Source organism: Lepus europaeus, chromosome X (genome assembly GCF_033115175.1).
Source record: "Lepus europaeus isolate LE1 chromosome X, mLepTim1.pri, whole genome shotgun sequence".
NCBI lineage: Eukaryota > Metazoa > Chordata > Mammalia > Lagomorpha > Leporidae > Lepus > Lepus europaeus.
The window spans coordinates 98,472,563-98,544,502 of NC_084850.1; the positions used below are offsets into that span (position 1 = coordinate 98,472,563).

The following is a 71,940-nucleotide window of genomic DNA, read 5'->3' on the forward strand; positions in this document are numbered from 1 at the left end:
TTCACTTCTCAAATGTTCAAAATGGGTGAGATTGAGCTGGGCCAAGTCCAGGAGCCAAGAACTAAATTCAGATCTCTGACATAGGTGACAGGTACCCAATTTTTCTCAGCTATCACTGCTGTCTCCCAGTGTCTACATCAGCAGAAAGCTAGAATCAGGAGCCAGAGCTGAGAGTAGAACCTTGGTACTCCAATGAGGGACATGGACATCCCAATTTACATATTAACCACTAAGTGAGCCAAACACCAATCCCATAATCTTATCTTTTAATTCCATTTTCCCCACAATTACCCTTGTGTGTGTGTATATATATATGTATATATATATAATATCTATATGAGGAAAAGCAAAAATTTCTGATGAGAATCAAATAATTAAATAAATGGAGAGATATTCCATGTTTATGCATAGGAAAACTCAGTATTACTAACATTTCAGTTCTTTTTAACTCGATGTATAGATTCAATGCACTCTCAGTTAAAATCCTAGAAGGTTATTTTGCAAATGTTAACAAACTCATTGCAAATACTCTGTGAAAGGTGAAAGAGACAAAACAGCAAACACAATATTAAAGGACAAGAACAAAGTGAAAGGACTGCACTTCCCAGCTTTAAGACAGAATAAAAAGGCACAGTAATTAAGACAATGCAGTATCAGTGAAAAACACACAAAGTATTAGTAGGCCAGAGAATCAAGATGGTGGCTAAATAAGGCACTCCAATGACCACCTCCACACAGAGTACACCAATGTGAACAACTACACACACCAAGTCACCTTCATATGAGCTACAGAAGTCAGATGAGAGATCACAGTTCCTGTTTCGGTTATAAACATAAGAAAAGTCACACTGAGGAAAGCAAGAAGAAAAGAGATGCCTGCATCACCCCTTTCCCAGTTAAAAGGGGCACAGGATAGAGAGATGCCTTCTGTCTGGGAGAGGGAAAATGAACTGAATCCCAATGCCAGGTCCACTGTGAAAAAATTTAGTTGGACTAACCGCCACCCTCTCCCCCACCCTGACCTACTCTGAGGCCCATACCAACAGAGTGAATATTTGGAGCTTCCAAAGCCAGGCTACCTCTGCCACCCCTCCACCAGCTGCCTGCAGGGAGCAAAACCTCATCAATGCGAAGAGACCACAAAAAGGAGCTTAGGATCATGCCTCAGAGCTCAGAACCAGGTCCACCATATGCGTCTGTGCCCCCAAAGATCTCTACTCCTTAGCCAGTGCTCACAGAATGAACCTCTAGACTTATCCAGCATCAGACAGAGACCTGTGCTCCGGTGTCATCAACTCAATTTGAGGTGGGTCACTGCCAGATTTGGGTGGGCTTGGTGAGTGCTACTGGGACTCCATGGGACCCAGTAGCTGTGGGACACAGGTATGACCACACTTGAACCAATTTTGGAGGTAAGCAGGGTGCCTTTATCACCCTCCTCCAACATTTGGCAGATACTGAGGGTCTACAGGGCTGTGTCTTGAAAACCAGTACTGAGAAGGTAAAGCCCAATGCTGGGAAGTTCCTAACAGTTTCCATCCCTAGGCCAGTGCATGTGAACAGAGTCACTAGATTTGCCCTAGTATTAGGTGAAGACCTGTGCCCTGGTGAGACAGTCTTGTGTGTCTCACCACCAGCCCATTGTTAGCCTGGTGCGCACCCCCAAGATGTCACAAGGCCTGGTGACTGTGAGAACCAGGTGTTACCCACCTGGGGCCTGCCTGAGTGGCTGAGGTCTGACTCTATCACCCAGTATTGACCAGATACTAATAGTCCTCTAAACTCCAGCTGCCTCAGTGCCCAGCAGAGTTCTAGGGTTCTGGTTGATCAGTATAATATCCCAGCCAGAATCACCACTGACTGGCAAGAGAATCATCAGGCGCTGAGTCCACCGTAGCAGCTGACAGACAATAGCAGGGTTGGCTTCAGTCCTACTCTTGCAGGCTGTATTGGCCATGGTGAATGGTGAGCTCCAGGAGTAATCTAGCATCATGGTCTTCAAGGACACAAGACAAGAAGTCAGAGCCCCCCACAGCCTAGGAAGAGGCTTGCAGTGACAGAGTAATTATTTTTAGGAATTTTCCCAGTTCTTATACATGTTTTAAGATTTATTTTGAAAAGCAGGTGTATATATATATATATATATATATATATATATATATATACACATGTGTATATATGTATATATATATATATATATATATATAGAGAGAGAGAGAGAGAGAGAGCATCCATTTGCTGGTTCATCCCCCGTTGGCCCCAATGGCCAGACCAAAACCAGGAGCTTCATCTGGGTCTCCCACATGGGTGGCGGGGGTCCAAACACTTGGGCCATCTTCCATTGCTTATCCCAGGCCATTAGCAAGGAGCTGGATTGGAAGTGGAGCAGCTGGGGCATGAACAGGTGCCGACAGGGTTATCTACTATGCCACAAGGCTGGTCCCATTTCCCAGTTCATACTGAACAATACATCAACTGCAGATTTGGGACAAATTTAACTTTGGGGAGTATTGTAGGACTGAATCAGTAAAAATGTATCATTAGACTTGGGGAAAATCTCTTCATATAGTGCTACCTAGTGCTGACATAGTAGAAGTATCTGTAGGCTCAAAGAAAATAAACAAAATGCTTAGAACTTCTAGGACAGCTAAAGATGAAACAAGATTGCTAAAAATAATCCTTAAATGTTCAGATAACTTTTTGCACCTGTGAATGTGAAGCACTTTCAGGGAAAAATGACCCCAACCAAGAAGCAAAATATGGTACCAGAAACAAACCAGCTAGGAATTGAAATTTGCAAATGCTTGAATAAAGATTTCAATGTGGCTGTTTTAAGAAAACTCAATGAATTTCAAGAGAGCACAGAGAAACAATTCAATATTCTAACAGAGTTTTGATAGAGAAATGGAATAAAATCAAGCAGAAATCCTTTGGTTTAAAAGTGCACTAAGTGGAATTAAAAACATGATGGAAGGCAGCAATATCAGGATACACCAAATAGAAAAATCAGTGAACTTGAAGACAGGCTATTTGAAAATACACAGTAGGAGGCAGAAAAATAACCAAGGGGAATGAAGAAAGTTTATAGGAAATATAGCATAGCTTAAAAAAAGCAAACAGATTGAGATTCAAGATGGACTTGAGAATGCCAATGGTGTAGAAAGCATATTCAAAGAGACAATGATGGGGCCAGCACTGTGGCATAGTGGGTAAAGCTGCTTCCTGTTGTGCAGGCATCCCATGTGGGTGCCGGTTCAAGTCCTAGCTGCTCCACTTCCTATCCAGCTCTCTGCTATGGCCTGAGAAACAGGCCTTGGGCCCCTGCACCTGCATGGGAGATCCGGAGGAAGCTCCTGGCACCTGGCTTCGGATTGGCTCAGCTCAGACTGTTTCAGACAATTGGAGAGTGAACCAGCGATGGAAGACCTCTCTCTCTGCCTCTCCTTCTCTCTCTGTGTAACTCTGACTTTCAAATAAATAAATAAACCTAAAAAAAAACACAAAGATATAATGACAGAAAACTTCCCAAATCTTGAGAAATGTACAATGACACAGGTATAGTAAGGTCAAAGATCACCAATTTGATTCAATCAAATAAAGTGTACCTTAAGACATACTATAATCAAGTTCTCCAAGGTTAAACATAAAGAGTGGCTTTTCAAAGCTGCAAGAGAAAAGAAGCAAATAACAAAGAAAGGGGTTCCGATTCACCTGATTGCAGACCTCTCAACAGAAACTTTACAAGCCAGGAGGGTGTGGGGTGAGACTGTTAGAGTACTGAAGGAAAAAAATTCTAGCCAAGAATACTGTATCCACCAAAGCTACCCTTCAAATACGAGGGAGCGATAAATACATTTTAAGACAAACAAATGCTGAAATAATTTATCACCATGAGACGTGTATCACAAGAAAAGTTTTAGGAAGTTATTCAATTTGAAAAAGAAAAAGGATGCTAATAAAGGAAACTATCAGAAGGAAGAAAACTCACTGCTAAGATTATATCAAGAGCAGCCAGCACTGTGTTGTGAAGGTTAAGCCTTCACCTGTGGCACTGGCACCCCATATGGTGCCGGTTCGAGTCCAGGCTTCTCCACTTCCAATCCAGCTCCCCGCTAATGTGCCTGGGAAAGCAGTGGAAGATGGCCCAGTTCTTGGGCCCCTGCACCCATGTGGGAGATCTAGAAAATCTCCTGGCTCCTGGCTTTGAATCAGCCCAGCTCTAGCCTTTGCAGCTATTTGGGGGAGTGAACCAGTGAATGGAAGATTCTCTCTCTCTCTCTCTCTCTCTCTCTCTCTTTGCCTCTCCCTCTCTCTCTCTCTAACTCTGCCTCTCAAATAAATAAATTTTAAAGATCTTTTTAAAAGAGTATACCAAGAAATTCAGAATGCTTTAATATTAAAAATATGGTGTGTAAACCATTTATGTCTTTACTATGAAGATGAATATATGATTATAATTGCTACACTAACATGTTAAGAGACAAGCAATGTGGAAAAAGGTCAAATATAACATCAAAAATTCAAAATGTATGGAGGAATTATCACAAATTTGCTGTGCTTTATTAGGATAACTTATCCCTGTTTTTGTTTGTCTGTTTTCATATTTTATAATCAATGTTAAGTTGTTATCATTTCAGGATAGCTTGTTACTGCCAAAAGATTTTTCTAAGCCTCAAGGTAACCACAAAGTAAAATCTATACACAGACTTACTGAAAATAATAATCAGAGAATCAAAGTACACCAGTAAAGAAAATCACTTCACCATAAATGAAAATTGGATTTAGGGACATAGAAAGAAAGGAACTACAGTAAAAGTACAAACCAAGTTATCAAAATAGCAGTAGTAAGACTTTATCAAGAACTCTTGACTTAGTGTAGGATTAATCTTATGAGTATAAAGTAAACTAAAAGAAGATAATTGTAAAAATTAGGAACGGGATTAAGAGAGAAAGGAGAAGAAAGGATGGGAATGTGGGTGGGAGGGAGGTTAGGGTGGGAAGTATTATTATGTTCCTTAATTCATATATATGAATTACTTGAAGTTTGTTTAACTTAAATAAAAATAAATAAATAAAAATAAATTGTTCAGTAATTAAAAAATAAGTGCCTTGGGGCCGGCGCAGTGGCTCACTTGGTTTGTCCTCTGCCTGCAGCACTGGCATCCCATATGGGTGCCAGGTTCTAGTCCTGGTTGCTCTTCTTCCACTCCAGTTCTCTGCTGTGGCCCGGGAAGGTAGTAGAGAATGGTCCAAGTGCTTGGGCGCCTGCACCCGCGTGGGAGAACAGGAGGAAGCACCTGGCTGCTGGCTTCGGATCAACATAGCTCTGGTCGTAGCAGCCATTTGGGGAGTGAACCAATGGAAGGAAGATCTTTATCTCTGTCTCCCTCACTGTCTATCTCTATCTATCAAATAAAAAAAATAAGTGCCTTAATTGTCATTGTACTAAATCCTGCAATTAAAAGACACAGAGAACCAAATGAGTTAAAAAATGGGACCCAACTATATGCTGCTTACAATAAATTCACTTAACCTCTAAGGACATACATGGGCTGAAAGTGAAAGGATAGAAAAAGATATTCTTTGCAAATGTAACTCAAAATGATATAGGCATAATCATACTTCTGTCAGATAAAATCTATTTTAAGCCAAAAGCAGTAAAAACGGATAAGGGACCATTTTAATGATAAATGTTTCTATCTAGCAAGAGGAAAAATAACTTATAAACATATATGCACACAATATTGGAGCACCAAAACACATAAAACAAACATTAATAGGCCTAAAAGGAGATATAGACTCCAATCCAATAATATTAGGGATTCTCATCACTTTCAGAAGTGGACAGATCAGCTGCAGAAGACACATTCTCCTCAACACCACATAGACTGTTTTCCAGGACAGATCACATCACAGGTCACAAAACACATTTCAACAGACTTAAAAGAATAGAAATCATACAAGTATCTCTTCTAACCACAATGAAATTAATCCGGAAAACAAGAATAATGTTAAAAACTACACAAATACACAAAACAACTTACTCCTGAACACCCAATGGATCAAGGAAGAAATCAATGTGGAAATCTGAAAATGTCCAGAAATGAATGACAATAGAAACACAACATAGCAAAACCTGTGGGATAGAAGAAAAAGTAGTACAGAGAGGTTATTTATAGTAATCGATGACTGGATCATAAAAGGAGAAAATCTCAACTAAACAACTTATCACTAAATCTCAAGGAAGTAGAAAAAAGAATGAAATTGGTGGAAGAAAAAAATTAATAGGATTGAGAATACAAGTAAATTACAGAGAGATTTTAAAAAGTATCAAAAATCATTTTTTTTTTTTTTTTGGGAATATTCTTTTTTTTTTTTTTTAACTTTTATTTAATGAATATAAATTTCCAAAGTACAGCTTATGGATTACAATGGCTCCCCCACATAACTTCCCTCCTACCCGCAACCCTCCCCTTTCCCACTCCCTCTTCCCCTTACATTCACATCAAGATTCATTTTCAATTCTCTTTATATACAGAAGATCACTTTAGTATATATTAAGTAAAGATTTCAACAGTTTGCCCCACATAGCAACACAAAGTGAAAAAATACTGTTGGAGTACTAGTTATAGCATTACATAAGAGTGTACAGTACATTAAAGACAGAGATCCTACATAATATTTTTTTTAAATTAATTAATTTTCTATGCCATTTCCAATTTAACACCAGGTTTGTTTGTTTTTTTTTCATTTTCAATTATCTTTTTTTTTTTAACTTTTATTTAATGAATATAAATTTCCAGTGTACAGCTTATGGATTACAATGGCTTCCCCCCCCCAATAACTTCCCTCCCACCCGCAACCCTCCCCCCTCCCGCTCCCTCTCCCCTTCCATTTGCATCAAGATTCATTTTCAATTCTCTTTATATACAGAAGATCATTTTAGTATAAAGATTTCAACAGTTTGCACCCACATAGAAACACAAAGTGAAACATACTGTTTGAGTACTAGTTATAGCATTAAATCACAATGGACAGCACATTAAGGACAGAGATCCCACATGAGGAGCAAGTGCACAGTGGCTCCTGTTGTTGACCCAACAAATTGACACTCTAGTTTATGGCGCCAGTAACCATCCTAGGCTGTCGTCATGAGTTGCCAAGGCTATGGAAGCCTTCCAAGTTCACCGACTCTGATCATATTTAGACAAGGTCATAAAAGACAGAGTGAGGATAGTAACCAATGATCCTAAGAGTGGCATTTACCAGGTTTGAACAATTATACAGCATTAAGTGGGGAAGAGGACCATCAGTACACACATGTTGGGAGTAGAGCCATTGGTGGTAGAGTAGAGGTTATGATTACAAAGGAATGAGGCCCAAGTGCACTAGACAGGGCCTAGAACAAAGGACAGAGTCATTATTAGGGGAGCTAAGAAAGGTGCTGTCTAAGCTACAATTAAGTTTTCTGATTGAGAGGCAAATAGAACCTGATAGAAGGGGCTTGATAATAATCTGGTGGGCTTTAGGCCTTGTAAATTCAGAGGCCCAGACCTATCTATCTCTTCACATGGGGTATATCCTAAGGGAGGTGTGAACCTCCTAGGGGAAGGCACTCTGTTGACTTTCATTACTTGGCTGGCCTGGGAGGAGAGCTGGCCAGGTAAAGGCAGGTGGCATCTCTAACAAGAAATTTACAGTTCTGCCTTCAATGTTGCTGACCCTACTTGACCATCCCCTCAGCTGCAGTGGTCACTTTGGAAGTTGGGCTGAGTGAAGGGCTTTTCAGCTTAGAGCCAATAAGATCTGTGGCTCTGACCTGGGCATCCTTCGACTCCAGGGCAGGTCCATTTCCAGTGATCCAACTCTTGGCAGAGCTGCCAGGGCTCTTCACAAGCTGACTTCTGCTGAAGCCCAGGCTTACCACATTGCAAGCCACTGCAGTGGACTGGTCTGTTGGGTCTCCTTGAGGGCAGATCACTGTACAGATCAGCCATTAATAGGCCTGCCACCCATTGCTTCTGATGCCGAGCTTTCTTTTCCTCCTGGTTTGTGTTAAAGCAGACCAGAGGATGCAAGTCAAGGGAGTGCCCGTTTCCCATCTCTAATCTTCGGTGGCCTGAACTACAAGTCTATAGTCACAGGCATGTTCTGTAGTAGTTTTTCTAAGGTAGACAATGCCCATGAGGAAAATTATATTCTCACTTTAAAACTTTCTTTCCCTTTGGTCTGAAAGGGAGGTTTTTTCTACTTACTGTATACTTCGCTGATGGTGAAGTGAATCAAGCTATGAGATTATTATTTGAGTTCTTATTTTGGCTATGCTATTACAGAAAAATGTTAGCCATCTCTTTTATAAGGTCTAAAGATTAAATTGTGCATCCTACAGATTCCTTCATAATAGAATTAGTTTCCTACCTTGAAGAGAATAGAGAAATGAAAGAACAAGTTGGGCTTAGAATAGAGAAATGAGGGAGCAAGTCCTAGATCGCTTGCTGACAATAGCAATATCACATGAATACTTAGCAAACCGTTTCAACCATTAGATAACAACTTAAGAAAACATTTACCAGAAGGTCCAATGCCTTCTATAAATTTTAAGAATCATGTATTTGAAAACACCTCTTAAATATCTAACATGGTGTAGTTTGTTTAGCCAGTAAACTTAAGCACAACCATCTAAAATGTTTTTAGTTTCTTTCTACCAACAAGTCTAAAACATATGATACACAGATTCAGGTCCCACAAATTAAAATGTATCTTTGATTGATTTTCGCAGCTTAAATTTATGGACAATCTTATCTATAAGCCATTTAAAATAAAACTCTTAATAAAATTTCCTATGTGGACATACAATATGTACACACATATAATATAGCATAATAGACCAATATAGCAATTTTAATAATAGCTTTTAAAATCTTTAACTCTTTTTGTAGATTGCCAATTGATTTGAATTGCTTTTTCTTTTTAGTAACCTCAGTTAACCATACTTTCTCTCAGTTGGTACTGTTAATACATTATTGGCTTCATCTGTTTACAGAGCCATCCCAAAGTACTGAATACAATAAAAGTGGCTGGAAAAAGTCCATAGGAACCTATAGGAGGACAGCTAAACACAGAACCAACAACGCTTTAGTTTTATGAGCAGCAGATATTCAAATTTTTGAAGAAAGCACATATTTAAATAACCCATAGCTCTTAATAAAAATTCAGCTGTTTTTGAACAATTAGAATTTAACAGACATCAAGAGAACATAATAGATTACTTTAACACATTGCTTTAACAGAGCATCAGAGTTTAATTCTATGTCAAAGAGAAATTGAGCTTCCTGTGATCTTTTGCTGTGAGGTTTCCTTCCTTTACCTTCTTTCATATTGGTGACCATGTTTCTGTGTTTCTGTGTGTAACACATCTTTAAGCATCTTTTGCAGGGCAGGATGAGTGGCAACAAATTCTTTCAGTTTCTGTTTGCTGTGAAAAGTCTTAATTTCACCTTCATTCACAAATGAGAGCTTTGCAGGATATAGTATTCTGGGCTGGCAGTTTTTCTCTCTTAGTACCTGGGCTATGTCTCGCCATTCCCTTCTAGCTTGTAGGGTTTCTGATGAGAAGTCTGCTGTGAGTCTAATTGGAGATCCTCTAAGAGTGATCCGACGTTTCTCTCTTGCACCTTTTAGGATCTTTTCTTTATGTTTCACTGTGGTGAGTTTGATTACAACATGTCGTGGTGAGGATCTCTTTTGGTCATGTTTATTAGGGGTTCTATAAGCTTCCTGTACTAAGTTGCCTCTGTCCTTCTCCAAACCTGGGAAATTTTCTGCTAGTATCTCACTGAAAATGCCTTCTAATCCTTTCTCCCTCTCCATGCCTTCAGGAACTCCTAGAACCCGAATGTTGGGTTTTTTAATAGTATCCTGTAAATTCCTGACAATATTTTTTAGATTTCTAATTTCTTCTTCTTTTCTTTGGTTTGCCTGTTTCCTTTCCTGTTCTCTGTCTTCTAAGTCTGATATTCTCTCTTCTGCTTCGCCCATTCTGTTTTTAAGGCTCTCTAATGTGTTTGTCATTTGATCTATTGAACTCTTCATTTCATTATGATTTCTAGTCACTATCAGAGTTTCTTGTTCCACTAGTTGTTTCATTTCATTTTGATTCCTCCTTAATATTTCACTTTCACGAGAGAGATTTTCTATCTTGTCCATGAAGGATTTCTGTAGTTCAAGAATTTGTTTTTGAGAACTTCTTAAAGTTCTTATCAATTTTTTGAGATCCGCTTCTTGCATTTCTTTGATCTCATCATCTTCATAATCTTGAATTGGGGTGTCTTTTTCATTTGGGGGCATCATAGTTTCTTCCTTGCTCTTGTTAGCTTGGTTTTTGCGTTTGTTGTTTGGCATGTTGGAGATATCTGGTTTCTTCACTGTGGTGTTTTTTCTTGTTACACTATGGCTCTATATTAAGTGGACTGTCTGCTTTCAGTGGAGCCTTAGAGGCTTGAGATGAGTGTGGCCTGAGAGCTGTGTTTGGTTCCTCAGGGTTGAGGGTGTGTCAAGGATGACACTCCCAGGTTAGGTGTGGTAAATCTCTCTCTTTTTTGATTCAAAAGGGAAGTAATTCCGCACAGCTGAACGTAATTGGAGGTAGTTAGCAGGCAAATGATATACCCACAGGAGCCAGAGATCAGAAGCTCTTTCCCAAGGACCACACAGGGAATCTCTGCTGCCCTCAGTGTGGGCTCCAATTCTCCTGCAGTCTCCCACTGGGTTGCCAAGTTAGATGCTAATCTCCTGTTATTTCACCCCTCCCCACAGAGTCAGGTTTTTCTGCTAGGCTCAGGGCTGGTGCAGACCTGAGGTCGCCCTGCTTATGACGTATGTCCAAAATGGCGCCTGCTCTGTCTTGCTCGCCTGTGAGAGGTGAGCGGAGAGAGAGAAACTTGTGTCCGTATCAGTCACTTTTTTTATTTTTTTTTTTCTCTCTCTTCTAGTTAGCCTGGTGAACTTTTCCCCACGGAGTTTCAAGCCTCGTTCCCTCTAGCCTCCTCTTTCCACTTGCCTGCTGGTATCTCGGGCTATGGAGATTCGGCTCACCTTGCGTTCCAGCGCTGGTGTGTTGAGTCTGCCGCTGGTATCCCGAACTTGGGCTCCCACGCTCTCCACGCAGGTCCACTGTGAATCACTAGTTCCGGAAGAGTTTCCTCTGCTGTTTCATCCCCTACTCTTCCTTGACACTGCAGTATCTCCACTTATATTAAACTTTCTCTCCCCCCGGAATAAGTGTGCTTCCTGCCTATTCCGCCATCTTGCCGCCTCCCCAAAAATCATTTAAACAAGAGCTGGCTCTTTGAAAACATAAACACAATCGATAAACCCTTAGCTAGACTAACCAAGAAAATAAGAAAAAAATGTTAGATTCATGGAATTAGAGATCAAAGTGGAGACATCATCGGGGACAGTGAAGAAATACAAAAGATTTTTAGAGGTTACTATGAACAACTACATGGAAATACATTCATTAACTTTGAAGAAATGGACAAATTTCCAGACATACACACTTTACCCAGACAAAATTCGTACACACAATAATATTTTGTGTAGTGAGACTGAATCTATAATTAAAAAATCTCCCATGAAAGAAAAATGCAGGAACAGATGGCCTCACTGCTGAACTACACTAAAACATTTAAAGAATTAACAGCAACACTTACTAAATTATTGCAAAAATTAAAAGAGGAGGTAATTCATCCAAATTCATTCTATGAGGCCAACATTGTCTTGGTACCAAAACTAGACAAGGGCATAACAAGAAAAGGAAGATATAGGCCAATATCCTTTATGAATACAGATTGAAAAATCTCCAACAAAATACTAGCAAATCCAAGTCATCAGCACATTAAAAAGATGTTCACCATGATCAAGTGGGATTAACTGCAGGGATGCAAGGATGGCTCATGATAGGCAAATCAATAAATGTGATATACTGCATCAACAGAACAAAGGACAAAAGTCATATCATCATCTCAGTAGATGCAGAAAAGGCACTTGATATAATCCAACATCACTTCATGATAAGGCATCTGACCAAAATGAAAGAACATACATCTACATAATAAAGGTCACATACAATAAGCCAACAGCTAACATCATATTGAATGGGAATGACTGAAGGCTTTCCCTGTAAGATATAGAACAAGACAAGGATTCTCACTTTCACTTTTATTTAACATAGTATTGGAGGTCCTAGCCAGAGCAAATAGGCAAGAGATAACAATAAAAGCATCCAAATTGGAAGAGAGAAGTCAAATTGTCACTGTTTGCAGATCACATGAACACACACACACACACACATATCTAACCAACGGCTCGACCAAAAAGCTGTTAGAACTAATAACTTATGCAAAGTTGCAGGATACAAAGCCAATATAAAAAAAAATCCCTAGCTTTGTTATATAACAATAGTGAATCATCTTAAAAGGAAATCAAGAAAGCAGTCTCATTTCTAATAGCTGCAAAAAATATCTGGAAATAGATTTAACCAAAGAGTTGAAAGATCTCTACAATGAAAATTATAAATCATTGTTGAAAGAAATTGAAGAGGACATAAGGAAATGGAAAGACTCAATATCATTAAAAGAATCAATATCATTAAAGAAGAATCAATATCATTAAAATGTGCATACTACCTAAAACAATTTATAGATTCAGTGTAACCCTTCCAAAATCCCAAAGCATTTTTCACAATAGAAAAAACAATACAATTTGTAATTGAACCATAATATATCCTGAGTAGCCAAAATGCTCATATACAAAAATAACAAAGCAGGAAGCACTATAATAACTGACTTCATGTATTACAAAATTATGATTATTAAAGTACAATGGTAGGGGGTTTGCATTGTGGTGCTGGGGGTTAAGCTACCACTACTGATACTGACATTCCATATCAGAGTGCTAGTTCAAGTCTCAGCTCCTCTTCTTCTGATTCAGCTTTCTGCTAATGCTCCTGGGAAGGTATCAGAAAATGTCCCAAGTACTTGGGTGGGCTCCTGCCACCCATGTGGGAAACCCAGATGGAGTTCCTGGCTCCAGGCTCCTGGCTCTTGGCTTCGACCTGGCCCACCCCTGGTTGTTGTGGCCATTTGGGGAGTGAACCATCTTGGAAGTTTCTCTCTCTCTCTCTCTTTCAAGTAAACAAATTAAATATTTTTAAAAAACAGGATGGTATTGGAAATTGGCATAAAAGCAAGTCTAAAGACCAATGGAACAGAATAGAAATCCTAGAAGCAAACTCTCACTTCTAAAGGCAACTGACCTTTGATAAAAATAGTGAAAAAACACACTTGGAAAAGGATAGTATTTTTTTTTTTTTGACAGGCAGAGTGGACAGTGAGAGAGAGAGACAGAGAGAAAGGTCTTCCTTTTGCCATTGGTTCACCCTCCAATGGCCGCTGCGGCCGGGGCGCTGCGGCCAGTGCATTGTGCTGATCCGAAGCCAGGAGCCAGGTGCTTCTCCTGGTCTCCCATGCGGGTGCAGGGCCCAAGGACTTGGGCCATCCTCCACTGAACTCCCGGGCCATAGCAGAGAGCTGGCCTGGAAGAGGGGCAACTAGGATAGAAACCAACGCCCTGACTGGGACTAGAACCCGGGGTGCCGGCGCCGCAGGCAGAGGATTAGCCTATTGAGCCGCGGCGCCGGCCCAGAAAAGGATAGTATTTTTAATAAATGGTGCTAGTAAAATTGGATATCACATCCAAAAGAATGAAACTAGACTTCTATCTGTCACCATGTGCAAAAAGCAACTCAAAATGGATTGGAGACTTGAAACTTTGAAACTACTATAAAAAGAATACCAGCAAAAATATTTCAGGACATTGGGATGGGGATTTTTCTGTATCAGATCTCAAAAGCACAGGTGATAGAAATAGAGAAATAGGATTTTATCAAAGTGATGAGCTTTTTCCCAGCAAAGGAAACCATCAGAGGAGTGAGGAAACAACCTACAGAACAGGAGAAATTACTCACAAGCTATACATCTGACAAGGGACTAATAATCAAAATATATAAAGAACTCAACTCAATAACCCCAAAACAAATAATCCTATCTAAAAATGGGCAGTAGACACAGACATTTGTCAAATGGTCAAGACGTATGTCAAAAAAATGTTCAACATCACTAATCTTCAGTGAGATGCAAATAAAAGCCACAATGGAATATCACCTCACTATAGTAAGACTGGCTATCATCAAAAAGACAAAAGTTAACAGGTGTTGGCAAGGATGTGGAGAAAAGGAAGCCCTTGCATACTGTTTGTGGGAATGTAAATTAGTAAAGCCATTGTGAAAGACAATATGGAGGTTCCTCATAAAAACTAAAATTAGAACTACCACATATGATCCAACAAAGCCACTCCTGGGTACACATCCAAGGGAGGTGAAGTCTGTCTGGTGAGTAAACATCTACACTCCCATGTTTAGTGCAACACTATTCACAATGACCAAGAAATAGAAACAACTGAAGTGTCCATCTACTGAGGAATGAATAAGGCACATGTAGTACGTATACACAATGGAATATACTTCAGCCATAATAAAGACTGAAATCTTATCATTTGCAACAACATGGATGTAATTGGAGGTAATTATACTAAATAAAATAAGCTAAGCACAGAAAAGCAAGTATCACATGATCTCACTCTTATGTGGAGTCTAAAAAATAGGCAATCTCAAAAAAAAAAATTAAAATATGATGATAGTCACCAGAGAATGGGGAGGGAAATGAAGAAAAAGGTTGAGGAAATGTTGATTGACAGGTACTAGAATATAGCTGGATAGGTGTAAGAAGTACTGGTGTTCAGGAGACCTCAGATAGTACTAATGCACTATGTATTTCATTTAAAAAACTAAAGGATGGCCCGCGCCGCGACTCATTTGGCTAATCCTCCACCTGCGGCGCCCGCACCCTGGGTTCTAGTCCCGGTTGGGGCGCCGGATTCTGTTCCGGTTGCTACTCTTCCAGTCCAGCTCTCTGCTGTGGCCTGGGAAGGCAGTGGAGGATGGCCCAAGTGCTTGGGCCCTGCACCCGCATGGGAGACCAGGAGGAAGCGCCTGGCTCCTGGCTTCGGATCGGCGCAACGCAACGGCTGTGGTGGCCATCTGGGGGGTGAACCAACGGAAAGGGAGACCTTTCTCTCTGTCTCTCTCTCTCTCTCTCACTGTCTAACTCAGCCTGTCAAAAAAAAAAAAAACACTAAAGGATATGATTTTGGATGTCTTCCATATAAAGAAATATTAAATACTTGAAAAAATAAATATATTTACCTGATTGAACACTGTTAAATGCATACATGTAATAAAACACCACATAGTACACCATAAATATGTGTATATATACATACTTTTTAAATATCTGCTAAAATTTTTAACAATTTTTTAAAAAACTCAAATAGATTAGTGGAACAGAATGCAGAGCCTAGCAATAAATACCCACAAATAAAGTCAGTTGATGTTTGACAATGACGCAAAGGCAACATAATGGATCAATATAGTATTTAACAAATGTTGTTGAAGAAACTGGATATGGGGTTCAGCGCTGTGGTGTAGGGGGTAAAGCTGCCACCTGCAGTGCTGGCATCCCATATGGATGCCAGCTCAATTACTGGCCCCTCCACTTCTGGTCCAGCTCTCTACTATGGCCTGGGAAAGCAGTAGAAGATGGCCCAAGTCCTTGGGCCCCTGCACCTACGTGGGAGACTAGGAAGAAGCTCCTGGCTCCTGGCTTTGGATTGATATAGCTCCGGCCATTGCAGCTAATTTGGGAGTGAACCTGTGGATGGAAGACTTCACTCTCTCTTTGCCTTTCATTCTCTCTGTGTGTAACTCTGACTTTCAAATAAATAAATAAATCTTTAAAAAAAAAAACACTGGATATGATATGCAAAAAATGAATCTAAATTCAAGATACAGTTCTTACACCTTCACAAAAATAACTCAAAATGTATCCAAGACTTGAATGTAAAATGGGAATCTATGAATTTTGTGAAAGATAATATTGGAGAAAATCTAGAACCTTTGTATTGGGCAATGACTTTAGATACAACTTCAAAGGCACAATTCATGAAAAAAAAATTTCTGCTCTGTGAGAGAGATTTTCAGGAGAATGAAAAGGTAAGTCACATATTAGAGGGAAATATTTGTAAAAGACACATCTGATAAAGGAAATTATCCAAAAAGTATAAATAATACTTAGAACTCAATCTTAAGAAAATAAAAAACCCTATTAAAAATGAGCCAAAGACAGCTCACCAAAGAAAATGTACAGAATCTGGTAGCACAGTGGATTAAACCAGTTATAGTTCCTGCTACTCTGCTTCTGATACAGCATCTTGCTAATGTGCCTGGGAAGGCAGTGGAAGATGGCCAAAGTACTTGGGTCCCTGCCACCCATGTGGGAGACCCGGATGAAGTTCCTGGCTCCTGGCTTAAGATTAGCCCAAACTTGGACGTTGCAGTGATTTGAAGAATGAACCAGCATGTGGAAGATCTTTCTCTCTTCTCTGTCTCTTTCAAATGAATAAAGAAGATGTATGTATGACAGACCTATTAAAAAATGACCAAAATCATGTCATCAGGGAAATACAAATTAAAACAATAATGAGATGCCACCTGCAACCTACTAGAATAGCCATATTCTGGAACACTGGCAACAATGAATGCTGGTAAGGATGTGGAGTAACAGGGACTTTCATTTGTTGCTGGTAAGAATTTAAAATGGTATGACCTTGGAAGGCAGTTTTTCAGCTTGTTGCAAAATAAAACAGATTCTTACAATATGATTAAGCAACTGCTCTACTTGGTATTTACCCAAAAAGGTTGAAAACCTATGGCCACACAAAAATTTACACACAAATGTTTACAGAAGTTTTATTCATAATGGACAAAATATATTTTTGTAGGTGAATGGATAAGCAAAACGTGGTGTACATAGACAACAGAACATTGTTTGGTGCTAAAATAACGATCTGTCAAACCATGAAAAAACATGGAGGAAGCTGAAATGCATACTGCTCAGTGAAAGAAGCCATTCATATATATATATATATATGTATATATATATATGTGTATATATATATATATATATACTATGTTATTCCAGTTATATAACATTCTGGGAAAGACAGAACTATGGAGACAGTGAAAAGATCAATGGTTTCCAGGGATTAGAAGGAAGGTGAGGTGAACAAACAGTTGGAACACAGAGGATTTTTAGGGCAATGAAACTGTATGCAGGATGCCTTAATAGTGGAAACATGTCCTTATACATTTGTCTAAACTCACATAATTCACAAAACCAAGAATGAACCCTAATGTAACTATGGCCGTTGCAGGATAATATGTCAGCATAGACTATAATAAATGTACCAATCTGGTTGGGCATGTTGATAGTAGGGGAGTCTGTGAGAGTATACGGGGAAATAGGAATATAGAAATTGAGCTTTCTGTTCACTTTTGCTATGAACTTGAAACTGCCCTAAAAATAAATGGTTTTTTGAAGTATGATGCCAACACATTTTAACTTTGTTATGTAGGTGATGTTTGAAATAATGCTGACAGGAAAATGTTTTAAGGATGTTCCTATTATCACACTGTTGGGTACAGGCAAGAACAACCTCATCTCTCATGAAGTGATAGCATAGACTGCTTCATTTGTTTTGCAGAAAGGTTTCTCTTGGAAATCTTCTGAATGTGTCATGATGCAGACATGCCTCTTCTTGGGACATTGGGATGTTATTGAATTCTCTCTCTTTAGCAAAATTACTCCTGTGGTATTTTTAATGATTTGGTAAAAATAAGGCTACTAAATAGGGAACTTACATTCAAGAACTATGAAGAAATTAGTACCTCAGCAGATGTAAATATTATCAACTATGACAATTAAACACCTAGGTGGATGTTAATAAAATAAGCTGTAATATATTAGAATTTTTTCAACTTGTGTATTGTGTTATAATACACCACGAGTCATTACTGTTGACATAGTCTGATACTGAGCCCTTTAGCCAAGCCCTTTTTGCAATATCCAGACAAATGTAAATAGAACAGTGTCTATCTTAATATTGCCATGAGGTCTTTCATTCCTCTTTCCTGAGCATGGATTAGAAAGTGCTTAGTGTATCACCATTTCACTAGGGTTCAATTTGAGCGATGGCAACATGTGATATGAGTGTGAGCTCAGTAGTGGATTTATTTTGAGATGGCAGAGGAATGCAGGCATGACCAGAGCCTATGGGAACAGAGAACTGATTTTTCAGTTGGACAAACTGTTGTGGAACAGGCAGTTTAGGATGGATTACAAAGACTATAGAGAAGACACCACCTGTTCATGTGGAGGCCTATTTGGAACTGATCCCCAAAAAGAAGCTTATCTCATCTTATTTTAATTCTATTCATTTGACATGGGCCTGTGTGAGATTTTTGTGCAAGGAAACTGTATCTATATTTATAACTCTATCTATTTTCTATCATCTATCGTCTATCCTATGTATCCACTTACTAGAATCATGGAAAGGAATTTGACCATAGAAAAACTAGGCCATATCTAAAAATTTATTTTGCAGTGAAAATCTCTAGCATATTAAATGTGAATATTGTTAAAATGTTGACCTTTGAACAAAACAAAAGGAAACTTATTAGAAATTAAGAAGGGGCCAGCGCCGTGGCTCACTTGATTAATCCTCCACCTGCGGCACCCGCAGCCCATATGGGTGCCGGATTCTAGTCCCAGCTGCTCCTCTTCCAGTCCAGCTCTCTGCTGTGGCCCGGGAGTGCAGTGGAGGATGGCCCAAGTGCTTGGGCCCTGCACCCGCATGGGAGACCAGGAGGAGGCGCCTGGCTCCTGACTTCAGATCAGTGTAGTTCCAGCCATAGTGGCCATTTGGGGGGTGAACGAACGGAAGGAAGACCTTTCTCTCTGTCTCTCTATCTCACTGTCTAACTCTATCTGTCAAATAAAAAAATAAATAAAAGAAAATTAAGAAAAAACAATATAGCATATAAATGCTCAAGATTTTAAGTCTTTTATTACAGTATAATAAACTACTTTAGTAGATAATATAGAGTTACATTTACAAAGTATAGTAAGATGATATGAGGATAATAGCTTAATAAATTTATTATATTATTATGACATTTTCATTGTTTAAAATTCAAGTAATGCAAGAAAAAAGTAAAGGCAGATGTATAAAGTTACATAAAACTGCAATATCTACAATTAGCTAGTTCTAGCACCAGGTGAAAATCACTCCATACAAACATCTTTTTAAAAAATACAAGGCTGGCATTGCGGCTCACTTGGCTAATCCTCCGCCTGTGGTGCTGGCACCCCAGGTTCTAGTCCCGGTTGGGGCACCGGATTCTGTCCCGGTTGCTACTCTTCCAGTCCAGCTCTCTGCTGTGGCCCAGGAGTGCAGTGGAGGATTGCCCAAGTGCTTGGGCCCTGCACCCACATGGGAGACTGGGAGGAAGCGCCTGGCTCCTGGCTTCCTATTGGCGCAGCGCGCCGGCCGTGGTGGCCATTTGGGGGGTGAACCAACGGAAAGGAAGACCTTTCTCTCTGTCTCTCTCTCTCTCTCTCTTTCTCTCTCTCTCTCTCTGTCACTATCTAACTCTGCCTGACAAAAAAAAATTTTAAATAAAAAAATATATTTATTGGGATTGGCACTCTGGTGTATTGGGTAAAGCTGCCGTCTGCAATGCCAGCGTCCCATATGGATCCTGGTTTGAGTCCCGACTGCTCCACTTCTGATCCAGGTCTCTGCTATGACCTGGGAAAGCAGTGCAAGATGGCCCAAGTCCTTGAACCCCTGCACCTGTGTGTGAGACCCAGAAGAAGCTCCTGGCTCCTGGCTTCAGATTGGCCCAGCTCCAGCCATTGCGGCCATTTGGGGAGTGAACCAGTAGATGGAAGACCTCTCTCTCTCTCGCGCACGCGTGCTGCCTCTGCCTCTCTGTGACTCTGACTTTCACATAAATAAATAAATCTCTAAAAGCTTTTTTAAAAAATGTATTTATTTATTTGAAAGGGGGAGAGGATTGAGGGAAGGATGGCTGGATGGAGAGAGAGAGAGAGAGAGAGAGAGAGAATCTTCCATTCATGATGGATGGAGAGAGAAAGAGAGAGAGAGAGAGAGAGAATCTTCCATTCATTTATCACTCCCCCAAATGCCACAACAGCTAGATCTGGGCCAGGCTGAAGCCAGAAGCCAGGAATTTCATTTGTGTCTCCCACATGTGTGGCAGGGGCCCAATCGTTTGGACCATCCTCTATTGCCTTCTCAGGCTCATTAGCAGGAAGCTGAATTGGAGGTGGAACAGCCAGGACTCAAACCAGCACTCCAGTGTGGAACGTCAGTGTCACAAGCTGCGGCTCAACCCACTGTGCCACAACACTAGCTCCCCTATAAACATTTTTCTATTCCATTATGAAATAAATGGACAAGTACATAAATGAATATCAAGAAAAAGAAATAACTTTGCAGAAATGGGTTTTATAAATGATGAGCTTCTATCACATGTATGATTCACATTTTATTATTATTATTTTTTTTTTGACAGGCAGAGTGGATAGTGAGAGAGAGAGACAGAGAGAAAGGTCTTCCTTTTTGCCGTTGGTTCACCCTCCAATGGCCGCTGCGGCCGGCGCATCTCGCTGATCCGAAGCCAGGAGCCAGGTGCTTCTCCTGGTCTCCCATGCGGGTGCAGGGCCCAAGCACTTGGGCCATCCTCCACTGCCTTCCCGGGCCATAGCAGAGAGCTGGCCTGGAAGAGGGGCAACCGGGATAGAATCCGGCGCCCAGACCGGGACTAGAACCCGGTGTGCCGGCGCCGCAAGGTGAAGGATTAGCCTGTTAAGCCACGGTGCCGGTCTTCACATTTTACAAGTATTAGATTTCATTTTATAACACTATAACAAAATAAAGGTAAGGGAAGCAAGAAAGAGGTGAATCTTTAGCTTATGAATTATTTAACTGAAATATTAGTTCCTGGAAGATTCTTCCAAGGTTAAGCTACAAGAACTTTTGAAAATGCAACTTTGAAACTTTAAATATTTTTAGGGGCATTTTAAACCTTACTCAAGGTCAGGAAAATTCTTGCTCTAGGAGATAAAATTTCAGGAGGATAGGTCCTTTGTACTTCATCTTGCAAAAGTAACTCTGATCCTCATCCCCAACACAATGGCCAACTTTTGTCTGATTTGAAATTTATACAAATGAAATGATATGCTATGGACTCTTTTGTGATCAGCTTCTTTAGCTTCTTTTGCTGTATTTATTCCCTGTTTTTGAATATGGTAATTATTCAATCACTCTTCTGCTACTCTGTTTTATATCATATGACTATATCAAAATTTATTCAACAATTCTACTCTATACAATTTTGTGGGGTTTCTGACCTGGGATAGTATATATTGCCCTATATGCACAGTCTTATATATGTTACTGGTGATAATTATACTCATATATGTCGATTTTCCTAAGTATCTACCTAGATGTGGTTCTTAGATCACAGTAAAGGGCACACATTCACCTTTATTTTATGCTACCAAAACAATTTCTTTTTTTTAACTTTTATTTAATGAATATAAATTTCCAAAGTACAGCTTATGGATTACAATGGCTTCCCCCCCATAACGTCCCTCCCACCCGCAACCCTCCCCTTTCCCACTCCCTCTCCCCTTCCATTCACATCAAGATTCACTTTCAATTCTCTTTATATACAGAAGATCAGTTTGGTATATATTAAGTAAAGATTTCAACAGTTTGCCCTCACATAGCAACACAAAGTGAAAAATACTGTTGGAGTACTAGTTATAGCATTAAATAAGGGTGTACAGTACATTAAAGACAGAGATCCTACATGATATTTTTTAAAAATTAATTAATTTTCTATGCCATTTCCAATTTAACACCAGGTTTTTTTTTTCATTTCCAATTATCTTTATATACAGAAGATCGATTCTGTATATAATTAGTAAAGATTTCATCAGTTTGCACCCACACAGAGACACAAAGTGTAAAAATACTGTTTCAATACTAGTTATAGCATCACTTCACATTGGACAACACATTAAGGACAGATCCCACATGAGACCTAAGTACACAATGACTCCTGTTGTTGATTTAACAATTTGACACTCTTGTTTATGGTGTCAGTAATCTCCCTAGGCTCTAGTCATGAGTTGCCAAGGCTATGGAAGCCTTTAGAGTTCGCTGACTTCAATCTTATTCAGACAGGGTCATAGTCAAAGTGGAAGTTCTCTCCTTCCTTCAGAGAAAGGTACCTCCTTCTTTGATGGCCCCGTTCTTTCCACTGGGATCTCACTCGCAGAGATCTTTCATTTAGGTCTTCTTTTTTTTTTTTCCAGAGTGACCAAAACAATTTCAAAAAATTTTCATAGCAATTTACATTACCACCAGCTGTTTATTGTAGTTAGTATTTATCTACATTCTCATCAAATTTTGGCATTTTTTTTCTTTCATTCATTCATTCAACTTGGCACATAACAGCAATGTCATTATAGGCTTAATTTACTTAATTTCTTGATGACTAAAAATGTGAATAAAATTGTCATGTAATTTTTAACCATTTGGAATGATCTCTTGTGCAATGTCATTTCTACACTTTTGTCACTTTTTTCTACTGGTTTGTCTGTTTTGTTTGTATTGAGGCTGTGAGTTCTTTACACATTCTAAGTATAAGAATTGCTTTGGACTCACATGTTGAAACAGTGTAACCTATTCTGTGGGACAACCACATCTTCATAGCAGAGTACCTTGGTGTGAGTCTCTCTCTGTCTCTTTTTCTCTGCCTTTCAAAGAGAATAAATAAACATACTAAAATGAAATTTAACATATGTATTTATTTTGACGTAGAAAAAAATTGTTGCAAATATTTTCTTCATATGTGTAAAGAGAATATTGGAAAATACTGTTGAATAGATAACAAAAATGTTTTGCACCAGAATATACTTTTAATTCCTTTTGCCATGAACTTTCTGAAGTACCCTCACAGAAAGATGCATTTATATTTATCTTGCTTATTGCAGCTGGGAAAATAACAGGTACATACAAGGGTTAAGAATTTCTCAAACTTACAGGTTCAAAATCTCTCTGTGTTTAGCTCCAAGTCCTTCTTTAAGTTATCACACTTTATTCTCTGGTCAAACTTCTCCCTAAGATGAAGTTCACAAGGGTCATACATGTCTACCCTTCATTTCAATTTATTTCCCTTGCAGCTGAATTTGCTCATCGAAGCTTTATTAAGAAGTGTACTGTCAGAGGGAGGTGGTCTCCATGATGGAAGGAACCTGAAGTAGATTTGTCATTTCTAGTTTTACATGCAACTTCTCCCTCACCTACTCATATCTCTACTCTATCTTCGGCTCAGAAAAAGGTTGTGGTCCCGGGACTTGAGAATATATGCAGTCTTTTCTTCCTATCTCATCGGCATCTCCTACATTTTACTGATCAAGAGTTTTCCACTACATACGTTAATTTAGTTCTTTCAAATTCTTCTAAAATAAAATGTAATCTTCAAACATAGTTAAAAATCTTCCAGCACCTTTAACAACTACCTACTCATAGGAAGGCATGCTTGGGTTTAAGTCACAGTTTTGCCCCTTATTCCAGCTTCCTGTTTATGTGCACTTTGGAGGCATCAAGTAATAGCTCAAGTACTTGGGTCTTTGCCACCCACATGGGAGGCCAGGATTGAGTTCTCAACTACTCACTTAAGCCTGGCCTAGCCCTAATTCTTGCGGACGTTTGGAGAGTGAACAGCTGATGAGATCTCTCTCTCTCTCTCTCTCTCTCTCTCTCTCTCTCGTGTGCTTTCAAATAAATAAAATATTTTAAAACATTTTTAAAATAAGAAAAAAATAATTTTATCTTGTGCAGTTATTACTCAAACTTGTTGGTTTTCCTACTTATCACCAGGAGAACATCTAAATGATCATAATAGGGGGTTCTTTAAATGAATTATGGCGTATCCCCCATAGGCATTAACAAATATACATAACAAAATATTCAAGTATGTCTGCAATATATGGGATATGCAATTTGCAAAATATTTTGAGTATTTTTCCAATTTAGTTTTGGAAAATAAACATAAGGGCTTTTAGTCAGAAATGTCTTAGATAAAGTAGCCTTCAATATAGCTTCTGTGAACATACCATTTAAATAACGTACAGCTGTGCCACTTCTGTTTGACAATAGTAACAACTAAAACAAAAACTTGATAAAGTTAAAGAAATACAAGAGTGTATACTTTAAAAGACACAAAAGAGCTGTGTATAAAGAAACTAAATTGCTCAGTAGGACTCTCTTTGCTTGGTAAGTAGAGCTCAATAGCCACTAGAGTTATATACTGAGTTTGCGCAATGGTTGATAAAGTATCAGAATGAGAATAGGCAAGGGGACTTTGTGAGGTAAGAAAAAAACAGTACAACTTTTTTTTTTGACAGGCAGAGTTAGACAGTGAGAAAGAGAGAGAGACAGAGAGAAAGGTCTTCCTTTTCCATTGGTTCACCCCCCAAATGGCCACTACAGCCAGCGTGCTGTGCCGATCCGAAGCCAGGAGCCAGGTGCTTCCTCCTGGTCTCCCATGTGGGTGCAGGGCCCAAGCACTTGGGCCATCCTCCACTGCCTTCCCGGGCCACAGCAGAGAGCTGGACTGGAAGAGGAGCAACCAGGACAGAATCCAGCACCCCAACTGGGACTAGAATCCAGGGTGCCGGCGCCACAGGCAGAGGATTAGCCTAGTGAGCCGCAGCACCGGCCGGATTTATTTATTATTTGAAAGGCAGAGTCACAGAGAGGCAGAGGCAGAGAGAGAGAGAGAGAGAGAGAGAGAGACAGAGAGGTCTTCCATTTGATGGTTCACTCCCGAAATGGCTGCAAAGACTGGAACTGCGCCAATCCAAAGCCAGGAGCCAGGAGTTTCTTCTGGGTCTCCCACATAGGTACAGGGGACCAAGGACTTGTGCCATCTTCTACTGTTTTCCCAGGCTATAGCAGAGAGCTGGATCAGAAGTAGAGCAGCCATGACTCGAACTGGCACTCATATATGGGATGCCGGCACTGCAGGCAGCGGCTTTACCTGCTGCACTACAGCACCGGCCCCAATTTAATAGTATTTTACATTGAAAACAGATCTTTTAAAAATGGACATTGAAAATGCAAGAGCAACCATGTGATTCAATAGAGCATATATCGCCATAAAATATCAATTAGACCCAGAGAAAGCCAATACAAATGCCTAACAACAGAGCTTTAAAATATAAGACAAAAGTGGATAGATCTGAGAGGAAAAGTGGAAAGTTTTGCAGTGATAGTGGGAGAGTTTAAAGCCCATCTCTTTTCCCTTGCGTCTTCCAGAAGTTTTAAAACAAAACAACAACAACAAAAACAGAAATTGAGGCTTAGGAAGACTTTGAGGAGTAAAAGTGTTATTCCACTAAAATTAATTTTCAAGCAAGACCTTGCATGTGTAAAATTCTTAATAAAGCTTGCAATTATATTAGTTGTTATTCCTGTGTGTAAGATTACCTTTGCTTCAAAATAAAGCAAAAAGCTAAAGTCTTTTAAGAAAAAAAAAAAAAACCTTACCTAATCTCTCAGTAATGAATAGAATTAGTAGGCATGAAATCAATAAAGATATAAATTACCTAAACAACACTTCCAAACAACTTGACCAAATAGAGCATTATACGCAACATCAAGACACTCTTCGTTCTTCATTAAGAGATATCACATGGTGGGTCATAAAAAAAGGCTGAACAAAGTTAACAGAATAGAAATCACACAAAATGTTTTATAAGAGGAAAAAGCAACTGTGCATGCTTATTGTTTCTTCTCCTTTTATACTCAACACAAATCACTTTTTAAAAAAAGATTCATTTTATTTATTTATTTGAGAGGCAGAGTTACAGAGACAGAGGGAGAGACACAGAGAGAGATCTTCAATCCACTAATTCACTCCCCAAATGGCTGCAATGGCTAGGGCTAGGCCAGAATGAAGCCAGGAGCCAGGAGCTTCTTCTGGGTCTCCCATGCAGGTGCAGGGGTCCAAGCACTTGGGAGATCTTCTACTGCTTTCCCAGGCCATAGCAGAGAGCTGGATCAGAAGTGGAAAAGCTGGGACATGAACTGGCATCCATATGGGATTACAGGCACCACAGGCCATGGCTTTACTTGCTATGCTACAACATCAGTCCCACAAATCACTTTTATAACTAGTTGTGTGACAGTTTCCCTTCACATGAAACAGTTCTTCAGTGGACACCAATCATGTGTTCTATAATTCAATTCTGACACTATCCACCTGGAGCAAGAGTCAGATCTCACAGGTTAAGGGCAGAGTCCCACAAGCTATCCTACCACTTCATGTACCAATTTCAAGTCCAAGCCTTCAAACTTCTGACCAGCTGTCTAAAAATTGGGGCTTCTCTCTTTTCTGAGTTCAAACATTTGCTAGAATTGTTCACAGAAGTCAGGAAAGTGCTTTGTTTTGTTCACTGGTTTATTATGAAGTATATTGCAAAGGATTATGATGAACACTCAGATGCAAGAGAAGCATAGGGCAAAGCATGGATCAAGGGCATGGAGCTTCCATGTCCCCTCAGCCAAGCCCCAAACTCACCATTTCCATGTGCAGCAACCCTGGAAACCCTCTGAACTCTGTCCTCTTGGGTTTCTATGAGGTCTTCCTTATGCAGGCATGTTTGATTAAATTAACAGTCATTGATGATCAGCTCAGCATATTCAGCTTGGCTCTCCAGAGGTTGCAATCCTCTTATTACAAGGTTGGTTCCTCTGGCAACTAGCCCTCATGTCAAAGCTTTCTAGGATCCCGCAGTCATCAATCACCTAATTAGCATACAAAAGACATATAAATTAAGCAGTTATTTAGCCTAGCATTTAAGAGACTCACATCCCTTATCTGAGTATCTTAGTTGGATACCCAGCTCCAGATTCCTGCTAATGTGGAAGAGGTAGTGGTGATGACTTAAGTAGTAGGTCCCTGCCATCTATGTGAGTCTCTGATTGGGTTCCTACTGGCTCCTTGCTTCAGTCTGGCCAGTCTGGCCCAGTGCTAACTGTTGCAGGCATTTGGGGAATGAACGAAATCTCAGCTGCTCAATGTTCTTTACATGAGAGGGTGGTCCATATCTTCATTCCTGGAGTGTAAGGGTCATTTGTAGCCCTGCCTGGATTAAGTTATTAAAGGCTTCCATTGACCTTAATCATGGGGTATAGTAACACTAAGAGAGGTCACTGGCCTGTTGACACAAGGGTGAAGAGCTCAAGTTGGCGGAGTGGCAGTCTTAACTTCCACATTAATGGAGTTGTTGTTGTGTCTTCTGATGCTAGAACTAAGACTTCTAGCCCATCAGAGCATAAAGTTGCAGTAACACAAAGAAAAATTTTGCTAGAGGATCACTAGAAGTTCTGTTAAGTGGTGTCACCTCCATTCTACAATCTTTATTTCTGAACCTATAAATTCAGGCAGCCAGAGAACAGCATCACATAATGGCTATTGACTCAGAGTAAATATGGTCTTCTATAGAATCTTGACACTACCCTAGAAAGCCTTTAAAAGCCCACCCCACCATTCTATAAACCTGGATACTTCAGCATGGGGTGGGGTGTGGGGACATGGTAAGTAACAGTTGAATTTAATGAGTATGAGCCCATTTCCACACTTTTTGATGTGAAGTATGTTCCTTGAGCAGAAGCAATGGTATGTGGAATATAACAGAAATGGTTAAAGTATTTTGTAACTCCATAGTTGGTAGTTTTGGAAGAAACACTGCATGCAGGTGAAGGAAAACTATATCCAGAGTACCGATTCCAGTAAAGACAAAGCATTGCCATTTCCATAAAGAGAGCCTTCCAATGTAAAGAAACGTCCACTGGCTAGCCAGATGAATACTCTGGGGACTCATGATACACAAAGGGGCTCAATGATGCCTTTACTGCTTGAAGACTGGGTACTTGATGGTGATGGTAGCCAAGTCAGTTTTGTTGAGTGGAAGTTCATGTTGCTGAGCCCATACATAACCTCTCTCCCTGCCACCACTGCTACTTTTTATCATGAACCCATTAGGTGATGACAGATGTGGTTGGTGAAAGGCTGATGACTATCACTGAATGTCATCTTGTCAACTTAATTATATAAAAATACTTCTCTGCTTGGGGCCAGCATTGTGGCATAGCTGGTAAAGTCACCACCTGTGATGCTGGCATCCCATATAGGTGTCAGTTCAAGTCTCAGCTGCTCCACTTCTGATCCAACTACCTAATAATGGCCTGAGAAAAGCAGTGGAAGATGGAAACAGTGCTTGGGCCCCTGGCACCCACATAGGAGACCTGGAAGAAGCTCCTGGCTCCTGGCTTGAGCCTGGCCCAGCACTGGCGATGGTGGCCATGTGAGGATTGAACCAGTGGATGGAAGATCTCTCTCTCTCTCTCTCTCTCTCTCTCTGTGTGTGTGTGTGTGCATGTGTGTGTTTCCTACTCTGTAAGTCTGACTTTCAAATAAATAAATACACCTTTTTTAGAATTATTTATTTATTTGAAAGTCAGAGTTACAGAGAGAGAGAGAGAGAGGTCTTCCATCTGATAGTTCACTCCCCAATTGGCCGCAATGGTCAGAGCTGTGCTGACCTGAAGCCAGGAGTCAGGAGCTTCTTCCAGGTCTCCCACGTGGGTGCAGGGGCCCAAGCACTTGGACCATCTTCTACTGCTTTCCCAGGCCATAGCAGAGAGCTGGATTGGAAGCAGAGCAACTGAGTCTTGAACCGGCGCCCATATGGAATGCTGGCGCTTCAGGCCAGGGCGTTTACCCACTGTGCCACAGTGCCGGCCCCAATAAATACATCTTGTTAAAAGATACTCCTCTGCTGAGGTCACACTTTGTTGAGCATTAACTGGAAAGGAATATCTTATTTTCTCTCCTATTCAGAGTGATTTATCTGTCTCTCCCACAAATGCTCCCACAAACTGCTTTGTCACAAATTTTTAGTCATGTTTCAATGAAGTCCCTGACTACCCAGCTGAACTACTGGCTGCCCATGAATCAGTATATAAATCTAGAACTGACCTTTCTCCTTCTAAGAAAAGTGCACCATCAAGTGTACTGCCACAAATTCTGCCTACTAGGAAGGTTTCCCTTCTCTGTCCTTCAGGGATGTCTCACGGTAGAACTGTATGCTATAGCTGTCCACTTTCAAGTGATACCTGCATTACCATTCAGAACCAGCTACAAACAAGGCCTGAGTTTTCTCTTCCTCTGCCATCTGATCATAGGAAACTCTTCATCAGGCCATAGGTGCAATCTGGGAGAGAGAAGTCAGTGTAGTAAAAGACAATGGGCATTTGGACATGTCATGTAACTTCTTTGTGCCTTTAGAGCCTGCTTAGGCCTCGTATCTCCCCCACCCCCAACACACACATCACTTCCATTTGATGATAGAGTGCTGCTGTATACAGTCAACTTTCTGGCTTGATGAGTCAAATGACATCCAGTTCAAGATGGGCTGCTCAGGTCACATGGTAACCTGGTTGCCCTAGGTCATGCAATTCAGTTTCTACAAAAACCCAGTAGTAAGCCAAGTGTTGTTTTCAAAAGGAGAATAGTAGATAATGGCAGGGCCTTGCTGCAAAATCTAAAAAGTATGTTCTGTGATTCAACTACAGGGACCTGTCAAAGGCCCTAAACTAGCACCTTATTTACCACTTACACCTCAAGCACCATTGCATTTAGTGGGGATCACATGGCCTAAGAGGCAGAGCAGATTTCATATGGGCCTAGACCTATTATTGTGAAACCTTCTCTTGTTCTGAGCCTGACTCGAAGCCAACAGCTTTAGGAGTTGTTAGGCAAATGGAGTAAAGTATTACAAGGGAGGGATGTGTTGTCTCCAAAGTCCATATTGCCCCTGACATTGTGCCCCTATCTTTGCGAGGGTGAACAGATTCAATGATTATTTCTGTACTTCAGAATGAGTATCTTGACATGCCCCATATTTATGGAAACCTGGGATTTTCAGTAAAGTAGAATACCACTGAATTTTCAGCAGAGTTATTTCCCTCTCAGTAAATGTCTAATTAATAAGCATAATCTCTATTTCTGGATCACCATGTCCAGTTAGCATAATGTCATCAATTTCATGGGATCAGTGTTATAGCTTGTGAAATGGAAAGATCATTGAGGTCTTGGTTAAGTAAATTATAGCATAGTGCTGGACAACTGACATAACCTTGTGGTAGGACGGTGAAGGTGTTTTTCTGGCTTTGTCATCTGAAAGAAAACTGCTCCTGGGGGACCTTATGGACAAGTAAAAGAAAAAGGCATTTGACAGATCAGTAGCTGTAAACCAGGTACAAAGAAATGCGCTAATTTGTGCAAACAGTGATACCACAGAGGGTACAGCACCTGCAATTGGAGTAACCACTTGGGTAAACTTATGATAATCAGCTGTCACTCTCCTAATTCCATCCCTCTCCACACAGGTAAACTGCAAGCTTACTTTGGAAATATTGTGGGTTCAGCTGTAGACCATGGCAACAAAGCGAATATTGTGATAAAGTGAATCAATTTTTTTTGTTTCATAGTGCATATAAAAGCTGTGTTCACACTATGTTGTAGTATGTTATGTGTGCAACAGCATTATGTCTAAAAACAAAGGTAACTTAATTTAAAACTAATTTAAAAATAGTTTATAACTGAAATGCTAATGATCATTGGAGCTTTCAGCAAATCATAATGTTTTTGCTGCTGGAGGGTTTTGCCTTGATGATGATGGCTACTGAAGGATCAGACTGGTGCTAACTGAAGGATGAGGTTACTATACTTTCTTAAAATAAAACAACAATGAAGTTTCTCATATCAGTTGATTCTTCCTTGTACAAAAGATTTATCTATAGCATTTCATGCTGTTATATTGTATTTTACCTTCAGTAGAATTTCTTCCAAATTTGGACTCAGTCCTTTCAAATCCAGCTTTTGGTTTATCAAATAAGTTGATGCAATATTCTAAATCCTTTGTTATCATTTCAACAATGTTCACAGCATCTTCACCGAGAGGTAATTGTATCTTTTTTTTAAATTAAACATTTATTTAATGAATATAAATTTCCAAAGTACAGCTTATGGGTTACAATGGCTTCCCCCTCCCAAAATTACCCTCCTACCCACAACCCTCCCCTTTCCCGCTCCCTCTCCCCTTCCATTCACATCATGATTCATTTTCAATTCTCTTTATATACAGAAGATCAGTTTAGTATATATTAGGTAACGATTTCAACAGTTTGCCCCCATATAGCAACACAAAGTGAAAAAAAATACTGTTGGAGTACTAGTTATAGCATTAAATAAGAGTGTACAGTACATTAAAGACAGAGATCTTACATAATATTTTTTTTAAAAAATTAATTAATTTTCTATGCCATTTCCAATTTAACACCAGGTTTTTTTTTTCATTTCCAATTATCTTTATATACAGAAGATCGATTCAGTATATAATTAGTAAAGATCTCATCAGTTTGTACCCACGCAGAAATACAAAGCGTAAAAATACTGTTTCAGTACTAGTTATAGCATCACTGCTCATTAGACAACACATTAGGGACAGATCCCACATGGGATGTAAGTACACAGTGACTTTTGTTGCTGACTTAACAATTTGACACTCCTGTTCATGGCGTCAATAATCTCCCTAGGCTCTAGTCATGAGTTGCCAGGGCTATGGAAGCCTTTAGAGTTCGCTGACTTTGATCTTATTCCGACAGGGTCATAGTCAAAGTGGAAGTTCTCTCCTCCCTTCAGAGAAAGGTACCTCCTTCTTTGATGGCCCCGTTCTTTCCACTGGGATCTCACTCACAGAGATCTTTCATTTAGGTCTTCTTTTTTTCTTTTCCATGGTATCTTGGCTTTCCATGCCTACAATACTCTCATGGGCTCTTCAGCCAGATCCAAATGCCTTAAGGGCTGATTCTGAGGCCAGAGTGTTGTTTAGGACGTCTGCCATTCTATGAGTCTGCTGTGTATCCCACTTCCCATGTTGGATCCTTCTCTCCCTTTTTGATTCTATCAGTTAGTATTAGCAGACACTTGTCTTGTTTGTGTGATCCCTTTGACTCTTAGACCTATCAGAGCCATCAATTGTGAACTGAAATTGATCACTTGGACTAGTGAGATGGCATTGGTACATGCCACCTTGATGGGATTGTATTGGAATCCCCTGGCACATTTCTAACTCCACCATTTGGGGCAAGTCTGATTGTGCATGTCCCAAATTGTACATCTCCTCCCTCTCTTTTTCCACTCTTAAATTTAACAGGGATCACCTTTCAGTTAAAATTTAAACACCTAAGAGTAATTGTGTGCTAATTACAGAGTTCAACCACTAGTACTAGAACAACAACAACAAAAACAACAACAAATACTAAAAAGGATAAAGTATTACATTGTACATCTAGAGTCAGGACAAGAGTTGATCAGTTCATTGTTTCTTATAGTGTCCATTACTATCTTAAGAGACCACTTTCTAAGGCTGGCATTGTGCTGCAATGTGTTAAGCTGCCATGCATAATATGTTAAGCTGCCAGGCATCCCATATGAGCATACATTCAAGTCCTGACAGATCCATTTCTAATCCAGCTCCCTGTTAATGTGCCTGCGAAAGCAGTGGAGGATGACCCAAAATGGAAAACCAAGATGGAATTCCAGCCTTCTGCCTTTGGCCTTGCCCAGCCCTGGCTATTGCGGCCATTTGAGGTGGGAACAAACAATTCTCTCTCTCTCTCTCTCTCTCTCTCTCTCTCTCTCTCTCTCAACCCCCCCCATCTGTCTCTCCATCTCTATGTAACTCCGCTTTTGAAATAAGTAGATATTTTGTTTAAAAAGAAACATTGTTATTTTCTCATCTGTAAGAAGCAACTCCTTATCCATTAAATTTTTATCATGAGAGTGCAGCAATTCTGTTACATCTTCAGTTCCCTGATAACAATTCTCTTGCTATTATCTTCCAGCTACTTCTTCCACTGAAGTCTTGGAACTCTGAAAGCCATCCATGAAGGCTGGGTTCAACTTCTTCAGTAGTCTTGTTACTGCTTATAAATTGAATTTCTCATTAGGAATCATAAATGCTTCAATGGTATCTAGAATAGTAAATGCTTTTATATGTTTTTCAGTTTACTTTGTCCATATCTGTTGGAGGAACTGCTATCTATGGCAACTATAACCTTCCAAAACAGTTTCTTAAATAATAAAACTAAGTTATCAAAATTGTTCCTTCATGCATGAGCTGCAGAAATTACATTGTTAGCAGACATGTACAGAACTTTAATCCTGTGCATCTCCATCAGAGTGCTTGGATGCCATGTGCATTACCAATGAGCAATAATATATTGAAAATATTTTTCTTTTCTGTATAATAGGTCTCAACTGTTGGATTAAAATATTCAGTAAGCCATGTTATAAATTCTTTAGGGATTTAGGATTTTTCAGAATGATAAACAAGGATTGGCTTCAACTTAAAGCCTGCAGCCTCAGAACCCTGTGCTAAGAGATGAAGGACCAGGTCTGGTCCTCTGAGTTCTGTGTTGGCTGCTACTGGTGACAAGCCCCAAGAATCAGAGGGGAATCTCCCTAGATCCTTCAGGGTAGAAACACATGCCTCTAGGACTAGTAACCAGCAATCCCGCAGCTACAGAATGCACAGGGGCCTGTTCTCTACCCTGTGGAGCATGCTGGCTCCGGCTCTGGAAACTTCTCATGTTGGCAAGACTATCTTCCATTCCCCAAGACAGAAGGAGTATAGCAGCGGCTATGCTGCAGCAGCTCAGGTCTGGGTCTTTGGATGAAAGGTAATGTGTGTTGCTTTCCTGGAACAAAGCAGTTGCCCAAGCAGCATTCAGTTTCCTAGCTGGAATTTAATGCCACTGACAGTTGTGGGATTCTGTCGCTAGGCTGGTCTGTCTGCAGCAAAGATGGGGGCACAGAGTTTGCACATCAGCTTTCCTGGCATGATGGAGTTCCCCAACCCTGGGAGTCAGAGGAGGAGCTGCGCTGTGCTTTGTGCTACTCTCTGTTCTAGCTTTCTAAGTCTCTGTGCTGCTGAGAGTTTCTGTAACCCACACTTTCCTTAAATTTTCCCTCGGTCAGTCTCCTGGAAAGGCAGTTTTTCCGCTGTTTTATTTCTTCTCTGATGCAGAGCTCAATCTAATGGATTTATTCATTTATTTATTTATTTATTTTCATTTTAGTTGAAAGGCAGAAAGAAAGAGAGAATCTTCCAGTTGCCATTTCACACCCAAATATCTGTGGGTTGGGCCAGGCTGAAGTCAAGGGCCCAGAATTCCATCTGGGCCTCCCATGTTGGGGTTGGGACCCAGTTACTTGAGCCATTATTTGCTGCCCCAAAACAACTGCACTAGCAAGAAACTGGAGTTGGGAGTAGAATTTGGAGGCAAAAAAGGAATCTGATATAGGATAAGGAATACTATAGAGTAATTTAACCCCTGCACCAAACCAACATTTGAGTGGGTCCATGGGTAAAGGAATAGTGGGGCAGGAAGGGGCAGCCCTATAATCCAGAGCCGTGATTTGGGCAGAAGTCCCCCCGGCACAGACACAGAGGAGAAGAGAAGGAGCCTGCCCTGTGGGAACCACGAATGAAGACCCTGGAAGTGTTCTGGGGGCAGCACATCTGAAGCTGGGCTGGAACTGAGCTGTGTGGAATGAAACTGGGGCGGCAGGCAGATTCCCACCACACAGTGGAGTCTAGGGGATGGGAACAGTGCAGGGGAGGCGAGGGTAGCAGGATGCTGGATTGCACAGGCAGCATTTGGAGATAGAGCAAACAGTAAGAAAGTATCCAGGGGACAAAGAAGCCTGGGTCTCCAAGCCACTAAGGCACTTGGTGTAGGTACAGAACGCTAGATCCTTCTTGGATCCTTGTACCTTTCTACTGTCCTCCCCGAAGCGGGGAAGGGAGGGGAGGGCACACCAGAACTAAATAGAATTTCCTATTTATCGCTGAACAGAGGCTGGTGTGCCTCAGAGGAAGAGAGAGCAGGCAGGTTTCTTTGCTTTCTCTTTGTCTCATCCTAGTCCCTAGGCCATTAGTCCCAGTTGCCATGGGAACAGAAACTGAGTGGCTGATGCATTCATTGGACTGTGGGAGAAAAGCAGACTGGGTCCTTGAAATGAAGGCTCCCGGGGGATGAGATTGCAGCCAAGCACTCACAGCGAAAGAATGCACAATCTCTGCAGATGTATTGATCCCTGGATTAATCTCTCCTCTTCTCCCTCTCTCGCACTCTCTCTCTCTAGCTCTCGCTCTCGCTCTCGCTCTCTCTGACATGCTTCACCTGAGCAGAGATGTTAGCATCACACTGGCTGGCCCATGGTGTTCTAACAGGCATAGTTGTGTGTGTGTGTGATTGTGTGTGTATGTGTGTGTGTGTGACTGTGAAGAGGCTTGGGAGTCAGGAAGAATCTTGGCGTTAGAGGACCCAGGAGGAGCAGTGCCCTTCATCCAGCTTGCTTGTGGGAAGCCGCTGGCGGAGAAAGGGAGGGAAGGACACAGCCTGGGCTGGCAGGTGGAGCCTGTAGCTGGACAAGGGCCCCTCTTTGGAGAGAAGGCTCTGAGATGGGGGATGAAGCAAGGCAGATGGCCACATGCACCCCTCATTCTTGGTTTTCCCAATCCACCCGCGCCCCGCAAGCCAGCCCTCAGGGGGAGCGCCAGGCCCTACTTGGAATGAGGAGGCCCTTGGACCAGAGGCAGGGGAGGGCCCCAGAGACCTGGCAGATCCCATCCCCCATGCTCTGCCCCTATGGACCGGTCTCCCCTGTCCGCTGCTCTCAGTCCTTGCTCCCCGATTACACTGCCTGGCTTCCACCCTCTCCAACTGGAGAGAGGGAGAACCTCAGACCTTACGCCTTCTCTTTGCTCTCGGATCCCCTGCCCTTGGCCCTCCCCTCCCACCTCACCCCACCTCCGGCATGAGCCTCACCTGCGCTCTGCCCAGGTTCCGCACCCCATCCGGCCTCACCGTGCAGCTTGCCCAGGCCCCTCACTGCCTCCTTCCGGCTCCACTGCCTCCTCCTCTCCTGCTCCTGGCTCCTGGCCCCTGAGCTTTGTCTTCCTCTCACCCTAGCCTCCCTTGCTAGGGCAGCACACCTTGAGATCACTCATGGATGCAACTGCCCCATCGAATGTAACCAACAGCAGGTGTAGCGTGTGGGTAAAGGACGCCCGGTTAGGCAGTGAAGGGCTCCGTGGGCAACCTCACTGCCCTTGGCCACTTTCCCATCCTGCACCCCCAAGGCCTCTTCCCCCAGCTCCCTTCCCTCTCACGACAGGGGCACCTGGCTTCCTCTGGCCTTTCCAGCCCCATGGCACTGGCAAGGCCCGGCACCACCAGCTGCCCGGCCCCTGCCATGGGACTCAGCACCAGGCCAAGGGGGAGCCAGGAGCAGTTTCAGCTTCTTGATGACTCTGTCCCGCCCAGGCCTTCCCCAGGGGCACCCTTGTTCATGGGCGTCATCCACCTATTCTCGCCCTCAGCCTCACTTCTGCCCTCTCCTCCCTCCCCCTCCCCATTTCCTGTACGGATTCTTCCTGGAGGATTGAGTCCATGAAGACAAAAGGACAGGTGAGGAGAGGGCACCTACGTAATATTAGAAGGTGGAAAGGAGGGGGATGAAGCATGGCCGACTTGGTCGGTGTTAGAGAGCTTGCAATTCAACCAGCAGTGGGGAGGCCCAAGAGCAGCCTTCTTTCCCCAAGGTGCTCTCGCCAACCCCTGGACGTGCCTGACAGGTTGCCGTTGAAAGGACTCCTGCAGGTTGAGGGTACTGGTGGGGCAGGGAATTGTACAGGTGTGTCAAGACTCATTGCCACACCGGATCCCGTCTCCACTCCCCAAAGCCAGGCAATCGCCCTCCCCCAATGCTGGGGTGTGAGCACAGATTTTCTCACTGGCACAGGCTGACCAGTCCATGGAAGGGCCTTGCAGCTGCAGGCTCTGGTGAAGGCCCATATCCAAGCCAACACAGGGACATCCGTTGACGTCCAGAGAAATCTTCAGTCACTAGCTTCGTCTGCAGTTTGGTGTCTGGAACGCAGCAGACCTATGCAGCAGATTCTTCCTTGGCTAATCTGACCTCAAGACCCGAGAGCGAACACTGCTTGTGGAGCAGTTGGGGAAGATGTGGCCTGCGTCACCTGTGTCCCATGTCACTGCACCTGTTCCAGTCTGGTCTGCTGTGCTTCTGATCCAGCTTCCTGATGTGCACCTAGGAAAGAGGCAGAGGATGGTCCAAGTGCTTGGGTGCCTGCCACCCACACGGCAGGTCCGGATGAAGTGCCAGGTTCCTGGCTTCAGCCTGGCCCAGCCATGGCCATTGTGGCCATTAGGAGATAGGACCAGCAGATAGAATCTCTCTCTCTCTCTCTCTCGTTCAGCCTTTCAAATAAATATATAAATCTTGCAAATGCAAAAGACAAGACACAGTGGAATCAGCTAGCAAAAGTCCATTCAAGATTTCTCTATGAGTCCAAGATAATTCCTGTTTTCACTATGATTTCTTTCCCTCATAGCCAGGGGTCACATGAAGAATAGTTCCCCATTTACAAACATATGGGGGATTTTCTAGAGATCTCTGTTATTCAGTCCTAGATGTGTGGCCTTTTGTGCAGAGAATATACAGGTCACCAAAGATTCACTTTGTGTGTGTGTGTGCACCCTCCTGGGATTCTAGCCCTGGTAATACCCTTATGCAAACTTCGTGGACTACAATACAACAAGGGAAGTGGCAGAACGTGAATGAACTGCTTAGTGAGCTGTCACATTGTAGACGTCTACACGTTCGGGTTAGGAGGTGGTGTGCCACGGACCCCCTTACTGGGGCCCTGATCAGGCACTCGTGTGTGCTGCCACAGCACATCCCCCGGGTAGGACTTGAGCAGTGTAGCTTTGCCTCCCTGAGCCCTCTGTGTGTGTAACACAATGCCTCCTCACACAGGGTTCTTCCAATGCAGCTTTGATTCAGGACTGGGTGTTCCCTTTGCTGCTCTTCGGGTCGGTGCAGGGTATAACTAGCTCATGGTTTCGGTAGCGAGTGGTTTGTCCCCAACAAAAACACACCACAGCTTCTGGCTGTGCTGAAGTACGGGCTCAACTTCTCCTGGGCGGTTCAGGGTTTCCCGGTGCTGGAGAAGGCCAGGCAGCCCCATGGGGCGTGTGCACACGTACGTCTCTGGGGAACGCACATGCGCATTGAAGACAGACTTGCTGAAGCGTATCTGTGATTTTACATCGCCCATGGCCCTGGAAGTGGTGACAGTGGCCACGCACACTCAGGGGAAGGCTTTCAGAGTTGCAGTGAAGTGCCATGGTTTATACAGGCTTTCAGCAGATCCGCTCACTGGACTGAGACAGCTCTCTTAAGAAGGCCCGGGGGGAGGGGGTGGCGGACACACGGGGGACATGAAATTTGATCCCTTTATATAGGTGTGCATGTATAAATATGTGTGTGTTTGTGTATGTGCGTGTGTGTGTATTTGTCTATATTACAGTTCCTGTTCCCTCCTAGTTCGCTAAGATGCTTCATCGTAAGTGGATGTTCATTTTCTAAAAATCAGCATTTCTCTGCTTCTGTAAGGAACATCATATATTTTTCCCCTTGACACATTGCCTCTGTGCAATACAAAAAATTCCCACTCTAGAGCCACTCCATGTCTAGAATGCTCTTGACTCCTTTCTGCTGTACTTTTGTTTTTAGAAGAGAGTTGGATTTGCGTGGCTGATGCTTTGGTCAAGACGTTTCCCTCTGTGCTCTCTGACAGACAGTCCTGTGCTTTCCACCTGTGACCTTTCTGGGCACCATCTGTGTCCGCTGGTTGTTCTGCTGTCGGTCCTGCAGCGACTCTTTCCCTCAGATTCCACACCTCTTCTCCTTGCAGGAACATTCGCTGTTCAGATTGTTTCTGTTTCATCATGCCGTGCCGAGTTCCAGTCTGCACCTGATGCCCAAATCTCCCAGCTTCTCAGCATAAAGCTGCTGGCCATTCTGATGGATGAGGTCCTTACTGTCTCCATTGGGGTGCTTTCCTGCTTCCCCACTTTTCCTCCGGGCAAACCCACGGCATGTGTGGAAGGCGTTGTCTTTACGAAGAGCCGACTATTGGCTGCGTCATCCTACCTTTAACTACTCTGTAGTTGTTCTCTACTTCCCTTCATCTGCTCTCTCTAGGTTTAAGATGAAGTCTCTCTCCTAAACATGTGAGGGACAGACGTGGATTGTTCATTTTCTATCTCAGGTACAGCCCTTTCAGGTTTTCCCTATTATACAATTCACAGTCTATTTCACCAGCTATCCTCTTAGAGTGATGAGTTGTTTAATGGGATATTTCTTAACATAAAGGCATATTGGAAACTACTTTTGTTTCATTCTCTTGCCTAATTGCCCTGTCTAGAGCTTCCAGCAGGATGTTGAGAACATGTGGTAGATGCAGGTTTCCTTGCTTTGCTCCTGATCACAGAGGAAAAGCTTTCACAGTTACCCATGGAGTGGTGTCCGCATGTGATTCTCTTTCTTTTTTTTCTTGACAGGCAGAATGAGACAGTGAGAGAGACAGAGAGAGAGAGAGAGAGAGAGAGAGAAAGGTCTTCCTTTTCCGTTGGTTCACCCTCTAAGTGGCCACTACGGCCGGTGCGTTGCGGCTGGTGTGCTGTGCCGATCCGAAGCCAGGAGCCAGGTGCTTCCTCCCGGTCTCCCATGCGGGTGCAGGGCCCAAGTACTTGGGCCATCCTCCACTGCCCTCCCGGGCCACAGCAGAGAGCTGGACTGGAAGAGGGGCAACCGGGACAGAATCCGGCACCCCGACCGGGACTAGAACCCAGGGTGCCGGCGCCGCAGGTGGAGGATTAGCCTAGTGAGCCGAGGCGCCGGCCACTTGTGATTTTCAAGAATGCCTCTTAATATGTTGAAGTAGTTTCCTTCTGCTCCTACTTGGCTAAGTTTGTTTTCTTTCGATCTTGAAAGGTGTTGCATTTTTTCTTTCGGATCCCTCCACTGCATGCATTGGGATGATCAAGAGCTCTCTGTCCTTGCTTTCTGTGAGACCTTCTTTACATTACACGAATGGACCGCATAAGGTCCTGGGCTTTTGACTGTAATGTTGAACTCGGAGTCCTGCCGTTTGGGTGAGTGGTTTTTCATCGACAGTCTTTCAGCAGATTGCTCTGTTGTTTTCTTTCCTTGTGGTCTGACCGGTGATGCTGGCCTCGTCACAGGAGTGGCAAGAATTCCCTCTGTTTCACCTTGGGAAGAGTTGCTGCCGATGGCTGCTCATTGCTGTTTAAATGTTTTGTGACATTGCTATTTAATGCTATAATTAGTAATCCAATGGTAGTTTTTTCACTTGATGTTGCTATATGGGCAAAATGTTGAAATCTTTACCTAATATACACTAAACTGATCTTCTGTATACAAAGAGAATTGAAAATGAATCTTTACATGAATGGAAGGGGAAAGGGAGCGGGAGAGGGGAGGGTTGCAGGCGGGAGGGAAGTTATGGGAGGGGGGAAGCCATTGTAACCCATAAGCTATACTTTGGAAATTTATATTCATTAAATAAAAGTTTAATAAAAAAATGTTTTGTGGACTTTGCCAGTGCAGCCAGCTAGTCTTGGGCTTTGCACGGGTGGCAGGACTGTGATTGTGGCTTCGGTCTCCCTCCTCACGAAGGGTCCCATGGATGCCTTATTTCTTCTCGACTCACTCCCTCTCCTTTGTATCTGTTTCTCCGAATCTGACCGTTTCTGCTAGGCAGTGCAATTTGTTGCTACAAATGGTTCATCGTTTCTCGCAGAACGGCTTTCTATGCGCCACACCCCTTGAGCTGTCCACTCTTTCATGTGACTTCAGTCGCTGGGGTCCTTCATTCCTTTTTCTTAGCTGCTGTACTGAAGGGTCTCTCCTGCCGTCGACCGTGTCTGAACATGCAGCTCATCTCATGGATTTCCTCTGTGCTTTCTCTGCTCTCTGTTTTGCTTCATTCTGCTCTAGTGTTTATAACTCCCTTCCTTCTGCCAACGCCAGGTCAGGGCTGCTCTTCCTTTTCTCGTTCCTGTAACGTGTTGAGGTGTTTGATTCGAGATCTCTTCTCTTCCAAGGCCAGCAATTACTGCCGTAAACTCCATCCCTAATACCGCAGTGCCGCTTTCCTTGCGTTCCCTAAGTTGTGGCAGGCTGTGTCTCTCTTTCTGCTTGTTTCTCAAGCTGTCTTGTCACATCCCTTTGGGTTTGTTCTTTGACCCACTGGTTGCTTATTTAAGAGGCTGTTGTTTCATCTCCCACAGTTGTGAATTTTCCCATTTCCCTTCTGGTGTTGCTGTCTAGTGTCCTTCCACTGTGCCCAGAAAAGATAGCGGGCGCAGTCTCAAAGTTCTGACACTTGGTAAGAACCTGAGTGTCAAACAAAGCCCCACAATGTGAAAGTTCTGGAAATCAACGCAGGACAATCTTGGTGCCATTGTTCAAGGCAAATGCTATCAGCTCTGACAGACTGACAACCACAGCGAGAGACCAGATAATGTGGACCAAGTTCCATCAGATGGAGAAACCCTGCTCTTCACCACGAACAAACGCACAGGCAAACCGTGGACTGTGAGAACAGTTGCAGTGGGTACACCTGATAAAGGAAACGTGTGTAATCCACAGGAAGACTGCTACTTGCCAGTTACTACCGAGGTAATCCTGCCATTAATGAGGGGACAGTGCACACAGAGAGAAGGTGCACAGGGCCAAGGGAAGGCGGGGATGGATGAAGCTCCTTAGCAGAGGCAGTGGGGTGGCTGGGTCCCAGACCTCAGGCGCTTCTCTGAGTCTGTTCCTCACGTGGACATCGTGGACGTACGGAACCCAGGGGCATCAGTGAGGAAGCAGGGAGACTGTGTGCCAAGAGCCCTTGCCCAGGGTCGAGGACAATGAGGACCAAGTGGGGGAGGAGCAGGATGGAGGCCCAACCTGGTGTCCCAGGAGGCTGGGCTGGGGGACAGGCTGGAAAGCTCAGGATGATCCTCAGGGGCGGGGAAGCAGCCTGCGGTGCTGTTCAGGGTCAGTGAAGGGAGGTGGGGCCCTGAGCCTGCATCCTGACCAGGGAGCCTCCTGGGGTCTGGTCCCCATGCAGCCACTTCCTGCTGTGTGACTTCAGGGTGGGGTCTCCCCCCTGGACGCAGCTGCAGTCTCCTGATCCGTGGGACAGGCGGCCCAGGGCCCGCCTCCCTCAGGGCTGCAGACGAAGGGGGACACCGGCCCAGACAAGAAATTGTTCACGAAGGGTCAGAGGAGCCTCAGATGTGACCGTCGTGTCCTGGAAGCAAGTGAGATGACTGCTGTGTTCTCCAACAAGTGCTGAGGAGTCGAGAGGGCGAGGGCCTGCCCTGGCCTGGGAGAAGGCTGTGGGCTCGGTCAAGAGCCGCGCACATGTCCCACGGACCCTGGGGCTCCCAAGGGTCCCAGGAAACACTTTTGGACAGGAACTGTGGATCCTGCTTATTCCTTTGGAAATCTCTGCGTCTGTGTGTGTCTCTCTGTGTGTGTGTACACCTGCTTTCCTGTCAGCCCTGAGTGAGGAGGCGCCTGCCTCCCTGTGGCCATGCCTGACCCTCCTATGGCCCACCACCTCGCCTGTGCCCTTCCTCAGAGCCCCCTTGCTCCTGCTCTGCCCTCCCTCACTGCAGCGGCTCTCAGTGCTCCCGCCTGCAGACAAGAGGGGGAGGGTCTTCTGCAAGACCCTCAGTAAGCCCTCTGCACAGTGCTCAATCTCACACCTGTGGCTGATAATGAGGCCCCCCCACTACTGAATCTGGGCAAGGCATGGGCAAACCGGGTGCACAGAGTCCCATGGGTTCCTGCCTGCTGTGTGTGCAGTTCCCACAGCAGGGCTGTGGTCCCCAGCATCCCTCGTCTCTCCCACAGTCCAAGCCTCAGGGGTGCTCCCTGCCTCCCTTCCTTTCTTCCTCTCGCTCCTGCTGTCCACCCACAGATCCAACAATTGAGCTGGAGAACCAGCCAGAACCCGTGTCAGGGACCAGGCAGCCACCACAGGTGGCTGCTCTGTGCACTCTCACGCTCACGGGGGCTCCACAAGTCAGATCGGCTTTGCTGAGAAGGCCTAGAAAACCGGAATCCCTTCTGAGCTGGGGCCCTGTGCACGCCTTGTCGCCTGGGCCTCTCAGTGAGTACAGCCCAGAGAGGGGCAGCAGCTGGGTCTGGCTGGGCTGGGAGCCTTTTGTGGAGAGGGAGGCAGACACACTTACAGGACCATCCCCTTCTCCTCTGTGTCTCTGTGACCCTAAGCAGTGACCACTGTGGTGCAATTCCCTGGACCCGGCCCTCCCTGCTTCCAAGTCCTCCACAGGAGTGCAGGCTGCCTGGGCGTGGAGCGTTTCCACATGCACACTGTGAGACCCCACCGCGTTCCCTGCCTTTAACACGGGAGGACCTGGCCTTCAGGTCGCTGGGGAGCCATGGTTGTGGGAAAGAAGCGCTCCCGAGCCCATGGGGGAGGCAGTGGCTGTGCAGGAAGTGTGCGTGCTTTCAGCGCCCTGACTCTCCCTCTTCCTGCAGAAGGGTGGGCCTCTCGCGGGAGCGTGACCTCACTGTGCTGAGGACCCCGCCCCGGGGCACTGCTGTGGGTTGGAGGAGCACAGGTTCTGGAACACCAGGTGCAGGAGGCGGCTCCTGGTGAGGGCCTGCGCACCGGGTCTGCCCCTGCCATGGGCGAGGCTGCCACCCTTGGTCCTCAGGTCCCTCTGTCCTGCACACGCACTGCTGGCATCCGAGTGGGGACCACTCAGACCCTGTGGTCTCCCCCCGCAGCTGGCGCTCGCACCGCCACGCCTGCCTGCACCCAAGCGCGATGCTCAGGCCTTTTCGCAGGTGGGTCACTGATCACACAGAGCCCTGAGGCGCTGCCTAGCTGGGTGTTCACTCGCCAGCCCCCTACAGCGACTCGCCCCCGGGCAAAGGAGGACGCGACCCTGTTCATTCTGCAAATTTAATGTAACACTGATACCAAAAACATGAAAGCACAAGAGAAAGCACACGAGAAAGCAGGAGCAGCGAGGAGAGCTTCGTCTTGCAGGCCACGTCCGACCCCCAGGGAAAGCCACCGCCGGGAGGGCTGTGTTAAGAAGGAATCCAAGGCGGCACTCCGGCTTGGTGAGGAAGATGGCTCAGGCCATCAACGGTGTCTGTCAACGCAGGGAACAAGGGCGCGATCGCTGAGCCCGCCGCGGGAAACCACACGGGACGTCGGCACCCCCACCTGCACCTCTCCCCACGCTCACTGCTGGGCCAGCGGCCCCCACCCTGAGCCTCCCTCCAAGGTCTCCCAGCTCCTGCACAGCCTGCTTGCTCTCCCGACAAATCTTACTGGATCCAGGAGAAGAAGCTGGCGCCGACCCGGGCGGCGTTTCTGGTCCGGATGGTGGAGCTGGTGCTGGGGCCGTCTAGGACGCTGGTGCTGGCCCCACCGTTGCTGCCGCTGCTGACGCCAGCTCGCCACGTGGCCCTCCTGTTGGCACGGTTGCTGTTCAGGATGTACTGGTGGTAGCGGGCCCAGAAGGCAAAGGGGATCCGGGCCCAGGCGTCGCCAAAGTCCCCGTCCTCATCCCAGGTCAGGAGCTCGGCCTGGATGTCGTCCCAGCTCCAGCGGCCGACCAGAGCCTCGTCGCCGATGTTCATCTGGGCCCTCATCTGCGCCCGCGCGTGCTCCTCGGCCATGTCCACGTCCATCGTCTTGAAGGCATCGTCCACAGCCTCCAGGAAGCGAGCCTTCCATTCCCGGGGGTCTCGGTTCTGGTTCTGAGGCACAAAACAGAGGCCACGGTAACAGGGGCGCCGCCGCCTGCCACACGCCCTCCAGGGTGCAGCGAGCGACCCCGGAGAACCAGCACAAGGCAGAAGGCAGCCATCGGGCTCCTGCTGTGTGGGCCCTGCTGGGGACTTCCCTGCCCCCTCATGCTCCTGGCTGCAGCGAGCTTCTGGGAGTTCTTGGACCTTTCTCGGCCTCGGCTTCCTCCCCAGAAACTTGGCGGAGGGAGGCCAGGAACCAGAAAGGAGGCAGGCTCAGCCCTTGTTCTCTCGGGATGTGGTGCCGGCCAGGGGGACTCCCGTACCTGCGCGATGAATCTCAGCACCCGCATCTTGCTGGTCTCGTGGCGGGCGCGCAGGCCCCACAGGAACTCATACTCCGGGGGGCTGCTGTTGGGGATCTTCTTGTACTCCAGGTACCTGAGGGTGATGCCAACACGAGCTCGGCTTCTGGTCCAGCGGCCTTGTGGCTGAAGTGATGAGCTCCCAGGCCCCCCTTCCACCCATACACTGCAGCTCAGCTCCTCCTGCTGCAGCCCCTGGCTCCCTCCCTAACTCCCTGCCTGGACCCTGGCCTCCAGAGCCTTCTGACACCAGCACTGCCCTGGGTCACACGAGAGCGCCGCAGGCGCAGGTGCAGGCACAGGGACAGGTCAGGAGCTCCTACGGAGGCCACAGGTTTGCTGCCCCTCCTCGCCATGACCCGATTCCTGTTGGCTGCCTTTCAGCAGGTGAGCCACCAGCACGCCCACTGCTCTGAGCCCAGCCCTACCCCGCCAGGGTTTTCTGTGCAGACAGACCAAACCCTGGGAAGGCCCCAGGTGCAAACCTACCCGAGAGGAAGAAATAGCCAGGAACAGCATCCCCAGGTACACTGGAAATTCCTGTCACTGTGTGTGTGTGTGCGGGCATGTGCGTGCGTGTGTGCGGCCCTGGTGTGTTGTGCACATGCATGCCCCAGTGAGTGCCTCCCTGCCCACTCCCACAGTGTCCAAGGGCCATGGGGAGGGTGAGCCCTGGCCTGAAAATCAGCAGAGCGGGTTGAGGCCTCCCCAGCCTGGGCTGGCTCAGACTACTTGGTTCGGTGCCCCTCTCCTGTGTGAGCCCTTGGGGCAGGTGCACAGGGAGAGGGCGGTGCTGTGGCAGCCCTTGCCGCATCTCAGTCCGCGTCTGCTCTTGTCCCCCAGACTGGCCCAGAGCTCTACTGCCCACAGGAACTCTACACCACAGGCCCCTGACACGGGCAGCCAGAGGCCACACCCCTCTCGTGTAGTGTAACCTGTGGGCTCAGCCGACACTTACTTCTGCTTCACGAAGTCATCAGTGATGAGCTTCCTCAGGTCGCCCAGGAACGGGTGCCTCACCCTGAGGGCAAGCAAAGGAGCCCATGAGGGGCGGTGGCGGCAGTGCCCACACGTGGGCCACAGCACTCCCTGGCGGGAGCAGGAGCCTTGCAGCCCACAGGGCAGTGTCACGGGGGCGCGGCCCCACAGCAGGGGCCAGTGGCTGCCTATCAGGGTGCCCTAAGAGCGTGCTGCCCGAGAGCCCCGACTCTGTCTCTGACGTCTCTGCTGGAGACGGCGCAGACATGGGGCTGATCGGCCGCGAGCTGTCGCCATGCGCTCTGCTGAGGACCCCTGTCCCCTACCTCATGCAGGGAGCCCCCTCCCCTGCACCAGACCACCAGGTATTGCAATCCCAGGATCTCTTCTGGAGGAATTCAGCACAGAGGGGCAGGAGCCGAGAGGCCAATCGTACCCGGGGCGCAGTCCCATCTTGCGGAGCGCCTCCCAGAGAACAGCTGTGAGGGGAGACGAGGAAAAGGCTTTGGCGTGCCAGGAGGGCACCGAGGGCCAGCCTCCCGGCGGCAGGGCCGCCCACTCACCCTCGCTGGCGCGGTTGCCGTTCATGAAGATGACGCCCAGGATCACCAAGAGCAGACTCAGCCTGGGGGTGTCCTTGGTCCTGAGGGCAAAGACACAGGGATCCTGTCTGCAGGCCACATGCCCCCGGGATCGCAAGCCGGCTCCCGAGCTGTCCTGGCCCCAGCAGACTCTCCCCGGCTGTTCTCAGGGCCCACCTCCTCAGCTCCCACGGGACACACCTGCACCTGAGACTGGAGCAGGACCAGTCACCCCCGGGGCTCTGCGGAGGACACGCAGAGGAAGGAACAGACGCACGGCAGGGGGCACTGTGCAGAAACACCTGCAAGCCTCGCCTGTCCTCCCTAGAGCTGGGACCGTTCTCAGCAAGAAGAGCCCCTTCCAGGAGGCTCTGCTCTGCCAGGGCCAGAATGGGGGAGGAAGACTCCCGCTCCTTTCCTCTAAGCTCCCAGGGCCGGTACAGGGCATGTGCCCACTCCCGCCACTCCGTACCCCAACACAGCACCCCAGGAGGCTGTTGCTCTTGGACCCAGCAGTCACCGGGCACCAAGGACTGTGCGTGAGGGCTAGGCTGCGGACCTGAACCTGGGTCCCAGGTCTCCCAGGGGACACGGGCAGGAAGGGGAGGGGCCCCCTTGTCTCCCTCTTACTTTCCCAGGAGGCGAGCTGAAGAGTCCCGCGTGCATATGAGGATGTACAGGTGCTCCTCCTTGTCGATTTCCTTCAAGTGGATCCCAAATTTCTACGAGGGGAAGGCAGCAGGACGTGACATGGAAGCCCCAGGCCGGGCACCCTGTAGGTAGCCAGCTCAGGCACAGGTAGGGCTTTTCCTCGGCAAGGGGCAGCACTGGGCAGGTGGGGTCAGGGGGGAGAGAGGACAGGCAGGTCCTGCCCCAGGGGAGCCCCCGCCCCTCACGAGGCAGGAAGACACTGGGAGAGCAGCAGGGAGAGGCACCCGGGCAGGGGGCACGTGTTTTCCTGCCATGCGAGGCAGTCCGGCAGGAGCAGAGGCCACGGGTCCCTCCAGTAGCAGCATCACTACAGTGGGTCCGGAAGTGTGGCAGGCCGAGCCAGCCAGCGCTCTGAAGTCCCGGAGCTGCTCCCAGGCCCGACCCACCTTCTCCAGCGTGTAGGTGGCTCGCTCGATGATCTCGGGGAAGTGCTCGTCATATTCTCGGATGACGTCCTTCATCATGTCTGCAGCAGGGCAGAGTTGGAGAGAGCAGCCGGGCTCAGAGGCGCCTGGGCTGCTCCCCCACAGGCAACTCTGCCGAGGGCAGTGCAGGGAGGCTCCCAGGGCAAGGCAACCCCAGCCCAGGCCTGCCGGGGGGCGGGGGAGGGCACTCGAGTGAGGGGTGGCCAGCATCGGGGCTGGCCCAGGGCACAGGCTGCCTACCTGAGCGCTTGATGGGGATCTTCTTGTAGTCCTTGATCATCAGGTATTTCACCAACTTGTTTGCCTAAAGGAGGAAGAGCCCGAGGTGAGACCGAGGCAGGGTGTCCCCAGGGTACTGGCCCCGGGCACAGCAGAGGAGGGGATACGGGGATGGGTGCGCAGACTCCTTACTCTCTCCTGAAGAAGGGTCACGTTGCGTGGGGGCAAGCACAGGACGTGCCTGGACGGGATCTGAGACGTGGCGGCCATCGGGGGCCGAGGGGCCACCTGAGCCCGCGCCGGCAGGGGCGGCTGTGACGCTCTCCAGGTCTGTGGGACCGCCACAGGCTCTCTCTCCTCCTCGCTGCTCTCGTGTTCCTCGTCCAGGTGCTTGGACTGCATCATTGCACAGAGGGGAGACGCAGGGCTGCCAGGCTGCCCGTGCCCGAGCGCCTGGCCCACGCCCCACCCTCAGCAGGCAGCGGCCACAAGAGTAGCGCAACCGGCCCCTGACGCCTGTTGTGCTGTGCACTCTCTGAATGCCAGGCCCTGGGCTGGCCTCTTCTCCCACCAGTCCTGAGCGCAGGAAGTGTGGCCCATCAGAACCTGCTCAGCAGACTGGGGTTGGGGGAGCAGGGACCTGAGGCCTGGGGTCCCTGGAGGGAAGGCACAGGGGGAGGGGAGGGGAGGGGAGGGGAGGAGAGGAGGCGAGGTGAGGAGAGGAGAGGAGGGGCGGGAGGAAGAGAGGCAGCGAGCACCAGCACCTGCAGCAAAAGCAGAGGGCCCAGAGCACAGGGAATGGGGTGTGGGGAGGGCAGACCTCACCTTCTTTGTCCTCTTGCCTCCCATCCTGGCCCAAGGATCAGCGCTGTGCTGAGCGGTGGCAGCTGCACCCTCAGGCTCAGGGGCGCTTGTGGCCATCTTGGCCTTGGCCGCAGCTGCTGCCACAACATTCTGAGGCTCCACCCAGCGAGTCTTGGCCAGAGCCTTCCCAGACTTGGTCATCTTGGGCCGGGTGGCTTCCACCTCCCCGGCAGATGCAGCCTGGGGGCCCCCGGACGTATCGCTGGGGCCCTCTGTGGCCGCTTCCTGGGCCGGGGCCGGCCTCTTGGGGCGTGGGAAGGCCATGCCGCTGACACCTGCGGGCTGAGTGAAATCAAAGACGTCATTCTGACCCAGCAAGGCGGTCGGGGCCCGGGTGGCATCCGTCTCGGCGGCACTGGGGGCCTGCGAGGATGTGCGGGCCGCACTGGGGCCCTCGGCAGCAGCCTCCTGGGCCTGGGAGGCAGTGGGCGACGGTGAGGAGGAGGCGGCCGGAGCCCCAGGGGCAGCCATCGTGCTGGGGCCCGACATCGGGGGGGAGATCTGCGGAGAAGCAGGAGGTGTTTCCGGGGCGGCCCCCGGGGCCCTGGCGTCCGGCACGGGCTGGCTCACACGTCCCGAGGCCTGCGGTGTGGGCTGCCGGTGGTTCCCCATCACCTGGTTGAAGGACCTGCGGGCGGCAGCGGCAGCAGCCCGAGCGGCTCGGTTGGAGGCGGCAGAGCGGGCTACGTTGGCAGCACGGGCGGCCGTCTCATTGGCCAGTGTTTCCGGGTCCAGCTGCAAAGCCTCCACCAGGGTCTGGGCCAGCACAGGGTTTTCCAGTTCCCAGGGCTCGTTCTGCAAGGCCAGAGAGAAGGGGAAGGGAGGCACGTAGCCTGGCACACTTGCACCCAGGCCTCGCTGTGCCCGCCAGCCTCCTCCCAGAAGCCAGTGCCGACCACCCCCAGGACCTTCCCAGCCCCCTTCCTCTGAGCACCCGCGGGAAGGTGGCAGGGAGCTGGCCTTGGCCACTGGGAGGGTGGGGGAGGCTGGCCTTGGCCACCGGGCCCTCCCCTTCAGCCAGCCCTCCTTCCCGGGGGCAAGCAGGTGTCCAGGCCCGGGCGCCTCACCGATAAGATGCGAAGGCCCGACCCCAGGCTGCCGAAGGCTCTGAGCAGGTGGATGTCAAAGCTGGTGAGGGCGCCATAGCCACCAAAAGCACCGAATTCTTCGTAGTCGTTTCCTTCCACCATCTCTTCCTCCCTGCCCGCTTCGCCTCTGCCTTCCTCCATGTCTTCAACAGCGTAGCTCCCCGACTGCACGCTGTAGCTTCCCTCGGCCATGCTGCGAGTGCCAAGCGGAGCAGAGTGAGGGCACAGCGTTGGAGGACAGGGAGGCGAGGCAGCTGTGCGGGCAGGGGCTGGGCTCAGGCGGGAGCAGATCTCCCAGGAGGCCAGGGAGGGCGGGCGATCCTCGGGCTAGTGGGCAGTACTGCATGGAGGTGGGTGTGTGCTGGGCCCACGAGGTCAGGGACAGGGCCCTCGCCCAGAGGCTAAGGATGTAGGAGGGGACTTGAGGACCCTGAAAGCCGCGTGCAGGAGTCCCGCCGCCCCCTCCCCCTACTCCCCCTCCCAGGGGCTAGATTTGCACTGGGCTCTCCATAGGGCTGGGTCCCCAGAGTCACCAAGGGGACTCACCAAGACGGGGGGAACAAAGGACTAGAGTGGGAAGGCTGGGGCAGGCGTCCAGGTAGGGATGGCGGGGGGTGGGGGGTGGGGGGGGCAGATGCGGACGCGCACACAGGCGGGGGCAGCGTGAGGCTCCAGGCTCCGGGAAACTGGATCCCGGGGGACCCTCTGGCTGGGTCACAGCGCGGGGCTCAGCGGACTCCGGTCTCGGTCCGGCCCGCGCTGGAGCGCCGGGGGGTGCGAGGGGTGGGCGCCTGACACCCAGGTGCGGCTGGAACTGGATGGAGCGCGACGGCTCTGGACTCCCAGCACTGGCTCTCCAGGAAGGGGCAGGCGGTCAGCCGGGCTGGAGTAATCTAGGCGCGCCGGGGTGGGGGTGGGGGTGGGGCCCCCGGGCTCCCAGTGCTCGAGCTGCTGACCGGGTCGCAGCGCGGGCTTCGGCGGGGCCAAGCTCGCACCGCGGCGCCCGGCTCTGACGGAGACGGCCGCGGGGGCGGGGGCGTCGGCGTGGACCTCGGGGCTAACGGGTTCTGCGTCCTCGGGCTCGGACTCCGCTCCGAACGGAGGGCGCGCGGGGAGGGCGCCGCGTGTCAGCCTCCACTCGCCCCGGCCCGCTGCGCCCTGGGGCTGGATCCCTACCTTCCCTGGGGCTCCAATGGCGTCCGTCCTCAGCACCAGGAACCCCGCAGCCGCGCCCTCGCCTACTGCTGCCAGCACAGCAGCTCCGACCACCCCGCCCCTTTTCTCCGCGCACCCCCCGCGGCTCGGCAGGCTGCGCATGCGCCGACCCCTCCAGCCCGCCCGCTTTCCCAACAAAAGCCCTTTCCTCCAGCTCCCCAGTGCGCATGCGGTCCCGCAGGTGGGTGGGCGGGTGTGCGTGTCGGGGCGCGGGTGGGTGGGGGGTTTCTTCTTCCCGCGCGATTCCTCCCAGCCCTGACGCTGCCGCCGCTGGCGCGCAAGCTCCCTCCCTGCGCCGCAGCTCCACCTCCCCATCACCTACTGTCCATCTCCCTGCCGTGCCCCGTGTCCGCTCAGTCCTCCTGCCCGCACACCCACGCTGCCCGAGGCGAGTCTGCGATGCCCCGTGCCCCACTCCCCAGCGCGTCCCCGTGGACCGCGCTAGAGACGGCTCCCGCAGGGTCTCCACCTGAAACACGTGGGAACCCTCAGCCCACCGAGCCAGGGCATTTCAATGGCCAGAGGGTGGCAGTCGCCATTCTGTTCCCCTCCGCTGTCCTCCGTCCCTCCACGGTCCATCTCTGTCCCCTCCGCTGACCTCCTCTGTCCGCCTCTTCTGTCCCCTCCAACGTCCACCCTGTTTCCCTCCGCTGTCCTCCTTTGTCTTCTCCACTGTCCTCCTCCGTGCCCTCCACTGCCCTCTGTCCCCTCCACGGTCCATCTCTGTCCCCTCTGCTGCCATCCTCCATCCCCTCCGCTGTCCTGCTCTGTTCCCGCCAGTGCCTCTGTTCCTGTCCAATGTCCAGCTCTGTTTCCCTCGGCTTACCTCCTCTGTCCCCTCCACTGTCCTCCACTGTCCACCTCCACTGACCTCCTTTGTCCCCTCCACTATCTTCTGTTGTCCCTTCTACTGACCATCTCCGACCCCACCACTGTCCTCCACTGTCAACTCCACTGACCTCCTCTGTCCACTCTGCTGTCCATCTCCATCCCCTACGCTGTCCCCTGTCCCCTCCACTGTCCACACCTGTCCTCCACTGTCCACCTCTGTCCCCTCCACTGTGTTCTGTTGTCCCTTCCACTGACCTCCTCTGTCCCCTCCACTGACCTCCTTTGTTCCTCCCCACTGTCCATCTTTGTCCCCTCCACTGTCCATCTCTGTCCACTTCCTTGTCCTTCTCTGTCCCCTCCACTGTCCATGTCTGTCCCCTGCTCTGTCCGTCTCTGTCCCTTCCACTGTCCTCCTCTGTCCCCTACACTGTTTATCTCTGTTCCTCTCCACTGTCCATCTTTGTCCCCTCCACTGTCCATCTCTGTCCACTTCCTTGTCCTTCTCTGTCCCCTCCACTGTCCATGTCTGTCCCCTGCTCTTTCCGTCTCTGTCCCTGCCACTGTCCTCCTCTGTCCCCTACACTGTTTATCTCTGTTCCTCCCCACTGTCCATCTCTGTCCCCTCCACTGTCCATCTATGTCCACTTCCTTGTCCTCTGTCCCCTCCACTGTCCATGTCTGTCCCCTGCTCTGTCCGTCTCTGTCCCCGCCACTGTCCTCCTCTGTCCCCTACACTGTTTATCTCTGTTCCTCCCCACTGTCCATCTCTGTCCCCTCCACTTCCCTTCTCGCTTCCTCCCCACTGTGCACCTTTGTGTTCTCCTCCCTGTTCCGGCTCTTTACCCCCAATCAGGCTTGCGACACCTGCTTCCCCAGCTACCCTGCATAGCAGCTTTCAATGTCACCCCAGCACCTGCGGCTCGCCTTCCTTTCACAGCAGCCCTGGGGGATGCATGGCTGCATCCCCGTTTGACAGACCCAGAAGCTGAGGTGCAGACACCTTGCATGAACCACACAAGGCCACAAGAGAAAGTGCACATGTTGCGCCTAGGGCTCGTGTTCTCCCAGTGGTGCAGTGGTGCGTGGAGATGACGCACCCTCCCCTGCTCTGTCCGACTGAGTGTTCTCCCTGACTGCAACATCTGTCACAAACAAGCAAGGTGTGTCTTCTCCGAGGCCTACGCTCCTGTTCTGTGGTCAGGAAGACACACCTGTGGTCAGCTCCCCCCCACACCAGTATGTACTATGGGGGTGTATGCAGGTTTGGGCATTGCTCCTCGGGGTGCACTCTCTGCTCCCAAGGTCAGGCCTTTTGCCCAAAACTGACACCATCACCCTGCTCTCAAGGCCTTCCAGGTGCCTCCTGGAGTGGCCGGGACAATCAGGCATGTGTGTGTGTGTGAGCACGGCAGGCTCTGGCTCAGGTATCTGGTTCGTGGTGTTGCCAGTGTTCAATGTTTGCCCTGCTTCCTTCCAGGGCTGGAGCCTGGGGCAGCTGTGGTCCTCTGGAAGTAGGCTGGGCTGGCTTCAGAATTCCAGCCGTGGAGTGCCCTGTCTGTCCCTGGCTATGTGAGCCCGCTCAGTCGCTGGACTTCTCTGAGCTGGATCCTCAATGTGCAGCCTGGAGAGCACATCAAGTGGGTCCTCCCCAACAGCACATATGAGGTGCTGCTTCTGGGGTGGCAGCCAGCACCGTAAAAACAGAAAATGCTGTGGCCTCATCTCAAATTGAACCTGGACATTTTGGCACATCCGTTACAGGTCTTTACCTATTGTCTTCTCTCAGCCTTGCCCGGGTGAATGGCGGGACCCAAGGTTTCACTCTCAGGGGCCAATGTGAAGCATACTGGGCTCCGTGGCTTTCCTCGGCTGTTGCGTGTCGATCTCCCCGTCAGCTGCCTGCATCTCTCGGCCCTTTGCCTGTAACAGGTGCTCTGTGAGGGAAGTACAGACCCTGTCAAAGAAGTACAGACCCTGTCAAAGAACTGGGGTTTTGTGAGTAACCGCCGGCTCTGCAACCGCAGGCAGCACTGCACTTCCGAGCACGGAGTGCAGGCGTGCGCCTGCTTAGGTGACAGCTCTTGTCGCATGTCGGAGGGGCTCCTCGCAGTCAGCCTGTGTGAGGTCACTGGGTGTCCTCACCCCTCCCCTGCCCCCACACATCCCCATCTCTCTTGCTGCTCTGCCATCTTCACAAGCCCAGTAAGCGCCACCGTTAGCCACACAAGGACTCACAGCGGAAAGCTGGATTCATAGACCTCCACTCCCCCTTTCTCATGTACTCGGACAACCACTCGAACTCTCCCGAGCTGCCTCTCAGGGCAGCTCTCTCGCCTGCAGGAGTCCTGGCAAATTATCATCACATTGGCCTCTCTGCATCCTCCACGCTGTGCCCGTCACCCTGGTTGCCCTTCAGACTCTGTGTGCACTCTCCCTGTGCTGCTGCCCGTGAGCTCTAGGCAGGCAAGACCTTGGGGCCGGGGCACTGGGCAGTCAGGGCTCACCTGCTCAGGTTGCCTGCGGTCCCGGATGGTAGGTGGAGCCATGACAGAATGCATTCTGTGGTTTTGTTTTATTTATAGGTGTTTAGCTGGGATGGTACCTGTGGTTCCTCTTCATCTACGGTTTGTGCAAGGAAAAGTTCCCAAAGTGACCCGTGGGTAGACCTTGATATGCTGTAGGTGCATCCACCTGAAAAAAGAACAAAAACCGCAAAACTCTACTGGGTGCACGTTAAGCCACCCCAGCTGGTAGCCCTAGTATGCAGCAGAGTTCTTCAAACTTTTCACTGAAACCCATGCTTTTAAGATCGATGCACGGCACCACGCTTGCGTCTAAGAAGTTTCCGCATCGCTGTGCATGGAAAGTGCATGGTGTGTGATCCTGACATTGCACCTTGCCATTCTCCGGAGGGCAGAAATGCAGTGTCCCCATCTGTGGTCATATGCACGCCTAAGGGTTCTAAGCAGCACATTTGTTTTTATAAGTCTTCCGTTTTCTGTGGAGTGTGTCTGGGATGGTCCAAGAGTAAGGTGGGAGACGCAGGAGACCCAGCTAGGAGGCTTTGTGTTGTACAGGTCGGAAGTACTGCTGTGTTGAACGATGGCTTCCAGGGAGAAGGAGATGTTTCTTCCTTTGGATTCTCAGTGACTTTTGCTCCTGTCTGGCCTCTATGGCATCTGCCGCCTTTTCTGCTTTCATATCACGATGTCACCAGGGTTCATGTCACTTCTCACGCGTGTGCCAGTGCAAAAGCACGATTGTGGGCACCCGGGAGATCTGATGATGGGTGGACGCTCAAGGCCTTCCGAGTGCCAGCAACTCTCCCACAACTCTCTTTTCCCTCAGGACCTCTTTCACCGACCGCAAGTTCCCGCAAGCCCTTGCTACTGTGCCCAAGCTGGCCTCTCAGCAAACGGTGCATCCTCATTGAGGACTCATTTTCTTCCTCAGTTCTTTGACCTTGATGTCTGACAGGTGCAGATTGCTCTGCCATCCCGTGGCCAACTCACCGACTGCTCAGATTCCTCAGGTGTACCACTCATAACTAGATGTGGCCACTTCCCGTCGTCTCCCATGAGGACAGCCACGTGACTCCTTAATGCCTGTCTTTTCTCATACATGGACAACGGTGCTTCACGTGTCTGGCATTTTACTGTCACCTGGAGATGGACAACACACCTCACGGCTGGCCCTAGGCACAGCTCTTTCAGCCACTACTGACTTAACAGTGTGAGAGCATCCTCCACAGCTCATCATGACATTGCAGGGAGCAGCGTCTCTGGCCTCACCCCCAACCCCCAGAAAGGGGCAGGAGATGAGACAATTTCTTTGATGATGAAGTTTTCCTTGATGACCCTTCGTGGAAGGAGTCTGACGTTGTGCGGGCTGCTCAGCCTCTTGGTTAAGCCTGTATTTGATGCCGTAGGGCTGCTGGTGTCCCCAGAATACCAAAATGACAGCCTTGGAAGTTGACACCGCGCTCCTCCCCAACCCCTTTCCTCCCCAACCCCTGTCCTCCCCGCAGCCCTGCTGCCTGCACGCCCACTGGTACCCACACTGCATCCCTGCGATCCACCCCTTGTCTCAGGAGAGGGAAAGGGACAGACTGGTGACCAAACTAAGGTGAGGGCGCTCCAGTGCCTTCTGTTTGGGAGGCGGCCCTCCAGGATAGAGCTCTCTGATACTCAGGTTGTTGCCCGTGAGCCTCCGTCAGCCTCAGCTGGCAATTCTGGCCCACGCTTGAGAAACACTGGTGCTGAAAAATACGATGGTTTTTTGGCCACTCGTTACCCTTACATCACTTGCGAAAACGTCCTGGGAGTCAAGTGACCCTGACTCCGACATTCTCATGGCGTGGGAGATTGAACTCAGGAGTTCATGTTCCAGGTTTGATGTCATGAAGGCCACGGCTAGCAGAGGGCCGCGTGCCATCTGGAATTCTTCCCTTTGTGCCCGGGAGGATTCAGTGTCTCCCCGGTGCCCCACCGTGGACGGTTCTCCGTGCACTGATAGACCGTAGACTCCGTGCTTCCTCCTTTCCTCCTTCAGCTGCAGCCCAGGCATCCGTCTGTAACCTTCCCCGTCGGTGTTTCCCACACCGACACCAGAACGACGCTTGCTTCAGAATGACGAGTGCCTTTCTGCCCCTTTCTCTTTCCCTCAGGCTTCGCCCCGCTGACATCTGAGCTACTAGCTTTTTGCCAACAGCGATGACTGGAATGAGATCTTTGCTGCCTTCCTGTGGGCCAGCGCCTTTCGTTTTCCATAGCAAATGTTGACATCTGGTGGTGAGGGGAAGAAAAGGGGGAACTTGCGAATCAGTGTCTTCCTCGCTGCACAGGCTCAGGAGAGGGGCTCCTTTACTTTCTTCCTGCGCTGACCCTCTGCTTGTCACCTTGCAGCTGGCCTCCTGTCTCTGTCCTCCATCTCTCCCTCATCTCCTCTGCCTCCTCCCTCTCTTTTTCTGCACAGACGTAGCTAGAGACCGAGAGATGACAGAGCTTGAGATGGGAGAGAGAGAGAGAGAGAGAGAGAGAGAGAGAGAGAGAGAGAGAGAGAGAGATTTACAGAGATATTGAAAGAGAGAGAGAGAGAGATTTACAGAGATATTGAGAGAGAGAGAGAGAGAGAGAGATTTACAGAGATATTGAGAGAGAGAGAGAGAGAGAGAGAGAGAGAGAGAGATTGTTCCTCCTTCCTACAGTTTTCAGTCCCCCGTCTGATTTTAACTCCATCCTTCTCTCAGTTTCCTTTTCTCCTCTGTATATTCCACCCTGGTTGTCTTTCTGCCCTTTGCCCTCCCTCACACATCCGGGTCTGTCTCCCAGCCCTGGGGTCAGGTGGTGCTGTACCTGCAGGGAGAGCTTTCGTATATACACTGATCCTGCAGTCCCTCTATCAGCTCTTCCATCCTTTCCATTTCATTTCTCAGTTTGCTCATTCATTCCTCCTACAAATGTCTCTGAGAATGTGATTTGCTTATGTAGTAAGCACTGGACTAGGTCCTCAGGATATGCAGTGAGAATAAAGCAGGTTATGTTATCTTTCACCATGGGGATTGCACTGAGATGGAGACACCTAGGTTTCAAAAAGGATCCCTCTGAAGTTTATATATCCCTGTGACACATACTCATAAATGCTGTGGAGGAAGTTTTCAGGACATAAAAAAGTATAAGAGTGTGAATAATTTAAGTGATGGTCAGGACAGACATTTTAGCCTAGTGATTACCTTGCCAATTAAGACACCTTTGTCCTGGACCGGAGTAGTTGGATTTGATACCTGCCGCTTGCTCCTGACTCGAGCTTCCAGGTAATGCAGACCCCCAGAGACAGTGGTGATAGCTCCCATAACTGGGTTCCTGCTATGGACATGGGAGAGTTAGATTGACTTCTTCTTTGTTGGCTTTTGCTTCAACCCCATTCCAGCTAATATGAACACCTGTGGAGAAAATCACCTGATGGAAGATTCCTCTCTCCCTTTTTCCCTCCTTGTCTCCTTCTCAAATAAAAATTAATAAAATATCTTAAAATGGGGGAGTGAAGTGGTTTCTTGCCAGAAAAACCCTTTCACTTCACTGCATGTACTTTATATATGCATCCCCCTGTTATGAACATTTGATTTCTTTCCAGATTTTTTTCGTTTTGGCTGCCACAGATAAACTTCTTGTGAGTATTCATACACAAATCTGTGTACCCTCAAGCCCTGAGTCACCACTGTGTGGCTGTATGTGAGGAAAGTACTAGAAGTGAGAGAATGAATCACCACAGAAAAGTGCATAAAACAATTACTACAACCCCAACAAATTGGAAATGTATTGCATGGAAAAAATCTTTTAATAAAAAGGGAAGGCATTGAATAAAGTACTCAGAAAGAATATCACCACGTGATGAGGTTAAATTAACTGTAGAATAGACTTTGCTATTGTTCATCCTAATAAAGCTTAAAATCAAGTTTGAAAGATTCGAGCTGTTTCCGGATAACCCAACTGCATTCCAAAATTAAGATGAAATACACTGGCAGAAATACCAAAAATTCCAGCAGTCAACAAAATAAAATTCATAGTCTTTATTAAACCACAGGCAACTAAGATGTATATGAAAGAGAGAAATCAAACAATTGAAAACCAATACAGAAATAACTCAATGATAGAGTTAGTAGACAAGGATATAAACAGTTATGGTTACCATATTCCATTTATTCATAAAATTAGAGGCAATCCTTGATATGCTAATGAGATAATACAAAAGACCTATGTTAATCTCCTGGAGGTTAAAAATATAATATTTCTAATGAACAATACATTGGATTGGGATTAACAGAAGAGCAGACACTATGAAAGAGAAGTCATCAACTTGAAACAATTGCAACAAAATATATCCAAAATAAAACACAGGGAAGACTTAGACATAATTGGTAATTAACAAGAAGTAGAGAAAAGCTATCATAGCTCATTCAAGAAGAAACAGATATCATGAATTCCAGGTTATCTGTCAAATAAATAGTTCAAAATCATTCCATGAAGAAAACTCCAAGTTGAGGATGTCTCCGTTGCACCCTATCAAATATCTACTGAAGTAGCAATACTGACTTTATACAAATGTTTTCATTAAATTGAAGAGCAAGCAATATTTCCTGTATATTTTTATGGGGTCAGCACTACTACATCAAAGCCAAAAGAATATATTACAAGAAAAGACAATTATAGACCACTGTGTCTCATAAATATAGATAAAAAATTTCTTAACACAATTTTGCCAAATGGAATCTAGCAACATAAGGGAATGGAATATGCATTATAAGTCACTTTTTGTCCAGAAATACTAATGTGGTTTTACATTTGAAAATCAATTCAATTCACCATATTAATAATCTAAATTATGTAATTTATAGATGAAGAAATTTGATAAAATATAGCATCAATTACTTATTAAAATATATAAGCAAGATTTGAATACATGATTTGAATATAAGAAAACTTCCCAAACCAGAAAAAGGGCGTTTAGCTACAATTAATGTCATATGAAATATGACATTATTATTATTATTATGAATACTCTTTACCCAGTATCAGGAATAAGGCATGGCTAACTACTACTCAACACTTCTATCAATATTATAGTACTGTCTCTAGAAGGCACAATAAGCAATAAATTAAGAAAATGAAATAAAATCATCCTTATGGAACAATAAGTAAAAATGGCTTTATTTGGAGAAGATATAATTGTCTATGTATAAAATCGTAAGCAATCTATAAAGGCTACTAGAACTAATGATGCAGTCAGTGTGCAGAATGTAAGGTCAATATACAACAACTTATGTTTCTGCTCATAATGAATTCATTATACTATTAAACTAGTGAAGTAGGAATAGATTAGAAATTTAAAAATACATTTAAGAAGGCAAAATACTTGCAAGTTTTGCACAGTACTATTTCATACTTAAGTAACTACATTACGTAAGGAAATTAAAGATATGAATAAAAGGATTCATGGATTGTAGACTCAGTGTCTTTAAGGTGTCAATTTTTTCCAAATTGATCTATATCTTCAATATCATTGCAATTGAAATCCCCCTTTTCTGTGAAATTGCCAACATCAGTGGAAAATCCTTTTGGTAATGCAAACTACTCATAATATTCAAAACAATTTTGACAAAGAAGATGTAAGTTGGAGAATATACTTCAAGACATATTACAAAGTAAACTCATGAGGGACTGAAGTAAAAACAGGCAGAAATATCAATGGAACAGAATAAAATATTTAGAGATTCACACACAGAAGGTCAAGTCATTTTTCATAAAGTAACAAAGCAATTCAATGAGTTAAAAGTAACATTTTCAATGAACATTATGAATACAACTGGATTACCATATACAGCTAATGAATTCAATCATTTTTTTTTCAAGTATCACAAAAACAACAGTAGAGGCTGGTGCTGTGACATAGTGGGCTAGGCCTCTGTCCGTAGTGCTGGCATCCCATATAGGTGCCAGTTCATGTCCTGGCTGCATCACTTCTGATCCAGCTCTCTGCTACAGCCTGGGAAAGCAGTAGAAGATGGCCCAGGTGCTTGGGCCCTGTACCCGCGTGGGAGACCCCAAAGAAGCTCCAGGCTCCTGACTTTGGATCAGCCCAGCTCCAGCCATTGCAGCCAATTGGGAAGTGAACCAGTGTATGGAAGACATTTCTCTCTGTCTCCCTCTCTCTGTCTGTAATTCCACTTTTCAAATAAATAAATCTTTAAAATACTGAAAAGAATTATAAATCTAAATTTTAACGCTAAAACTGTAAAATTCTTAAAGGAAAATAGGAGAAATATATTATTGGTCTTGTGTCTGGCAATGATTTCTTATGTTGGACACAAAAGAGCAAACTACACAAGGACAATACCATTTGACTTTCAAAATAAACTAGTAGGAGAGGAAAAGTACAATCTAAAAACTATCAGAAAACATCTTCAGAATTTATATTAGACATTATAATTGTATATAAAATATATAAAAAGTTTTTATAACTCAAAGAATACAAAATATGCAATAAGAAGCTGGGAAGATTTGAAAAGGCAGTTACCTGATGAAATCTTTACTTAGTATATACTGAATTGATCTTCTGTATATAAAGATAATTGAAAATGAAAAAAAAAAAACTGGTGTTAGAGAGCGGCAAGATGGCGGAATAGGAAGGGAGCACATTGGTAGTTCGTCAAGACACACGTTAATATAAGTGGAGATACTGCAGGGTCAAGGAAGAGTAGGGGAAGAAACAGCAGAGGAAACTCTTCTGGAACTAGTGATTCACAGTGGACCTGCGTGGAGAGCGTGGGAGCCCAAGTTCGGGACACCAGCGGCAGACTCAACACACCAGCGCTGGAACGCGAGGTGAGCCGAACCTCCATAGCCCGAGACACCAGCGGGCAAGCGGAAAGAGGAGACTAGAGGGAACGAGGCTTGAAACTCCGTGGGGAAAAGTTCACCAGGCTAACTAGAAGAGAGAGAGGAAAAAAAAAAGTGACCGATACGGACACGAGTTTCTCTCTCTCCACTTACCTATCAAAGGCGAGCAAGACAAAGAGCAGGCGCCACTTTGGACATACGTCATAAGCAGGGCGACCTCAGGTCTGCACCTGCCCTGAGCCTAGCAGAAAAACCTGACTCTGGGGGGAGGGGTGAAATAACAGGAGATTAGGATCTAATTTGGCAACCCAGTGGGAGGCTGCAGGAGAATTGGAGCCCACATTGAGGGCAGCAGAGATTCCCTGTGTGGTCCTTGGGAAAGAGCTTCTGATCTCTGGCTCCTGTGGGTATATCATTTGCCTGCTAACTACCTCCAATTACGTTCAGCTGTGCGGAATTACTTCCCTTTTGAATCAAAAAAAAAAAAAAAAAGAAAGAAAGAGAGATTTACCACCCCTAACCTGGGAGTGTCATCTTTGACACAACCTCAACCCTGAGGAACCAAACACAGCTCTCAGTCCACACTCATCTCAAGCCTCTAAGACTCCACCGAAAGCAGACAGTCCGCTTAATATAGAGCCATAGTGTAACAAGAAAAAACACCACAGTGAAGAAACCAAATATCTCCAACATGCCAAACAACAAACGCAAAAACCGAGGTAACAAGAACAAGGAAGACACTATGACGCCCCCAAATGAAAAAGACACCCCAATGCAAGATTATGAAGATGATGAGATCGAAGAAATGCAAGAAGCGGATCTCAAAAAATTGATAAGAACATTAAGAAGTTCTCAAAAACAAATTCTTGAACTACAGAAATCCTTAATGGACAAGATAGAAAATCTCTCTCGTGAAAATGAAATATTAAGGAGGAATCAAAATGAAATGAAACAACTAGTGGAACAAGAGACTGAGATAGTGACGAGAAATCATAATGAAATGAAGAATTCAATAGATCAAATGACAAACACATTAGAGAGCCTTTAAAACAGAATGGGCGAAGCAGAAGAGAGAATATCGGACTTAGAAGACAGAGAACAGGAAAGGAAACAGGCAAACCAAAGAAAAGAAGAAGAAATTAGAAATCTAAAAAATATTGTCGGGAATCTACAGGATACTATTAAAAAACCCAACATTGGGGTTCTAGGAGTTCCTGAAGGCATGGAGAGGGAGAAAGGATTAGAAGGCATTTTCAGTGAGATACTAGCAGAAAATTTCCCAGATTTGGAGAAGGACAGAGGCATCTTAGTACAGGAAGCTTATAGAACCCCTAATAAACATGACCAAAAGAGATCCTCACCACGACACATCGTAATCAAACTCACCACAGGGAAACATAAAGAAAAGATCCTAAAATGTGCAAGAGAGAAACATCAGATTACTCTTAGAGGATCTCCAATTAGACTCACAGCAGACTTCTCATCAGAAACCCTACAAGCTAGAAGGGAATGGCGAGACATAGCCCAGGTACTAAGAGAGAAAAACTGCCAGCCCAGAATATTATATCCTGCAAAGCTCTCATTTGTGAATGAAGGTGAAATTAAGACTTTTCATAGCAAACAGAAGCTGAAAGAATTTGTTGCCACTCGTCCAGCCCTGCAAAAGATGCTTAAAGATGTGTTACATACAGAAACACAGAAACACGGTCACCAATATGAAAGAAGGTAAAGGAAGGAAACCTCACAGCAAAAGATCACAGGAAGCTCAATTTCTCTTTGACATAGAATTAAACTCTGGTGCTCTGTTAAAGCAATGTGTTAAAGTAATCTATTATGTTCTCTTGATGTCTGTTAAATTCTAATTGTTCAAAAACAGCTGAATTTTTATTAAGAGCTATGGGTTATTTAAATGTGTGCTTATATTCAAAGATTTGAATAATCACCTTGTAACAAGGTCAAATTTGTCTATGTTATGTCATGATTTTAAGGAATCTTATTTCAACCAGATATTTTGGATTTTGAGCCTTCTTGGCATTCTTGACAGGCATTCAAAAAATCAAAGTTTCAAACAATCTGGTCTCTAAAATTTCCAGTAAATCCTGGACTTTGGTTTTTCCAGTTTGGGCCCAACTGAAAAAATCGAAGGACCTATGTCTCTCATCTTATAGAGGCACCAACTAATCAGGCTATTTGGATTATATTAGAAGTACTGTCAAGATGTGATGTGGTACCAAACTTTAGTTTCTATAATGGAAAATGCTATTAATACAAATGTTTGAGAATTAAAAAGTCTAATGATCTTGTGTTACTAGACATGATAGTTATCTTAATGAGAAAGCCCCAGAGGCCTAAAAGGTTAAATACTTGTAAAATCCTACAGGTGCTTTCAAAAATACTGTGAAGTAAGCAAGTGCCTCTTGTTGGTTGATGAGTTTATAATTTTAAACATGGCGAATTAAAGTCTTTTGTCATCCATAGTTATATATGATGTGCTGCTCATAAAACTAAAGTGTTGTTGGTTCTGTGTGTAGCTGTCCTCCTATAGGTTCCTATGGACTTTTTCCAACCACTTTTATTGTATTCAGTACCTTGGGATGGCTCTGTAAACAGATGAAGCCAATAATGTATTACCAGTACCAACTGAGAGAAAGTATGGTTAACTGAGTTTACTAAAAAAGCAATTCAAATCAATTGGCAATCTACAAAAAGAGTTAAAGATTTTAAAAGCTATTATTAAAATTGCTACATTGGTCTATTATGCTATGTTATATGTGTGTACATATTGTATGTCCACATGGGGAAATTTTATTAAGAGTTTTATTTTAATTGGCTTATAGATAATATTGTCCATAAATTTAAGCTGCTAAAATCAATCAAAGATACATTTTAATTTGTGGGACCTGAATCTGTGTATCATATGTTTTAGACTTGTTGGTAGAAAGAAACTAAAAACATTTTATATGGTTGTGCTTAAGTTTACTGGTTAAACAAACTACACCATGTTAGATATTTAAGAGGTGTTTTCAAATACATGATTCTTAAAATTTATAGAAGGCATTGGACCTTCTGGTAAATGTTTTCTTAAGTTGTTATCTAATGGTTGAAACGGTTTGCTAAGTATTCATGTAATATTGCTATTGTCAGCAAGCGATCTAAGACTTGCTCCCTCATTTCTCTATTCTAAGCCCAACTTGTTCTTTCATTTCTCTATTCTCTTCAAGGTAGGAAACTAATTCTATTATGAAGGAATCTGTAGGACGCACAATTTAATCTTTAGACCTTATAAAAGAGATGGCTAACATTTTTCTGTCATAGCATAGCCAAAATAAGAACTTAAATAATAATCTCATAGCTAGATTCACTTGTCCATCAGCGAAGTATACAGTAAGTAGAAAAAACCTCCCTTTCAGACCAAAGGGAAAGAAAGTTTTAAAGTGAGAATATAATTTTCCTCATGGGCATTGTCTACCTTAGAAAAACTACTACAGAACGTGCCTGTGACTATAGACTTGTAGTTCAGGCCACCGAAGTTTAGAGATGGGACTTGGGTACTCCCTTGACTTGCATCCTCTGTTTTGCTTCAACACAAACCAGGAGGAAAAGAAAGCTAGGCATCAGAAGCAATGGGTGGCAGGCCTATTAATGGATGATCTGTACAGTGATCTGCCCTCAAGGAGACCCAACAGGCCAGTCCACTGCAGTGGCTTTCAATGTGGTAAGCCTGGGCTTCAGCAGAAGTCAGCTTGTGAAGAGCCCTGGCAGCTCTGCCAAGAGTTGAATCACTGGACATGGACCTGCCCTGGAGTCGAAGGATGCCCAGGTCAGAGCCACAGATCTTATTGGCTCTAAGCTGAAAAGCCCTTCACTCAGCCCAACTTCCAAATTGACCACTGCAGCTGAGGGGATGGTCAAGTAGGGTCAGCAACATTGCAGGCAGAACTGTAAATTTCTTGTTAGAGATGCCCCCTGCCTTTACCTGGCCAGCTCTCCTCCCAGGCCAGCCAAGTAATGAAAGTCAACAGAGTGCCTTCCCCTAGGAGGTTCACACCTCCCTTAGGATGTACCCCATGTGAAGAGATAGATAGGTCTGGGCCTCTTAACTTACAAGGCCTAAAGCCCACCAGATTATTATCAAGCCCCTTCTATCAGGTTCTATTTGCCTCTCATTCAGAAAACTTAATTGTAGCTTAGACAGCACCTTTCTTAGCTCCTCTAATAATGACTCTGTCCTTTGTTCTAGACCCTGTCTAGGGCACTTGGGCCTCATTCCTTTGTAATCATAACCTCTACTCTACCACCAATGGCTCTACTCCCAACCTGTGTGTACTGATGGTCCTCTTCCCCACTTAATGCTGTATAATTGTTCAAACCTGGTTAATGCCACTCTTGGGATCATTGGTTACTATCCTCACTCTGTCTTTTATGACCTTGTCTAAATATGATCAGAGTCGACAAACTTGGAAGGCTTCCATAGCCTTGGCAACTCATGACGACAGCCTAGGATGGTTATTGGCGCCATAAACTAGAGTGTCAATTTGTTGGGTCAACAACAGGAGCCACTGTGCACTTGCTCCTTATGTGGGATCTCTGTCCTTAATGTACTGTACATTTTGATTTGATGCTATAACTAGTACTCCAACAGTATGTTTCACTTTGTGTGTCTATGTGGGTGCAAACTGTTGAAATCTTTATACTAAATTGATCTTCTGTATATAAAGAGAATTGAAAATGAATATTGATGTGAATGGAAGGGGAGAGGGAGTGGGAAAGGGGAGGGTTGCAGGTGGGAGGGAAGTTATGGGGGGGAAGCCAATGTAATCCATAAGCTGTACTTTGGAAATTTATATTCATTAAATAAAAGTTAAAAAAAAAAGAACAGGCAGTTTACAAAACAGATAAATGGATGCCCAAAAGATATGAAATAATGCTCAACATCTTCATTTATTAGGGGATACAAAATAAAAACACAATGAAATACCTCCACAGAATGACTAAAATGACTGAAATTAAAACAGGGATTGACCACATTAACTGCTGTCAAGGATATTGACCAATTGGAACTCTCATACACTGTTAGTAATTGTGTTAGCTTTTCATTACTACAGCAAAATATCTAAGACAACATACTCATGAAGGAAGGAGGCTTATTTTGGTTCAGTTTTGGAGGTCAACAGCTCAAGATCAAGCAGGCCCCATTGATTCAACCATCTGGTGAGGCCAAAGGATGGCATTGACAGAGCTTGTGTGGAAGAATGATAAAAAGGAAAGCCAGAAGGGGCCAGCGCTGGGGCTCACTTGGTTAATCCTCTTCCCGAAGTGCCAGCATCCCATATGGGCACAGGGTTCTAGCCCTGGTTGCTCCTCTTCCAGGCTGTGGCCCGGGAAGGCAGTGGAGGATGGCCCAAGTGCTTGGGCCCCTGCACCCGCATGGGAGACCAGGAGGAAGCACCTGGCTCCTGACTTCGGATCGGTTGTTGTTGTTTTGTTTTAAAACTTCTGGAAGACGCAAGGGAAAAGATATGGGCTTTAAACTCAACCACTATCACTGCAGAACTTTCCACTTTTCCTCTCAGATCTATCCACTTTTGTCTCATATATTTTAAAGCTCTGTTGTTAGGCATTTGTATTGGCTTTCTCTGGGTCTAATTGATATTTTATGGCTATATAGGCTCTATTGAATCACATGGTTGCTCTTGCATTTTCAATAGATCTGTTTTCAACGTAAAATACTATTAAATTGGGGCCGGTGCTGTAGTGCAGCAGGTAAAGCTGCTGCCTGCAGTGCCAGCATCCTATATGGGTGCCAGTTCGAGTCCTGGCTGCTCTACTTCTGATCCAGCTCTCTGCTATAGCCTGGGAAAGCAGTAGAAGACGGCCCAACTCCTTGGTCCCCTGTACCCATGTGGGAGACCCAGAAGAAACTCCTGGCTCCTGGCTTTGGATTGGCGCAGCTCCAGTCTTTGCAGCCATTTGGGGAGTGAACCAATGGAAGGAAGACCTTTCTCTCTGTCTCTCTCACTGTCTATAACTCTATCTGTCAAATAAAAAAAAGGAAAGCAAGGAAACAAAGAGCAGAGAGTATCTAGGGCCAACCTGGCTTTTATAACCCACCCTTTCTCAAAAACTGTCTTGTGAAGGCATATTGCAATAACCTAAGAACCTCCCACTAGGCCTACTTCCTAAACACCATAGTTGGATTAGGTTTCCACTCTCTTGGTACCATCAATTTATGCCTTTGGGATTTAACTATCTCCATGAGTTTGGGAGCCATGTCCTATTGAAACCACATCATTGTATCCTGGCTCCCTGAAACTGATGTCCTCCTCACACACACAGCACACTGTTATTACTCAATAATTCCAAAATCTTAACTCAGTCCAACAGTAATTCAAAAGTCCAAAATCTCATCTAGGAATCAAGGCAAACTCTATGAGCTTGTAAAACTCCAAACTACATGATTCTAATATACAGTGGTGAGACAGGCTCAAGGTAAACATTTTTCACTCCAAAAGGGGGAGACAGGGAAACAGAAATAAATAACTGGACTGAAGCAAAATCTAAAACCAAAAACCTGCAGCATCCTTGGCACACCGTGGCAGAGGCAGCCTTGCTGCTATGACTTTCCTGATCCCAACCCATGATTTGTTTCTCACAGGTTGGTGTCTTATCTCTGTAGCTCCACTAAACATGGTCCTGGTAGGGAATCTGCTGCTGCTCTGATCTAATATTTTGGGCTTGGCATTGCTCTAGTGGGGTTCTTTTCAATGGCTCCACTCCTGTGACAAGAATCTTCCCAGGCCAGCAGATAGTCAGAGACATCTGTTGATCTCTGCCCACATAGTTGTACTCTAAGACTGCACACTGATACTGGTGGCTTTCCTCTGTGAGCATTGCACATTGCTGTTTTCTTGTCTTCTCTGGGATCCTTTCTTCAACTCCATTTCCAACACTCTGCTAAGCATTGCCTGTTAAAGGACTCTTTGCATGGGCTCCAGACCTGTGTCACAACTCTGTCCTCTCCAGCTTTCCTTTGAAATCTCAATGGAAGCCACCATGGCCCTATAACTCCCGTATCTACACATCTACAAAACCAGCATCACAGGGACACAAATGCCAAGATTTGTTGCCAGTATGAGCTGCACATAGGCCTGTTTGAATCACGGTTACAGCTCTAGAATGCTTCACAGGCTGAATCCAGAGAAACAAATCCCAAGGCACTCTTGACCTAGTTTTTAGAAACTTCCAGGAATTTCACAAAGCAATCCTGCCCTTCCAGACCTCTGGGTCTGTGATGGGAGGATCCCTCTGGAATATTCCTGAACTGCCTTCAGAGCCTTTTTTTCTTTCTTTTTAAAAAATTTTATTTATTTATTTGACATGCAGAGTTACAGAGAGGCAGAGGGAGGGAGAGAGAAAGAGAGAGGAAGGAAGGAAGGAAGGAAGGAAGGAAGGAAGGAAGGAAGGAAGGAAGGAAAGGAGGTGTCTTCCATTCACTGGTTCACTCCCTAAATGGCCACAACAGCTGGATCCGAAGCCAGGATACTGGAGTTTCTTCTGGGCCTCCCTCCTGGGTGCAGGGACCCAAGAACTTGGGCCATCTTCTACTGCTCTCCCAGGCCATAGCAGAGAGCTGGATCGAAAGTGGAGCAACCAGGCCGGCGCCTCGGCTCACTAGGCTAATCCTCCGCCTTGCGGCGCCGGCACACCGGGTTCTAGTCCCGGTCGGGGCACCGATCCTGTCCTGGTTGCCCCTCTTCCAGGCCAGCTCTCTGCTGTGGCCAGGGAGTGCAGTGGAGGATGGCCCAAGTGCTTGGGCCCTGCACCCCATGGGAGACCAGGAGAAGCACCTGGCTCCTGCCATCTGATCAGCGCGGTGCGCCGGCCGCAGCGCGCTACCGCGGCGGCCATTGGAGGGTGAACCAACGGCAAAAGGAAGACCTTTCTCTCTGTCTCTCTCTCTCACTGTCCACTCTGCCTGTCAAAAATAATAATAAAAAAAAAAGAAAAGAAAGTGGAGCAACCAGAGAGTTGGATCAAAAGTGGACTGGAACTGGTACCCATATGGGATCAAGCACTGCAAGTTGTGGCTTTACTCTCTATGCCACAGCTCAGACCCCCAGTGTCTTTCTTCCATTGTTTTTCCAATTAATAACATTGCTCCCTTTTACTTGCACTAATCTTTTTAGCAAGCAGTTTCTCTGCCCCACTCACCTGTCCTGATCTTGCTTTTTCTTTGCGCCTCTGGCCAGGCTGCAAATTTTCCAAACTTTCTGCACTACTTCTTTTTGTCCCTGATTCTCACTGTAAAACCGACCAAAAGAGGACAATGATACCCATGCCATAGCATCAGTGCTTTGCTGCTTTGAAATCGCCACCAGTAAACTAGTTCACCATCTTCAAACTTCCACCAAGTCTGGACACAGTACAGCTAGGTGCTTTGCCATAACATCACAAAGGAGGTCTTTCATCCAGTTTGCAGCAGAATTCTCATTTCTCTCTGAAACCTCATCATCATGGCTCTTACTATTCACATTCCAATCAGCATCCTGGTATTCTATTCCCTCACCAGAATCGTCCATAATGCTCTGCTCACAACATTCTCTAGTCTGCTCCTTCAAACTTTTCCAACCTTTTCTGGATAACCAATTCCAAAGCTACCTCTACAGAACTTAGTAGATCTGGATACACTAACAAATCTACTCCTCAGTACCAATTATTTGTATTATTCAGCTTTTGATTACTATAATAAAATACTTAAGATAAGCTGCTTCTCAAGAAAGAATGCTTATTTTGGTTTATGGTTTTGGAGTTTCACAGTTCAAATTCAGGTGAGTTCTATTGATTCAGCCATTTGGAACAGCTGGAGGATGGCGATGACAAAGTGTGTATGTGGAGGAAGCTATGTGGAGAGCCAGAAAGCAGATAGTGTGGTTAGCTAAAATCAGATTTTATAACAAACCCTCTCACTAGAACTACATTGCCAAGGTGAACTTTTAATGACCTAAGGACCTCTCACTAGGCCCACCTCCTAGACACTTTGATTAGGTTAAGTTTCTACACTCTTAGTACTATCAACTTATGACTTTGAGATTTAACCCTATGTGCAAGTTTGAAAGCCATAATCTATCCAAACCATAGCACTTGGAAGATATTTTGCTAATTTCTTAAAAATTAAAATCCTGGTGAGCTGACATATGATCTAACCATGCCACTCTTAGGTATGTACTCAAGGAAAAAAAATATTGTGGTGATTAATTTCATGTGTCAACTGGACTGGGATAAGGGGCACCTATATAGATGGCAAAACATTATTACTGAATATGTCTGTGAGAGTGTTTCTGGAAGAGATTATGATTTGAACTAGTTGAGTTGCTCTTGCCAATGTTGTATGGGCATCATTCAATCTGTTGAGAACCTAATAGAATAAGAACTCCATGGATGGAAGTTTTGGCATATTTATTTGCATTATCTGTTAAAGCAAGGACAAAATATTTCTCCTTTCATGAAGGAAACCATTCATGTAATTAATTTGTCACCAAGTAACTGACTGATCACATCAGGGAATGGTGCCATATCAGTGGCTTGGTTACTAATCTTTGCTGCTGGCATGTTGGGCACTCAGCAGTGGTCATATCCAGGTCTGTTTTAGTGAGTTGAAGTCCATGTTGTTGAGCCCATGCATAACCTCTAACATGCATGCCAACATGGCATCTTTGTTCATTAGCCCATTGAGCAATGGATGAGGTGGCTCATGATAAAGGCTGACTGACATCCATCCATAGGATAGATTATCCTATTCACTTGATTACTAACGACCTCCTCTGCTGATGGTGTCCTTTGGTGAACATTCATATGGAACATTATTAGCTTCATATTCCCCCATTTAGAGAGATCTATACACATACTTCTCCCCTCCCCATATCTTTGCTGTCAATTTTCCAAACATGTCACTTCCAAGTCTCTGATCATCATGCCAAACCATTGGCCACAGCCCATGATTTCTTACATAATCACACATATGGCCTTTTTTCCCTCTAAGCAAAGTGTACAATCAGGTTACTGCCCCAAATTTTGCCTACTGGGATGGTTTTCCTTTTCCACTGTCCTTTTTTTTTTTTTTTTTTGACAGGCAGAGTGGACAGTGAGAGAGAGAGACAAAGAGAAAGGTCTTCCTTTTCCATTGGTTCACCCCCCAATGGCTGCTGCGGCCTGTGTGCTGTGACCGGCACACCGCACTGATCCGAAGGCAGGAGCCAGGTGCTTCCCCTGGTCTCCCAAGTGGGTGCAGGGCCCAAACACTTGGGCCATCCTCCACTGCACTCCCGGGCCA

The 71,940-nt window shown here is 46.1% G+C and overlaps 1 protein-coding gene and 1 non-coding gene across 2 annotated transcripts; both read right to left on the reverse strand.

Moving 5' to 3' along the window:
- Positions 1-44,132: 44,132 nt before the first annotated feature.
- LOC133753415 (melanoma-associated antigen D4) lies at positions 44,133-51,449 on the reverse strand. Its single transcript, XM_062184023.1, has 13 exons — positions 51,346-51,449; positions 50,149-50,362; positions 49,043-49,876; positions 48,410-48,613; positions 48,239-48,302; positions 47,960-48,039; positions 47,493-47,584; positions 46,845-46,924; positions 46,718-46,760; positions 46,262-46,324; positions 45,265-45,379; positions 44,520-44,950; positions 44,133-44,337 (listed from the first exon to the last, which is right to left on the reverse strand). The coding sequence occupies exons 2-13, from the start codon at positions 50,359-50,361 to the stop codon at positions 44,328-44,330; spliced, it is 2,229 nt and encodes a 742-aa protein (XP_062040007.1). The 5' UTR covers position 50,362; positions 51,346-51,449; the 3' UTR covers positions 44,133-44,327.
- LOC133753925 (small nucleolar RNA SNORA11) lies at positions 45,604-45,728 on the reverse strand. The gene has a single exon (XR_009865155.1). It is a non-coding gene; the product is annotated as a small nucleolar RNA SNORA11 (small nucleolar RNA).
- Positions 51,450-71,940: the final 20,491 nt, after the last annotated feature.

Coding starts and splice junctions, on each gene's coding strand:
- LOC133753415 (XM_062184023.1), bottom strand. CDS start 50,361: ATGGCCGAGGGAAGCTACAGCGTGCAGTCGGGGAGCTACGCTGTTGAA. Junction 47,585..47,959: donor CCACCTACACGCTGGAGAAG/GTGGGTCGGGCC, acceptor TTCCCCTCGTAG/AAATTTGGGATCCACTTGAA. Junction 46,761..46,844: donor CGGCAACCGCGCCAGCGAGG/GTGAGTGGGCGG, acceptor CTCCCCTCACAG/CTGTTCTCTGGGAGGCGCTC.